General features: G+C 55.1%; 1 protein-coding gene and 2 long non-coding RNA genes across 4 annotated transcripts in view; all 3 read left to right on the top strand.

Annotated features, from left to right (window-relative positions):
• The window catches only part of LOC128824908 (uncharacterized), a 2,104-nt gene extending 1,794 nt beyond the window's left edge, over positions 1-310 (top strand). Inside the window, exon 2 of the long non-coding RNA XR_008442542.1 lies at positions 1-310. This exon is cut by the window's left edge and continues 646 nt beyond it. This is a non-coding gene — a long non-coding RNA (uncharacterized LOC128824908).
• A 29,124-nt stretch (positions 311-29,434) lies between these two features.
• LOC128824905 (uncharacterized) lies at positions 29,435-45,468 on the top strand. 2 transcript variants are annotated; one of them, XM_054006828.1, is made up of 6 exons: positions 29,435-29,852; positions 30,219-30,393; positions 32,434-32,577; positions 33,332-33,394; positions 43,364-43,420; positions 43,745-45,468. In XM_054006828.1, the coding sequence occupies exons 1-6, from the start codon at positions 29,643-29,645 to the stop codon at positions 43,837-43,839; spliced, it is 744 nt and encodes a 247-aa protein (XP_053862803.1). In that variant the 5' UTR covers positions 29,435-29,642; the 3' UTR covers positions 43,840-45,468. The 2 variants fall into 2 exon arrangements, with proteins under 2 accessions (XP_053862803.1, XP_053862804.1); XM_054006829.1 differs by lacking the exon at positions 43,364-43,420 and having other exon boundaries at positions 29,437-29,852.
• A 1,468-nt stretch (positions 45,469-46,936) lies between these two features.
• On the top strand, positions 46,937-53,769 carry LOC128824910 (uncharacterized). Its single transcript, XR_008442544.1, has 2 exons — positions 46,937-46,967; positions 51,525-53,769. It is a non-coding gene; the product is annotated as an uncharacterized LOC128824910 (long non-coding RNA).
• Positions 53,770-69,451: the final 15,682 nt, after the last annotated feature.

Below are 69,451 nucleotides of genomic sequence, written 5' to 3'. Positions count from 1 at the left end.
CTGCATTGGGGGATGGGAGACTGACCGGAGTATACCTGAGCATGTAACATGAGAACCCAGGAAGGGGTTAGAGGCCAGGTGACACCTTTGCCTGGGAAACTGAACAAAGGCTGTGGGAGGGGTCGCAGAAGGGAGAGTTTCAGGAGCTGGCTGGTGGAATGGCTGGGAGGCAGACGGGGCTCTGACCTCCCAAGGGGGCTGGGGTGCCCGAGGACCCCAAGATGGACCTAACTGAGGGGGTCCTGTTTTCTGTGCCTGCGGGACCTGTCTTGAACTGTGTCCCTGTCGTCTAAATAAACCTTCTGCTTTACTGGCTGGCTGAGAGTCATGGTGAATCGCAGGAAGCCGGGGGTGCAGGACCCTGAGACCCCCACACTCCGTGACAGGATCACCCCCATCAGCTGGGCGTGCTGGGCCACCCTCGCGCTCTGATTGTGACTCGGGATTGTGGGGGCTTCTCACCTGTCCCATGGAAACGTGGCCAAAGGCGCCAATTGTCCCTTCATCAAAATGGCGCCATCTCCCACTGCTGCCAGGGGGGCTGAGGCCTGCGCGAGGGCCGCCCCGTCCCCACGCTCTGTCTGCATGTGGCAGGCAGGCTGCCCTCCTGACGCTGGCTGCCACCTCCCGCTGGGCTCCAGGAGGCTGAAGCCGAGCCCACAGGCAGACTGGCTGAGGCCATGGTTCAGGGCCTGGACAGCGCATGGGGACTGTGAGGGGATGTGGGGGAAGGCTGAGCGGGTTGCAGAGGGGTGTGGGGGCAGGGATGGGGGGCCGGCTGAGGGGGACAGAGGGATATGGGCATGAGGGAGACAGAGTGTGCAGGGGGAACGCTGACGGGGTAGTAGGTGTGGAGGGCAGGAAGAAGGCTGAGGGGGCCAGGGAGTGTGGGGGGCAGGGGGAAGGCTGAGGGGGGCATGGGGATGGGGCAGAGGGGAGGCTGAGGGGGTTGGAGGTGATCATGTGGGATATAAGAGCGGCTGAGGGAGGTGCAGGGCATGTGGGGGCAGGGGGCAGAAGAATGTGGGGGAAGGTTAAGGGGGCCGGGGTGTGGGGAGCCGAGGGAGGCTGAGGGGGGTACAGGGGGATGGGGACAGGAAGGAGGCTAAGGGAGGCAGGAGGGAGGCTCAGGGAGATGTGGGGCCAGGGGAGAGGCTAGGGTTTGTGCGCAGAGGACAGTCATAGAATCATAGAATATCAGGGTTGGAAGGGACCTCAGGAGGTCATCTAGTCCAACCCCCTGCTCAAAGCAGGACCAATTCCCAACTAAATCATCCCAGCCAGGGCTTTGTCAAGCCGGGACTTAAAAACCTCCAAGGAAGGAGACTCCACCACCTCCCTAGGTAATGCATTTCGGTAGGGCTTAGGGGCCCCCTGGTGCTAGGCGCTGTCCAAACACATGATGAGAGATTGGCCCCACCCCAGAGAGCCTACAGTCTACACAGACAAAAAGTGGGTGGGGAAACAGGCACGGAGAAATGAAGTGACCAAAGCTAAAGAGCAGGTCAGGAATAGAACCCAGGTGTCCTGACGCCCAGGTCTGTGCCCTCAACCAAACCTATACGGCTATCCTGAGGTCAGCACATCCTTCAAATGGGGACCTGTGCTCGGAACCAAATACAGGGCACGTTCCTTTTGGCTTCTTTCTGATGAATAAAGGGTAGTTGTTTTTAAAGCCCTGTGGGGTTTGATTTGCTTTTACATTAGAAATGCAGATCTTGTCCACCCTTCTTTTTTCGTGGCTGGCTCTATGGATGACAACAGAACTACTGGGTTGACTAGGTCGGTTTATTATTTAACATTTCTCTCGTGGTAGTGCTGAAAGACCATTATCAGCTGGGCCCTACTTTTGCTGGGGCTGTACAGACATACCTCAAGTGTCACTCCCGTGCTATTCTGTTCTGTGCAGGTCATTATACCACGTTCACCACCACAGTATCACAGCACCTTCCAGTGGTGCATTACGCTACATGACTAACACCCATCACGTATTTGTTCCCTTGTCCTCTCCCAAGGGTGAGAAGTGTGCCCGATCAAGAGGGCTTTTTAATAATACACACACACACGTTGCTGTGTGTGTATATCAAAGAAGGCGCTGTAAAGTAATGCCTTGCATTGGAGCGGATGGTGGGGCGGTTTGGGATGGTCCTTAGTGGCACCTTAGAGACTAACAGGTATATACACAGCACATGAAAAGATGGGAGTTGTCTTACCAAGTGGGAGGTCAGTCTAATGAAGTCATCTGATGAAGTGGGTTCTAGCCCACGAAAGCTTATGCCCAAATATATTTGTTAATCTCTAAGGTGCCACAAGGACTCCTCATTGTTTTTGCTGATACAGACTAACATGGCTACCACACTGAAACCTGTCTCTTGTTATAGCGTCCTACTGTGCCAGAGAAGCAAAACTATCACCCACAGTCTGTGCCCCAGAGAACTTACAGTCCAAACAGGGTGACAGAGAAGTATACTAAGACGTGCACAGTACACTCAGTGTGATCTCAGATTTGCACAGCTTTCTCACAAGTACCAAGGATATGAAACCTGAGTGATCAAGGGAGGAAGGAAGGGGGTTTTGGTCAGGCTGCTTGAAACAGGTGCATGGGGAGGAGGTCGGTTGTTCTGGTTGGCACCCATTTCACTCAAATGCCGAACACACAGTAGGGAGAAAAGCTCTCTTTGCTAAATATTCAGTGGTCATGCTCCTTTGGTTTGAGGGATTAGAAAACTCCCTCTGGAGCCCACCAGCAGAAACAGGGAAGCTAAGACTGGGTGTGTCTAAAGTGAAAAACAAGAAAGAAACAATTTAAAAAAAAAAGAGCCTTTTCATGCTTTCTTTATCCACCATAAAGAAGAAAAAAATAAGAGCTCAAACCCAATTGTTTAGCATGTCACCTTTAATGAGCGGAGGTGAACTTTGTTGAGATCCTAGGAACAGAGTGATGCACTGTATGATTATAGATGTGTCACTGTGTGTTTGTGTGTGAGTGCACCTTTGCTTACTCACCTATATCCACACACATTTCAGAGGAGAGGGGAGGGGAAGGCAAAGCCGCCTCGGAAAGGTGAGCGGCGTCTGATATGGATTTTATTTGTGTGAACAGTTTGGGTGGCCGGCGCTCTCTTCCTTTCAGGCAGTATTTGCTAAATTAATGAGATGTCTCTGAGATGAATCACCGTGCAGCCTGGTGGCAGTACCTGCATTGCCGGCCGGCTTTGAACATTACTAGCGCACCTTTCACAGGAGTTTTACCTTCTAATACATCAGGGCTCAATAGAGAGAGAAGAACATTACTGTTCTGAGAACTCGGCCGTGGACGGATCAGCTTTGCATGCTTGTCAGGGAGGGGAACGCGCGCACACACTCATGAGAACATTGTTCCTGCCAAGGAAATCAAGGAGCCTAACGCATCTTTAAATTCATAGGGAACAACTGGGGCTGGCAGATGGGGGGATCATGGCAGCTCTCCCAGCCAGGGAGGTGGGGTGGCCTTCCTCTCCCAGCAGCCGGGGCTGGGCTGTGCTGCAACGTTCCCAACTCTCAGGCAGGGCTGGCTATAATTTTTTTACCGCCCCAAGCAAAAAAAAGAGTGCCGCCCTCCATAGCGCCGCCATAACACACGCCCTCAGCACCGCGACGCCACCCCACCTCTGCGGAGCGACGCGTAGCCGAACACCCCCCCCCCCCCCGCGGAGCACCGCCAAATGCCGTGCCGTCGAACCCCCCCACCGAGCGCCACCGAACACCCACCCCCCCGTGGAGCGCCGCGCCGTGCTCCTGAACCCTCCCACCGCCACACATATCTCCCACCGAGCGCCGCGCCGCCAAACACCCCACCACCGAGCCGTGCTGCCAAACAGTGCCCCCGCCCCCGCGGAGCGCCCCGCCGTGCCGCCACCCCCCCCCCCACGGAGCACTGCTGCCGAATCCCAACCCCCAGTGTCCCCTACACGCCCAGCCAACGAAACAAAAACAACCCACCCCACCCCCAGCGACCAAACTCCCTCCCCCCCAAAAAAAATCCCCACCACCCCAAGATTGGCCGCCCCTTACCAGGTGCCGCCCCAAGCACGTGCTTGGTCGGCTAGTGCCTGGAGCCGGCCCTGCTTTCAGGGGCTGAGTGCGAGTCCCAGGCTTTGGGCACCAACAGGAGGAGCTGCCGTGGTAGTGGGAGAAGCTCCTCTGACGCCGTGATGTTCAGGGCTGGGCCTGCGGGCAGAGCTCTGTGCGAGAACCCCGGGGCTGAGGGCACAGACCTGCCCTGCTCTCCCCGCGTGTCTGACCCCATAGCAGAGAGGGTGCCAGGGCAGGGCACGGGGGACCTCAGCAGAGGAGAGGGCAGCGGGAGGCAGAGGAGTGTTGCTGCTGGGTGCAGACAGTACGAGGCAGTGGCTGGCAGTTCCCCTGCCTTACGGGGAGGAGAGGGGAAGTGGAGTCTCCATCGGAGCAGCCAGCAGGAGCCGGGCATTACAGGCTGACTTTTCTACCTGGGATGATCACACCCATTGGCCGGGGAGTCAAAAGCCGGATGTAAAAACATGCTCTGATTTGTTTTCTTTTTAGAAGAAGGAACCCACCAGCCTCACTGTTCCTTCTCCCCCCTCTGGTGAATACTGGGTCAGCCGCACAGACAAGCCAGTCTGGTGACTGGCTTCAGGGCTCAGTTTCTTCTTCAGCTGAGGAGAAAGGAACCATGGAACAGCAACGTAACGTCACAGTCCCGTTCCCCACCTGTCCTGTGGGGTCTTCTGGCCTTTAGAGCTACTGGTCAGGGCCTCCCCCAGTCTGCGGGGGGCCACAGGTCCTGCTGGCCTCCTCGCAGCCTCTGCTGAGGCTACAGGACAGAGGCCTCTTCAGTTTGCAGAAAGAAAGAAATCTCTGGGGTGAGCACACAGCAGATGTCTGTTTTCCCAGGGCCAGATGCTGCCACCTTGTCACTGGAAGGGCCCGTGTGACCTCTGACCACAGATGAGGGAGGATGCCCAGCCTGGCTAGACAGATTCCTTCCTGGCATGGCTGGGGACAGAAGCCTGCAGCCAAAGCTCACACTGCAGGAAACAACCTGCAGAGGCCTTTCATCTCCCCAGGGTCAGACGTCACCACTAGGAGAATGTGAGCGCCGGAGCACTGGGGGAGCTGGGCTGAGATGGCATCCCAGGGCACAACCACCTGTGTCAAGTCCATTCTGTTTCCACGCTCAGCAAAGATGCAGGGAGCTGTGCGGTGAGGAGAGGCGCTGGTCAGAATTTGCCAGTGGAACTGTTTTTCCATCAGAAATTGCCAGCTTGTCGAAATCCAAACGTTTCGTGGGAACACGTCGATTTGGACAAACCTTCTGACAGAAAGCAGGCAGGTTTCGCACGGAAAGCTGCTTGGCTCCCTGCCAGCTCGCCCGCCTGCCCCCCTGCTTGACAGGCTGATGGGGGGCCTGGGCTTCCAGGCTGCGGAGAGAAGCCCTGGCTCCCAAGATCCCAGGGTCCCCGAAACCCTCTGCTCGCAGGGGCAATGTTCTGGTTACTGCACAGCTCTAGGAGGAGGGGAGGTATCCGATGCCCCACAAGCCACCAATCCTCCCTGCCAAGGTCCCAGTAACTACGATAGCCTGTGAGAACATCCTAACCTTTAGGTCACTCTCCCTGCCAGGTAAAAGGGTGTGAGCTGGACCCCTCCCTGCCACCAGAGTCCAGCACTGCCAAGAAAGCCAAGTGTGGACTAAACTAAGCCCCTGGTTAACCCTTTCCCAGAGGAATCCAGAAGCCACTGATAATTGCAGGCTACATGGTGACCTCTCTCTCAGGTCACTCCCCCATCCTGGAATAGGGGTCGGTGAGTCCTGGACGAACGCCGTTCAGCTGGGAACATGCTCCCCCTTCTCGTGCCGAGTACTACATGAGATGGGTGTAGTGGGCACTCCCGATAAAGGGGACAGTGTGACAGCTGCCTTTCAAATAGGCCCCAGGCATGGGGGGGCCACAGCACCCAATTCCTCTGCCCCCGCAACTTTCTTCGCTGCTTTAACGTACAATCACAACCTGCTCCGCTGACACCTCTGACTCCTGAAAGCCCTAACGCTCCTGGGGAGCAGGCCATGCCCTGCCCTGCCCTGGCTGCCCCGGGTGTTACCTCGGAGGGAATCGTTCTAGATTCCAATGAGTGGCAGGTCCAGGGAAGAGCCTTATCTGGGGGGAGGCTGTACCAGACCCGCCCGACCCAGGCAGGCTCCCAGGTACTCTCTGCTCGGGGCTGATAAGGCTCCGTAGCAGTTTCTCTCCAAACAAATTCCAGTTCAAGACACCTGAGAGCTCCACAGCAGGGCACCATCCCCAGAGCGCAGCAGGGCGGGTGTTAGGGGGAACAGTCGGTAGCAGCACCTGCCCCTCGTACGGCAGGAGCGAGAAGTGCCAGCGTCTCTGCACAGAGCAGCAGTGTTCAGCCTGGGCCAGACGTGCTGCAGTGATGGGTAAGAGCGGGCTCGGAGAGACAAAGGGTCTGTGGGGCAGCGCTAATCCCTTCTGCTCCGCACTAGGGCTGAGTGGGCGTGTTCAGCTGGGATTGGAACCCACCAGCACTTGTGGGTGCGAATGTGGGGCTGGAACTCAACGTGGGGCGCTCCCACCTCGCCCGGGGACAAGTGGGGGGAAGGGCAGAGAGACACCTGGGCTGAGAGTCAGAGGAGCAGAGACCCCAGCTCCAGGGAGACAGTCACTCCGGCCCAGCCGGGTTAAATTGCCCAGCTGTGTGACAGCCCCCCCATCCCCGAGGGGTTCCCCCCCCCCCCCGGTATGTCACAGCAGGGTAATGTGCGTATTGAACGGCAGGGGTTGCCAGAGACTGGCTGGGAGAGGCCTTTGGGGATGGAGGAAGCAGCACTAAGGTGCCAACCTCCCTACAGAGGAGGGGCCGTGCCCCGCAGGTGTGGGGCAGGGAGCTGGGACACTGCGCGGTGGGTCATTGTCTGGCCCAGGCCCTTCCTAGCCGGAGGCCGAGGCCGAGGCATTTCCTTCAGGTCACGTTCCGCTGCAGCTTGGCCACGGGCCCACATAGCCACTAGCCCAGCCAGGGATCCCAAGTGGGGATTGTCACGGCTGGCTCCTTCCTGCCGCCAGCAGCTCTTCACTGCCAGGGAATTCCTGAAATCCTGTGTGCCCCTCCCCCACCCACCTCCTGGGGCTGTGAGTGCCCCCCCTGGACAGCCCCCCCCCGAGCTCTGAGTGCCCCTGGCCAGTCCCTCCCCTCAGCCCCCCCCACTTCCTGGGGCTCTGAGTGCCCTCAGCCAGTCCCTCTCCCACACCCTGGGGCTGAGTGACCTTGGCCAACCCCCGTCCCTTCAGGAGGAACTCCCAGTACCCACCCAGCCCCCACACCACAGGGTTCCCCTCCCTGCGGCTCTGTGGCCATACCCCCACCAGGGCCGGCTTTAGGCCAATTCAACCAATTCCCCTGAATCGGGCCCCGGGCCCAAGCCCCGGTACGGTGTACCGGCAAGAGCCGGTGCCCTGTACCAGGGTGGCTGGGCTTCCCCAGGGGGCAATTTAAAGGACCTAGGGCTCCCAGCAGGGGCCGGAGCCCCAGGCCCTTTAAATTGCTACCAGACCCCCACTGCTGGAGCCCTGGGGTAGGGCTGCGGGGCTCTGGGGGCTATTTAAAAAGTCCAGGGCTCCCGCTGCCTCTACCGCCCCGGCCCTTTAAATAGCCACTGGAGCCCCGCTGCTTCCCCAGGGCTCCCGCGGCTATTTAAAGGGCCGGGGCGGTAGAAGCAGGGGAGCCCTGGGCCCTTTAAATAGCCCCCAGAGCCCTGGGATAGCGGGGGGCTCGGGGGCTATTTAAAGGGCCGGGGCTCCAGCTGCCTCTGCTGCACCCCGTCCCCGCACCAGCCCCGCACCCCCTGCTCTGCCCGCAGACAGCCCCATCTCCAGCCAGCCCTGCACCCCCTGTCCGCAGCCAGCCCCTGCTGCACCCCTGCCCTACCTCCAGCCCCGCCCCCCCTGTTCTGCCCTCACCAGCCCCGCCCCCCTGCCCTGCCTGCAGCCAGCCCTGCACCCCCTGCCCACAGCCAGCCTCTGCCGCACCCCCTGCCCTGTCTCCAGGCAACCCCTGCCGCACCCCCTGCGGCCCTGCCCAAAGCCAGCCAGCCCCACACACCCCTGTCTCCAGCCAGCCCCGCACCCCTTGCCCTGCCTGCAGCCAGACCCTACCTCCAGTGAGACCCTGCCCTGCCTCCAGCCAGCCCCATGTCCACTGGTGCCCTGCAGGTTCCCAGGGCAGTAACCCTGCACACCTGCTTCAATGAGGGGGGCAGGGAGCAGCTGGGACCCACACATGTGCACACCACTAGGGTGACCAGACAGCAAATGTGAAAAATCGGGACAGGGGGTGGGGGATAATAGGATCCTATAAGAAAAAGACCCAAAAATTGGGACTGTCCCTATAAAATCAGGACAGCTGGTCACCCTAGCACACCCCCAGGGAGTGGCGGGGACCCACACACGTGAAACGGAGCTCATTAATAACCGATCAACAGCATATATGATGCAATGTACATAATATATAATTTTATTATTTATATAGATATAGAAAGTAAATAATACATGGAAGAAATGAAAGGCTTTTTTTTACATTATTTTTTTTTGTTAGTCATCCCTGCCGGGGCCCCACCAAAAATGTTCGAATTGGGCCCCGCCCTTCCTAAAGCCGGCCCTGCTGGAGAGAACAGGAACATTCAGTCAGCAGGGGCTGCCGATCTGTCCCATTCACCAGGGCTGCCATCCTGCGGCTTCAGCATTAGTGGCTGGGGTGACTTGGGGAAAGGTCTCAACCTCCCCACATCCCACTTCACTGCTGCCAGAATCACTCCTGCCCCCCCCCCCGCTACAGTCCCCTCCCTATCCAACCTGGGTGGGGCTGGAGGAGAGGGGTCTGAGAACTTGAGCTGTGGATTGGAGGTGGAACAGCTGTCAGGGGCACTGAGGGGGAAGTGGCAGGAGCTCCCCGTACAAGGAGGGGGGTTGCCACTGGAGGTCACTTGGAAGGACAACAAGACTCCATCCTGGGGGTCAGGACGGGGAATCCATCCCTCAGAGGTGGGCAGGGGCTGGGTGGAAATGCTGCTGGTTCCAGGGACCGTTAATCCCCCCTGATTCCTCGGAGGCGTCTGAGTCTCAGACAGGTTCTCGTTCCCTTGCAGCAGGAGGACGTCACGGCCAATGTGATGCGCCAGCTCCGTATCATGCGGCACTTGCGCCAGGTGCCCGAGGCGCTGCAGGGCCTGTGCCTCTGAGGCCACCAGCAACTCCCGCTCCCTGCTGCAGGTACTGCTCTGGCTCTCTGTAAATGGGGAGCTAGTGGAAGGGGAAATGGAGCCCCCTGGCACTCACAGAAAGCTGATTACAGAATGATCCCGAACTGAGAGGCACCATATCCGCCCCCCTAAAGAGCCAGACTTCAGTGGTGATACAGCCCAGCTGGGGTAGCAACAGGATTGAGAACGAGGTAGGAAGTTCAGAGCAGCACGGAAAGCCTGGAGGGGAACTTGAGAAGAGAGGTTGGAAAAGTGCAGCAAAGAGAAAGGTGCAGACCTAGCTGTTGGGTCCAGGGCCCTGGGCTGCTATCAATGTCAGGGTGGGACTGGGTTCCCCTACCGGCCCCACAGGAGGCGGCGTACACGCACCTGGAGAGGGTTCCCAAGCCCAGCAAGGGGGCTACAGGCTGAGCAAGTGCCCCAGCGATGGCAGAAGGACTTCTGTCTGTGGAAAGACCTCTTTGGACTTTTAGTGTGAGGCAAGCTGGGCCCCAGAAGGGTGGACTAAAGGTGGTGACCTGGCCGGAGTTACCAGGCAGAGGTGGTGCTGGAGCGACCATGGATGGAGGACGCTAGCCCAGCGAGAGGGCTGTGATGCCATGCCTGGCCGCCAGGGGGCACCTAACGATGAGTAGATTCATTTATGATTGGCATAGTTGGCAGGATTGAGTTCCCCCTGTGATCCGTGAGGGAAGTCTTGGTTGTTGAAGGAATCATAGAATATCAGGGTTGGAAGGGACCTCCGGAGGTCATCTAGTCCAACCCCTTCTCAAAGCAGGACCAATCCCCAGACAGTTTTTTGCCCTGATCCGTAAATGGCCCCCTCAAGGATTGAGCTCACAACCCCGGGTTTAGCAGGCCAATGCTCAAACCTCTGAGCTATCCCTCCCCCAAGCAGGTGTATCAAGGGACGAAGCTGGTCGCTGGATTTCCGACTTCAGTTCCAGGGACTGGCTAAGCAGCCAAAGCAGATCTAGGGGTTTCTCCAGCAGCTCCTAGAAAACCAACAGACGCAGAAGGAAGTGCAGGTGCAGCTACAGACGCAGCAGCAGCAATACCTGTGAGAGATCCTGCAAAGGGAAATCAACCCAGGGTCTGCTATGCCCATGGACAAAAAGAGCAGAGAAGGAGAGCATGCCTGGGCTGTGCTGAGAAGGTTAGTCCAGGGAGAAGGGCATGAGAAAGTGTACAAGCGTGGCCTAATGCCAAGATGGGAGCAAGAGTTCTTTGTTTTGGGGGCAGAGAAGCAGGCCATATCAAAAGACACGGCCTGCTTAGGAAATTGCTGAGTGGCTGAACGAGGGGCCAGGGCCCTAAGAAGTTAGAAAGAAAGGAGAAGGTGTCCTCTGACACAAACCCCCATGAGGCAGGCAAGGTGGAGGTGGCTGGGGTGGCCATGGACCTTGCAGACCCTCCACCAACACACCCTGTCGGGTGCTGCAGGGAGATGAAGGACGAAATGATTGGCCCAGAGATGAAGCAGACTGGAGGAGGGACAAACACAAGGGTGGAGCAGTCCATGGTGGGTTCTCACACCCTGACCGAAAAGGTTTTGGCAGATGCAGCGGCAGTAGCAAAAAGGCAACAGAAGACGCTAAAGGCTTCAGAAGAGGCTCTGCAAGCAGCTGTTCATGAGACTGAGTGGCTGCAGGAAGAGCGTCGGGATACTGCAGAAGAGAAGGTTTGCCCCGAGCGAGCTGGCAGTGGAGCTGCAGACACTGCGCACAGGCTGTACAAGCGCGCAGCCGGTGACAGCGATGAGATGAGGAGGGATGAAGCTTGGAGAAGAATAGAACTTGCCCCCGCGTGGGCCAGGTTCTAAGGAGGAGGGTATATAACGGGGGGCTTGGCCTGTGGGCTATAAAGCCTGGAGCTAGGCCAAATGGATTACAGAGTGAGCTCCAGCTGAGGGGAAACCAGGGGAAACCGCAACAAAGGTACAGGAGCAGGCCTAGCTGTTCGGTACAGGGCCTTGGGGCAGAACCTAGAATCCAGGGTAGGACTGGTTCTCCCACGGTCTCTAAGGAAGGGGATGTACAGGGCCATAGAAAGGGCTACCAAGGCCAGCAAGGGCAGGCCGAGCCAAAGTCAGGCTGGGGAAAAGCCCCCAAGGGACAGAGGATCTTGTTTCAGTTAAAGACATTTTTTGACTTTTCGTTTGGGATGAGCGCGACCCAGGAAGGAGTGGGACTAAAAGATGGTCGCCTGGCCGAAGGGCTGAGTTCCCAGCCAAAAACCTGCTGGCGGGCGTGCTAGCCCAAGAAATCTGTGACCCCGAGCCTTGAAGGAAGGGGCACCTATCGGTGAGTGAACTCTGTTACAAGCCTGCTTCCATTGTGGAAACAGCCTGGTATTGGAGAGTGGTGGGGATGGCCTGTGGACGAGGATGGCTGGAGGGGTCATACAGGAGGGGCAGCAGCATCCAGTGAGGAGATCAGGGAACGGGTTGTTTGCAGTCCTGCCACTGAGCGGTAACGTGATCCTGGCCAGGTCACTCTCCCACCTGGTGCCTCACTTTCTCTATCTTTGAAATGGGGATCATCCCGACCCACATTAAGAAAGGGTTTGCTCCTCTGCTCTTGCTTCCCAAATCCCTGCCCTCCTTGTCCCACACAGGCCTCTGCCCTGTTGCTCAAACTCCCATGCACATGTTAGTGCCTGTGTCACCCCCGCAACTGCAAGGTCTCATGTACAGTCTCCTGCCAGCAAAATGAAGCTGCCACTAGATCCAGAATAGGAATCGCAGTTCCTGTGCGCTGCCCTGAATGGAGTCTAGACCCTGGGCATGGGGAAGGCCAACGCTCACATCCAGGTAGATCATCAACCTACTCCTCTGTCCCAGGAGCAGGAAGGCCTCTGGTTCGTGCTCCCTTCGGTAGCTGGAGCTGCTGAGTTGGGAGTGTGGTGGGCAGAGATGGGAACAGGCCAGAGGATGAATCAAATGTCAGGGGGAGACTCCCTGTGTGTGGGAGATGATGTTGCCCCTCTGTGGGGAATCCCTTCCTTGCAGATGCTGGGCTTTGGGTGCTGGACTCACTGAAGTGTTGAAATGCCTTAATGGAGAGAAAATATTGGGTATTAAAGGGCTCTTTAATCAAGCAGGGAAAGGCAGAACAAGACCCAATGGCTGGAAGGTGAAAAGAGACAAATTCCTATGACAAATAAGGCACAAATATTCAACAGCGAGGATGATTGACCACAGGAAGAATCTACCATGGAAAGTGGTGGATTCTCCATCTCTTGATGTCATTTAATAAAGACTAGATGCCTTTCCGGAATGTGTTTGCCCCAAAAGTAGCTATTGTGGTAGACAGGAGGCCTGTGATATGCAGGGGGTCAGATTAGACGCTCTAACGGTCTCTGCTGCCCATAAAGTCTACTCATTTCTGAGAAACCGAGTGTAGCATTGGGAGCAGCCTCTGCTGTTTTACTGTCTAGCCGGCTTGCTTCCTAGAATGAATATGTGTGCACAGATGGTTGATACTCCAAAGGTCCTTCTCCATGTCTGGCTGTCCAATGGAGAGGGTGTACCTAGTGGGTCTGGCAGGGATCAGTCCGGGGTCTGGTACTATTCAACATTTTCATTAAGGATTTGGAAAATGGAGTGGAGAGTATGCTTCTAAAATTTGCAGATGACACCAAGCACTTTGGAGCACAGGATTGGAATTCAAAACTCCATGGCTGGGCCCCTCTCTATAGACTGGGCTGAAGTGAAAGCCCAGAGCCAAACACTCCTCCTCCTGGGCAGTGCGCTCCAACCTGTAATGGTCAGATGCTGCTTAGCACTGTCAGAGCAGCTTTTGCTGGGGGATTCTCCCAGCACTTTCCAATAGTGGGAAAGTATAAAATCCCCATTTGACTGCTGGGGACAGAGCCTAGAGGGGGCAGCAACTTACCCCAAGTCCCACAGGTCAATAGGAAACCAGCAATGGAACCCAGGAGTCCTGACTCCCAGTTCCCTGCTCCAATCACTCCAGCGGAGCACACTCCCTCTCAAAGCAGGGGGACCGGACATGAGGGCCTGCTTGTAATTGCCAGCTGTGGGAGGGAGTGTGCAGCAGTGGTTAGTGAAGGGGCCTGGAAATAAGGACTGCTGGGTCTATTGGAGAGTGTCACTAGGAGCAGTGCATAAGATGAGGTGTCCTATCATGTATACTCAGAGCAGATTAGGACATAATAGAATGGCTGAAATAGTTTATTTTATTTGTATTGTATTATTTTGCAATTGTTAAGATCAGCATCTACTTAGCTCAGACTGAAGCATCTTATCTAATTTTTGAGATCTAAGTGTCTCCTCTTTGAGTGCGACGAGACAATTTAACACATTGTGACAAAGAATTTTCATTGCCACTTGTTATGATTTCAAGAAACAAACTGGTTTAGTTTGAATAGGATTTTCGGTCAGAAACCGTTTCAATGAAATTTCCCCACCATCTCGATTCCTGGGCTCTATCTCTGCCTTTCGGTGGGGGGGTTGCTGTCTGTTAGAACAGGGTTCTGATTTGGATAGGGATAGAGACCTCTTTAATGTTTTTAATGAAGTAAATACTAATGGGAATTGTGTGATCATGGGAGACTTTAACTTCCCAGATATAGAGTGGAGGACAAGTGCTAGTAATATAATAGGGCTCAGATTTTCCTAGATGTGATAACTGATGGATTCCTTCACCAAGTAGCTGCTGAACCAACAAGAGGGGATGCCATTTTAGATTTGGTTTTGGTGAGTAGTGAGGATCTCTTAGAAGAAATGGTTGTAGGGGACAGCCTTGGTTTGAGCGATCATGAGCTAATTCAGTTTAAACTAAATGGAAGGGTAAACAAAAATAGATCTGTGACTAGGGTTTTTTTTTTCAAAAGGGCTAATTTTAAAAAATTAAGGAAATTAGTTAGGGAAGTGGATTGGACTGAAGAACTTGTGGAACAGATGGATCAGACTGAACAGGTTCCAAACCTCTCGGAGGCTCTTACCTTCTAAACAGGGACGTCAGTTTTCTAGTAAAATCAGGAAAAAGAAAGGAGAAAACTCAAAAGAGGTTCCTCCTGGCGCTCACGTTCGTGACCCCAAATACTCTCTCAGTCCTCAAAGAGAGACCTCGAGAAGGAGACTTGCTGAAGGAAAGCTACAGGGGACTCAGAGGTTTCCCTGGCCTTGAGCCCCTGTCCTGCCTGGCTGATGTCAGCATCTCTCTGTGAGATCACCACCTCCCCAGCACCTTTGACCAATAGGCTGAAGTCCTGCAAAAGGCCTTTGTGATGTCACTGCCACACCCACCCCTCCCCTGCAGTGCTAATGTCCTAGCACAGGCCAGACACTTTTGGAGGTTTGAGCTACTCCCTGTGGATCATCCCGCTCAATGAGTGTTCATTCTAGGAAGCAAGCCGGCTAGACAGTAAAACATCACAAGCTGCTCCCAATGCTACACTCGGTTTCTCAGAAATGAGTAGACTTTATGGCCAGAAGAGACAGTTAGAGCATCTAATCTGACCCCCTGCATATCACAGGCCTTTCTGCACCATATGGGGCAGGCAGAGCTCTGCCTGGGCGCAGGGGGAATGGGATGGGGGTAGATCAAGGAAAGCGGGGAGGGGAATGGGTGTGAGGGAAAGAGCTCCTGTCCCAGATGAAGGAATTTGGGGGCAGAGGAAAGGACCCTGCTCCATAGAGAGGGGAGAGGGTTTCTGTGAGTGCCAGGGGGCTCCATTTCCCCTTCCACTAGCTCCCCATTTACAGAGAGCCAGAGCAGTACCTGCAGCAGAGAGCGGGAGTTGCTGGTGGCCTCAGAGGCACAAGCCCTGCAGCGCCTCGGGCACCTGGCGCAAGTGCCGCATGATACGGAGCTGGCGCATCACATTGGCCGTGACGTCCTCCTGCTGCAAGGGAACGAGAACCTGTCTGAGACTCAGACTCCTCCGAGAAATCAGGGGGGATTAACGGCCCCTGGAACCAGCAGTATTTCCACCCAGCCCCTGCCCACCTCTGAGGGATGGATTCTCCCTCCTGAACCCCAGGATGGAGTCTTGTTGTCCTTCCTAGTGACCTCCAGTGGCAACCCCCCTCCTTGTACGGGGAGCTCCTGCCACTTCCCCCTCAGTGCCCCTGACAGCTGTTCCACCTCCAATCCACAGCTCAAGTTCTCAGACCCCTCTCCTCCAGCCCCACCCAGGTTGGGTAGGCAGGGGACTGTAGCGGGGGCGGGGCAGGAGGGATTCTGGCAGCAGGAGGTTGAGACCTTTCCCCAAGTCACCCCAGCCACTAATGCTGAAGCCGCAGGATGGCAGCCCCGGTGAATGGGACGGATCGGCAGCCCCTGCTGACTAGGGTTACCATACGTCCTTTTTTCCCGGACATGTCCTGCTTTTCGGCAATCAAACCCCCGTCCGGGGGGAATTGCCGAAAAGCCAAACATGTCCGGGAAAATGCCGGCCGGGCACTTCCCCTCCCACAGCTGCTCTGCTCCGCTCCTCCCCTCTCAGACTTTAAGAGCCAAGCTGCCCGAGCCAGCGCTACCGGCTTCGGGCAGCCCCCCACTGCCTCCGGACCCCGAGCTGGGGAAGCGCCGGCCGGGGGCGCAGAGTCTGGGGGCTGCCCGGCAAACCGTGAAGCCGGTAGCGCTGGGGCAGCCCTCTCCCCATGGCTGGGAGTGGCAGGGAGGAGGGGGTGGAGTTAGGGCGGGGAAGGAGCGGAGTTGGGGCGGGGCTAGGTGTGGGGAAATGGGCGGGGCCAGGGCCTGTGGAGGGTCCTCTTTTTTTATTTATTAGACATGGTAACCCTACTGCTGACTGAATCCTCCTGTTCTCTCCAGAACGGGTCCAGCCTTGCCAGCAGTAGGACAAGCGTCCCCTGCCCATGTGCCTCAGCCCTGCCTGGTCAGACGCCATCACCCGTCAGTCCTTGGCCTCCCAGGCTGCCAGTGATGGGAGCAACTCTGGGTGGTGGCTCGAGTGACACAGACACCAGACCACTAGGAATTGGGTGCGGCCCTGTGGGACAGGAGAGTCTCGCAGAGGGCACTTGGGGGACTCTCCTGCCCTTCCCAAGAGCGATAGCACCCTGTCCTAAGAACATAAGTCTGGGATGAGGCAAAGCTTGTCATTAATTAGCCTGGCTAAAGAGCTGGGTGGAGCTGCTCCGGGGACAAGCTGGCTCGCTCCTGCTCATGAGGTGAATTCATCTCCCTTCCCAGGAGCACCTGCTCTCCCTTTCATTCCCCACCAGGCTCCTTGTGCCAGGCCAGCGAATGGCCACAGGATGAGAATGAGGCCTGGGCCCCGCCCCAATCTCCTGAGTCCAATGCAGCTGCTCACCTTGTCCCCCATCAGCTGCTGGGTTTCCCCCAGGAGGTAGTAGGTGACAGGGAGAGAGACACACACACATTCGTCCTTCTGGTTGCAGGGCTTGTGTCCTTCCAATCCCATTGGTGGCTGCACAGTGGGCAGAGTCCTTGCTGCGTGCCCGGCCCAACAGAATTGCAGGGCGTGGTGTGGAACACAGAAAGAGATAGAGAGACTCATCCTCCAGCTGGGGTCAGTCTGAGAGAAATTGGCTGGGGTCCCAGTCTCACTCTTCTAGCGGGTGCCATTTCCCAGCTGGGTTCCTTACCCCTCTGGTGCAGCAGCAGCTGGTAGAGCCGGTAAACCCCCTCCCTGGCCTGCCGGCTGATGTCCTTGGCTGGGTCACTGACGGACAGAGCCAGCTGTGCCATGTGGTGACCCATCCTGGGGAATTCCGCTGAGTTCTAATGGACGGGAGAGGGAGAGGGGACTCCATCAGCATTTTCCTGTCAGCTCCCAGTCCCCCCCGGGCCAGGACTCTCCTTCCCCTCAGCCCCTCTGCAGGAGATGCTAGAGGATAGGAGCTAGAGCCAGACCCTTAATTTCCTCTGCCCCCAAGGAAGCCTGGAGCACAGGGCTGTGGGCAGGGCCCTCCATGAGGATTTGCTTCCCCAGCTGCTCCAGGATGACAGGGAGGCATGAACCTGGAGCACAGTCCCCTTAAAAGCCCAGAGTCACCACTTAACTAGGACAAGAACTTGACTCAAGCCAGGCTCATTCTCTGCTCTGACTCTGCCTCCCCAAGAGGAACACTCCTAACCCACAGCCCCTGCAGCAGCAGATCCTACAGCCCGTCGGAGCCAGATCACCTACCCCTGGAGTCAGGAAGCTGGGGTCAGAGGTCACCTACGTCAAACTCAGGGAGGGTGATGGTGAATCTGAGCAGGGCCGTGCTGCTCTTAATGGCCCTGGCTCTCTCTCGCGGCACCCTGGACACGATCCAGTAGTTAATGTGCTGTGGGGAAAGGAGGCATTGCACTGACTGCCCTGACCAAGGATGCCCACTTGGGGCCCGGCTAGGAGGACAGACTGGAAAATGGATCTAAGAGTGAAGGTAAAATTGTCCCCACCCCTCTCATCGGGCTCAGCTCCAAGATGTACTGGAGCCTGTCGGTGTCTCGGGACTCTGCCAGCAGGTTCCCCAGCATGGCGTCCAGGAGGTCTGGCAAGACCCTAGGCAGATCCTGAAAGCAAGGGAGAGCCATGGGTCAGAGTTAGGGAAACTGGGGCTACACCTGCCACAGGATGGGAAGTGGGGTCTCTGGGAAGCACTGGTGAGACCCCCAAACACATATCCTGGCCTTTCTCATTCACATCCCACTGCAGGCAATTAGCAAGGATTCATGGCAGGATGACAGCTGGCTCTTCTATCCATGACTTTAGCATGATCTACCTGCACTTGGGTGGTGTCCTTCTCCGTGCCCAGGGTGAAGACGGCGTGCAGGGCAGCTCGGAGGAGGTGGGTCTCCAGCTCTGGATCCAGGGCAGGTGTCATGGTGCTGGCAAGAGAGAGGAGCTGGTATTAGACTGTGCAGTATGGGGATGGGACTGGCACCAACACGCAGGTGAAACTGCAGGGAAATAGGCACAGGGTGGCAAGAATGGAAACTGAGGCACCGAGCCAGGGAATGACAAGGCCAAGGTTTCTCGGACAGACAGTGGCAGGGCAGGAATAGCCCCTGTTCCCTGGACCCTGCTGCCCCTTCTGTATCTGATCCTGGGAGTGAGCCTCTCCCCAAAGCCGTTGCAATGTTACTGGAGTGAAAAGAACAGCCCAGCCAGGAAAGAGTGAACCTTCCCCCCACCTCTGCCACAGGAGCCACCCTTGGGCGGTGACCTGGGAGTGGGAGGGGCAGTGACTCCCAGCCCTGGGCCTGAGCAGCACTGGGGTTAGGGGAACCAGGCCGGAGGGTCTCGGTACCTGAGGTTGCCCACAGAAATCAGGGAGTTAGCGAGGACGGCGCCGGGTGGAGAGTTATCAGGCAGCTCCTCAATGAGCTCCTGTGAGACCCAAAGGAGACAAAGGAGCGTGTGAGATTCGGGCCACACTGACACTGAGGAGATTACACAGCCAGGGCCCCACACAGCCAGCAGGATCCCCCTACCTGCCCCCCGCTCCTCCGATTCCTGCTCAATAGTGACCACTCTCCGAATTTCTCCCGTCTCTTCTCCCCAGTCTTCAGCCCCAGCAATCCCTGCCCTCTGTTGCCCCTCCAGCACCAGCCATCCCGCCTCCATTGGCCTGGGGAGACCCCTGCCCCTCCCATGTCTCTGTCTTTCCTCCAGCTGCTGGGCACCGTGTCTCGCTCACCACAATCCTCTCCTTGCAGCAGTGCGGCACCAGTGTGTCCTGCCCTCTCTGCTATGCAGCGAGACGCGGGGTGGATGGCGTGCAGGAACACGAGCTGCTGGGCCTCTTCCTGCACCCACCAGGAGTGGGGTTAGGGGAGAGAGAGCCAGTTAGCCAGGGACCTCCCTGCCCCCACACAGCAGCTGCAGGACTCAGGCCTGAATGGGGGATAGTGGGGACCTGCCCATTGTCCAAATCACCCACCACTCCACCACAAGCAGGGTCAGGAACTGGGACAGTGCCTGTGCGGGGAGGAGACCCGGCTGGTGTGTGACAGACACCCCCACCTCTGGGGTCCCAGATCATAGAGGAGAAGGGTCCCGATTAGGGTTGGTGGATCATCAGGGACAAGACCCTCTGCAGGGGGTCAGGTGCTGGGAAGGGGCAGGACAGTCTCGGTTCCAGCACAGCTGGGGTATGTTTGTACCTTTTCTCCGCCTTGGAGCTGCTCTCGGCTGTTATTGAGAGCAGCCTCCTCTGTGGCCACGTCCACCCATTCCTCCTCCTCGTCCCCTGAGTCTCTGGCTGTCCCTGCACCAGGGAGAGAAGGGGACAGGGTGACGCCTGCTGCCACTCGGGGGAAGGACAGGGGCACGGTGGGGCAATGTGCCCCCTTCCCACCACCGAGACCCAGGGCAGATCGGGCCCCACACTCCCCCCTCTCAGTGATGCCTTCAGCCCCCAACTCCTTCAGGAGTCCATAGCAAAGAGACCCCCCCAGACTGTCCTGGACTCCCTGAGAGGTGCCTCCCCCCAACTGGAGCACCAAGGACCAAAGTGGCAGCATCTAGTGTCAGTGGGGTTCATGTGGCTCAGGCCAGACCCCTGGGCTGGGGACCCGCCCCCATAGCACTGATCGAGGGCCTGGGCCCAGGGTGTTCACAGCCCCGCCCTCATCTCTCCCTGACCCCAGCCTGACTTCTCACCTGGAACAAAGCTGCGGCGCCCATCGGCCTCGCTGCTGCCCGAGTCCCAGGCACTGCTGCTGTCCCATGGGGAGCGGGCCGAGCTGCTGGTGGTGGGACAGGGATCCTCCACCTCCTGCCCTGGGGAGGCTGGAAGGTCCTCAGTGACCGGGCAGGGCGATGCCTCCTGCTGGGAATCAGGGCTGGGCTCCTGGGGCCGGTGCTTCCCACACAACAAGCCCCAGAGTCACCCAGTCCGGCTCCCCTCCTGCGCCGGGTCCTGCCTGCCCAGCCGCAGCCTGGCCCAGCTCCATTTCAACCTGGCCTCTCCCACCTCGCACTGGGAGCGGGTTTTATCCGCCAGAAGGCTAGGCACTTCCACCTCCTGGCCTGGCCGGGAGCTCCTTCCCTTCCAGTGGGGACGGAGGAGCCGCTCTGCTCCGGGGGAAGATGGCAGCTGCTTCCCTCAGGCTCTGGGGCCACCTGCAGAGCCTTCTTCCTGAACCTCCTCAGGAGCCTGGCCATCCTGGAACCGAGCGGGGAGCGGGCGTGAGTCTGGGGTCAAGGCAGCCTCTCACTAACCAGCCTGTTTGGTCCCTCCCCATCCCTGCCCCAGCCAGAGCAGATCCTCCTCCCCCACAGGGGTGCACGTAATGCAATCTACACGCACTGGCAGGAGTTCATTGCATGATCTGCTCCCAGCGTTCCCCCTCATCACCCCTGGGGCTGCAATGCCCGGGGAGTCTCCTCCTTTTCCATCACTGGGTTCAGTCACTTTGGACAAGCAGCTCCCTCCTGCCGTCCCAGGCCACACTCCCCGCCAGGCTAGAGAAGGAACAGAACCCAGGAGTCCGGACTTCTCCTGGGAAACCATTCCCCACGTCAAAGTCCCGAGGCAGAGCAAGGCCAGGACCCTCGCCTTTCCCATTGATTTCCATGCTCAGCAGCTCACAGGGTCTGGCCCAGCTCAGAGACGCTCAGCCTGGGGAACGGTCTCCCACAAGGGAAGGGTTGGGAGCCCCATTGCTGGGACCTTTCCAAACACACTGGAGACGGCTCTGGAGAAGCCCCTCCCCGGTCTGAGAGTGAGGGGCTCCTGGGGGTGGTTTGCAAATCCAATCTCCTTTGGGAGAGATTCTTTCCCCCTCTTTCTGCCTCTCCCCAGACAGACAGGGGACGCCAACGGGGAACCCTAATGCCACTCACTTGCTCTGCTGACGGAGCGATGGATGGAGGATGTTCAGTGTCATCCCTCGCCCTTCTCCTCACTCCCCAAAGCCAAGGCAGGCTGGAGAGGGTGGTGGTGACCTGAGGAGTTACCCTGCCCAGCCAGCAGGCAATGCGATAGCACTGGGCGATCGACTGGCTGTGAAAACAAGAGTCTGTCTTATTGCCAAGGGACAGAGAAACTCGGCCAGCAGCCGGGGGTGCAGAACACTGGCCTAGTGCGGGGGTGACAGCGCCTCCGGGATCCTGACATCCCGGCACTTTACACACCTTCCTGGAGCCTCCCAACCCCCCTGGGCTGTAGGGGCTGCGACCCCAACCCCACTGATGAGAACCAGGCCTGGGGCGGGGAAGCTACTGGCTCAGGGTCACACCAAGTGTCAGAGCCAGGGATGGGACCCAGCAGTCCTTATTTCCAGGCCCCTTCACTAACCACTGCTGCACACTCCCTCCCACAGCTGGCAATTACAACCAGGCCCTCATGTCCGGTTCCCCTGCTTTGAGAGGGAGTGTGCTCGGCTGGAGTGACTGGAGCAGGGAACTGGGAGTCAGGACTCCTGGGTTCCATTGCTGGTTTCCTATTGACCTGTGGGACTTTGGGTAAGTTGCTCCCCGCTCTAGGCTCTGTCCCCAGCAGTCAAATGGGGATTTCATACTTTCCCACTATTGGAAAGTGCTGGGAGAATCCCCCAGCAAAAGCTGCTCTGACAGTGCTAAGCAGCATCTGACCATTAGAGGTCGGAGCGCACTGCCCAAGAGGAGGAGTGTTTGGTTCTGGGCTGTTGGAGTACGGACTTGCAACCATCTGTGCACACATATTATACTAATTGCATCTAGACCACATCTCCCTAGTTTGTTTGTGAGAATGTCCTTATTAACACCAAGATGGATCACATCTACTGTTTACCTACCTCCACTAGGCCCGTAACCCTGCCAAAGAAGGAGCTAGGATTGGTTTGGAATGATTTGTTCTTGACAAGTCCATACTCACTAGTCCTAAGAACCAAATTGTCCTGTAGGTGCTGACAAACTGATTGTTTAATAAGGAGTTCCAGTATCTTTCCAGGTATGTTAATGGATGGGAAGATGTTCTTTTTCAGGGATCTCTGACGAGAACTGGGGCACAGCCCTTAGTTTGTTGAGGCCATAAAATGGAGACAGGCACCTCTTCTCTTCTCCCAGCACCCCAGATACCTAAAAAGGTGGGACTCACATCCCTCAATGGGCTTTAAAAAAGACAATGGTTACAATGTGGCCCCGACCATTTCTGGTTTCTGCAGACTAGATGTTTTAGCAAAGTTTACAATTCCTTGGTGCTCAACACCGTGAAACTCCCCTTTCTCCTTCACAAAGGGCTTTTTTGCCCCTTATCTCACCCAGGCTCTCGACTGCCCAAAGTTGGAGAATTGTCCCTGTTCCCACTGCAGAGCACCCCCCACGACACACACACAGAGTCCTCCTGGTGGTGGGAGGGGAACAGAGGAAAGGACAGAAGACGTAAGAGACGAAGAGAAAGGAGGGAGGGATGGAGGAAAAGGTAAAACAAAAAGGACAAACCCTAATGTCCCCAGTGATTCTAAGGGACAAAATCCCAGGTGGGGAATAAAATTCGATCACCTTAAGCTAGTGTTTTCCATGCCTAGAATTCACCTGGCGCCGGATGCATCAGACTGAACAGGTTCCAAACCTCTCGGAGGCTCTTACCTTCTAAACAGGGACGTCAGTTTTCTAGTAAAATCAGGAAAAAGAAAAGAGAAAACTCAAAAGAGGTTCCTCCTGGCGCTCATGTACGTGAACCTAAATACTCTCTCAGTCCTCAAAGAGAGACCTCGAGAAGGAGACTTGCTGAAGCAAAGCCACAGGGGACTCTGAGGTTTCCCTGGCCCTGCGCCCCTGTCCTGCCTGGCTGATGTCAGCATCCCTCTGTGAGGTCACCACCTCCCCAGCACCTTTGACCAATAGGCTGAGCTCCTGCAAAAGGCCTTTGTGATGTCACTGCCACACCCACTCCTCCCCTGCAGTGTTAATGTCCTGCCACTTGGCAGACACTTGGAGGTTTGAGCTACTCAAAGAGGAGACACTTAGGTCTCAAAAATTAGATAAGATGTTTCAGTCTGAGCTAAGTAGTTGCTGCTTTTAACAATTGCAACATAATAAAATACAAATAAAATAGACTATTTCAGCCATTCTATTATGTCCTAATCTGATCTGAGTAAACATGATAGGACACCTCATCTTATGCACTGCTCCTAGTGACACTCTCCAATAGATCCCCATCCTCCACCTGCCGGGAGGTAGGTAGGGGCGGATTGTTATCCCTACTTGAAAGAGGGAGAAGCTGAGGCTGAGAAAGGAGAATTGACTTGTCTTAGGTCACACAGCCAGTCCGTGGCAGAGTTGGGAATAGGACCCAAGAGCCCTGATTTTCAAACTAACCATCGGATCTTGAATTTCAGACATTGAATGACCTGAATAAAGTGCTCTCAAGTGAGTTCCAGACCAGCAAGAGTTCATAGTAATTATTCAGCAAGTATTTTAGGAGAACTGGAATGGTAGAGAAAATAATGAACTGCAGAGACGCAGCAAAATTTGTCGAACATATGACTGCTTATGACTATTTACTTGGTGTTAAAAGAAAACAACAGGGACCTGAGTCTCCTCCCTGTCAATAACCCCCTGCTCAGCCAATCAGGGTAGAGACCAAGGGGCGGGAGGATGAGGGTTCTCACCAGAGAGCCCAAAGGATGGCCCAGGTCACCGCTGGGGATCACGGTCTGAGCACTATTTCAGCCCCACATTTTTCGGTGGACCTCCCACAATGGGAGTTGTAGAGCACCCCCCACGACACACACACACCCCTCCTGGTGGTGGGAGGGGAACAGGGAAAGGACAAAAGAGGTAAGAGATGAAAAGAAAGGAGGGAGGGATGGAGGAAAAGGTAAAAGAAAACAGGACAAACCTTAATGTCCCCAGAGATTCTAAGGGACAAAATCCCAGGTGGGGAATAAAATTTGGCCACCTTAAGCTAGAGTTTTCCATGCCTAGAATTCAGCTGGCACCAGATGCATCAGACCGAACAGGTTCCAAACCTCTCGGAGGCTCTTACCTTCTAAACAGGGACGTCTGTTTTCTAGTAAAATCAGGAGAAAGAAAAGAGAAAACTCAAAAGAGGTTCCTCCTGGCGCTCATGTACGTGAACCTAAATACTCTCTCAGTCCTCAAAGAGAGACCTTGAGAAGGAGACTTGCTGAAGCAAAGCTACAGCGGACTCTGAGGTTTCCCTGGCCCTGCGCCCCTGTCCTGCCTGGCTGATGTCAGCATCCCTCTGTGAGGTCACCACCTCCCCTGCACCTTTGGCCAATAGGCTGAGGTCCTGCAAAACGCCTTTGTGATGTCACTGCCACACCCACCCCTCCCCTGCAGTGCTAATGTCCTGCCACAGGGCAGACACTTTGGAGGTTTGAGCTTCTCCCTGTGGATCACCACACTCAATGAGTGTTCATTCTAGGAAGCAAGCCGGCTAGACAGTAAAACATCACAAGCTGCTCCCAATGCTACACTCGGTTTCTCAGAAATGAGTAGACTTTATGGCCAGAAGAGACAGTTAGAGCATCTAATCTGACCCCCTGCATATCACAGGCCTCCTGTCTACTACAATAGCTACTTTTGGGGCAAACACATTCCGGAAAGGCATCTAGTCTTTATTAATGACATCAAGAGATGGAGAATCCACCACTTTCCTTAGTAGCTTCTTCCTGTGTTCAATCATCCTCGCTGTTGAATATTTGTGCCTTATTTGTCATAGGAATTTGTCTCTTTTCACCTTCCAGCCATTGGGTCTTGTTCTGCCTTTCTCTGCTAGACTAGAGAGCCCTTTAATACCCAGTATTTTCTCTCCATTAAGGCACTTCAACACTTCAATGAAGTCCCCTTCAATCTTCTTTTGGTAAGCTAAACAGGCTGAGCTCTTTCAATAGCTCACTAGAAGGCATTTTTCTCCAGCCCTCAGAACATTTGGTGGCTCTTTGCTGCCCCAGCTCCAATTTCTAGGACCATCTTTTTCAAAGGAGGACACCAGGACTGGAGGCAGTATTCCAATAGCAGTCTCACTGCTGCTGTGTCACCTCCCTATCCTACTCAGGGCTCTGCTCCTACGTCTAATGATGGCTTTAGCCCTGTTCACCACAGCATCACACTGGGAGCTCATGTTGAGTGGCTTCTCCACTATGGCCCCTAAATCCTTTTCAGAGTCACTGCTTTCCTGGATACACGTCCCCATTCTGGAGGTGTGGCCGGCGTGCCGTATTTCCACGCAGAGGACCTTGCATTGGGCTCTGCTCAAACTTGTTTTCTTTGAATGGGTCCAACTGGCCAAATGAGCCAGATCGCTCTGTATCACTCCCCATCAGGAATTACCACTCTGCCTGTATTTTGTCACCCCCCAATCTTATCCGCAGTGATTGTATGTTTTCTCCCAATTCATTGATAACAATTATTTTAAAAAATTAGTCCTTGAGAGCTTCTTCAGACCCTTAGTACCCAGGACCTGCTCCCCACATCACAGTAAGAAATGCTGTCCAGCCCTGCTGGTACATAGGGGATAAGCACAGAACAAACGTACCTTTGGGAGCTGTGTTGTCCATAGGCTCTGAACAGATTACAAACGCACGACAGACCTGTAGTGTAGACAGGTCCCAACTGTGTCTCAGTTTCCCACCCTGTAAAATGGGGAGAACAAACAAAACCTTGATTAGCTCCATTTGATAGCTGGGGAAACCGAGGCACCCAGTGGTGCAGAGACTCGCTCATGGTCCCAAAGCCAGGAATAGAAAACAACAGATCTGATAGCCAGGCCTGGGACCTAACCCTGGTTTTCCTGGCCTTGCTGCTCTAAGTTTAGTCACAGCCTCCACGTCTTTTCCCCCATGTCCCTTAACCCCACGTCACTGCAGAAGAGAGATTTTCTGGTAGCCAGCTGGCTCTCCTGCATGTGGATGTCGTTCCAAAAGACGTGCTCTGGCTCAGTCCCATGCTATGGTTGGCTGAAGGAATCACTTGGTCACATTCTAGGCCCTGAGTTATACAGGAGGGGCGACTAGATGCACATAATGGTCCTTTCTGACCTGAACCTCTATCAATCGCTACATTTTCAGCTGCTAGGAAGAGAACTCTGGACCTATTTTCTCTCATTCACTTTCAGTCGGAATAATTTCAATGCAGGCCAAAGGATTTCCTCTTCCATTGTGTCTTCAGCACCTTTGCGAGCAACCAGTTACTGTTACCCACAGGTTACCAGTTTCAACCTGTCCCAGGGTGAGATGGCCAGGAAAGGGGTTGGAGCTCAACTGCACCTGGCCCAGGTGATGCAGCTCCCTAGGGCGAAGGGAATAAGTGTGGGGGTCACGTGACAAGATGCAGCCTGTGACTAGGACCCAGGCCTGCTGAGAGATAGAAGGGCAGCCTGTGCTCAGCCAGGAGAGAGACCCCAAGGGAAGCAGGCATGGGAGGGGCTTGGAGAGTCCTTTAATGGTCAGGGACAAGGTGGGAAGGGGCCAGGTTGAGCACTAAGGACCAGGCCCTAGGAGGGAAAGACAGGGCAGTTTAGGAGATGGGGCAGATAGTCCAGGTGGTTTCGGCTCCCAGGACCAGACACCCAGAGGTGAAGGTGATTGTCGGGGCTTCTGTCCTTCTTCCCCAGTGTAGATTTCATAGTGGAGAAGACTGATGCCTAAGGGGGAAGTGAGTTACCCCAAGGTCACCCAGTGAGTTTATATCACAAATGCATACTCGGAAGGATCCAATAGAAACATGGATTTTCCAGTCTCTTCTTTCTAGGAGTCCCCAGGGCTAAGGTAAAACCCCTGCTGCCCCTCCCCATTCTGCTCACCTCCAAGATGTGCTGGAGTTTGTCTGTGCTGGGGGGTGCTGTCAGCAGGATCGAGAGCTCGTCATCCATGTTCTCTGGGCAGGCCTTGCTCAGAGCCTGCCAGCGGAGGGAGACCAGGGGTCAGGAGCCTGCATTAGCACCGGTGTGCCATTGACCAGGAGCCAGCTGAGGTAAGTGCCGCCTGGCCGGAGCTTGCACCCAGAAACCCTGCCCCAGGTCGGAACCCCCTCCCTCACCCAAATTCCCTCCCAGACCTCACACCCGGCACCCCAACCCCCTGCCCCAGGTCGGAACCCCCTCCTGTACCCTAATCCCTCCCAGACCCCACACCCGCACCCCAATCCCCTACCCTAGCCCTGAGCCCCCTCCCGCACCCAAATTCCCTCCCAGACCTCACACTCGGCACCCCAACCCCCTGCCCCAGGTCGGAACCCCCTCCCACACCCAAATTCCCTCCCAGACCTCACACCCGGCACCCCAACCCCCTGCCCCAGGTCGGAACCCCCTCCTGTACCCTAATCCCTCCCAGACCCCACACCCCCACCCGCACCCCAATCTCCTACCCTAGCCCTGAGCCCCCTCCCGCATCCAAACTCCCTCTCAGAGTCTGCACCCCAACCCTCTACCCCAGCCCGGATCCCCCTCTGGTACCCCAAACCCCTAATCTCCAGCCCAATCCCGGAGCCCGCATCCCCACCGGAGCCCTCACCCCTCCCTGCACTCCAACCCCCAGCCCCAGCCCAGTGAAAGTGAGTGAGGGTGTGAGAGCGAGCGACTGAGGGAGGTGGGCTGGGCTGGAGTGAGTGGGGGTGGGGCCTTGGGGAAGGGCATGAAAGGGGTTGGGTCAAGGGCATTTGGTTTTGTGCAAGTAGAAAGTTGACAACCCTACTTAAGGACCTTTGAAAAGCAGCCTCCTTAGCACCGCTCCTGATACCAGGGGCCAAGGCGCCCCCGGACATGAGAACCACAATAGGCCAGAGCAAAACGCTGCGTTAGAAATCGGAGCTCAGGCTGCCAAGCGAACGATAGCTGACAGACAGGAGATGCGGGAATTAAGGTTGTGCCTTCAGCCAGCAACTGGTGTTCATCCGTTTGCACCACACACACACCTGTAGGCAGGGCCACTATTTCCTTGTCTGTCTGCCTGTTTAGCGTCTCTCGGTCCTTACTGTGCCCATCACCGTGGTGTCTGAGTGGCAAACCAAGGGTTTGACGTGTGCATATGAAACTGCCTGACTGGAAGGACGTGGTTTGGTGTGGATCAGTGACTGCTGGGGCGATTGGTGGCAGAAGGCTCTGAGGGCCTGGCTCATTCCGACCTGGCTCATTCCAATGGCTTCTACAGCTGAGAGCAGCCCAGTCTCCTGCCTGGGTCCGACGCAAACCAGGAAGTACAGGACCACGGTTAATAAGAGCAGCTCAAAAGATCATTTTCGCTGAGCCCAGCCCTGCACAGATTTCCAGCTTAGGTTTGCATTTAGAGCAAAAGTTCTTCTTGATTATTTTCTCCCAATCCCCTTCTGCCTCCATAATAGCCAGCCTCCCCGTCAGTCGCATCCTGGGGCGCTCCAGGGACAGCGTATGTGCACGTCTGTATATATATGTATGTGCACATGAGTGTGTGCACATGTGAGTGTGCATGTGTATGTGTGTACATGTACCCCAGTCAGATGTATACATCTGGATTTCCTTTGAAAGAATTTTCAAATTGAGCTGATCAAGTGCAATGGCAAAGCACCCAATTCCTCTGCCCCCCAACTGCCTTCGCTGCTTTAACGTACAACCTGCTCCGCTGACACCTCTCACTCCTGAAAGCCCTAAAGCTCCAGGGGAGCAGGCCGTGCCCTGCCCTGCCCTGGCTGCCCCGGGTGTTACCTCGGAGGGAATCGTTCCAGATTCCAATGGGTGGCAGGTCCAGGGAAGAGCCTTATCTGGCGGGAGGCTGTACCAGACCCGCCCAACCCAGGCAGGCTCCCAGGTACTCTCTGCTCGGGGCTGAGGTTGGATCACAGAAACCCCCTTGGGAACTGCCACCCAATGTTGAAAGACTACCCCTGCTTCTGTTTTCCCTGCCAGCTCAGGACTCCAGCACCCTGTCTTGCTGAGCCAGACACTCCTGTTTGGCTCCAGACACAGATCCAGGGTCTGAATCACTTGTCCCAAAGCTGCAAGTTTACCTGAAAACAGCTCACAGTAGAGTGCTTGTCTTTAGCACTCAGATGCCCAACTCCCAGTGGGGTCTAAACCCAGATAAATCCGTTTTACCCTGTATAAAGCTTATGCAGGGCAAACTCATAAATTGTTCGCCCTCTATAACACTGATAGAGAGATATGCACAGTTGTTTGCTCCCCCAGGTATTAATACATACTCTGAGTAAATTACTAAATAAAAAGTGATTTTATTAAATACAGACAGTAGGATTTAAGTGGTTCAAAGTAGTAACAGACAGAACAAAGTAAGTCACCAAGCAAAATAAAATAAAATGCGCAAATCTATGCCTAATCAAACTAAATACAGATAATCTCACCCTCAGAGATGTTTCAGTAAGTTTTTCTCAGACTGGACACCTTCCAGGCCTGGGCACAATTCTTTCCCCTGGTACAGCTCTTGTTGCAGCTCAGGTGGTAGCTAGGGGATTCTTCATGATGGCTTCTCCCCCTCTCTGTTCTCTTCCCCCCTTTATATATCTTTTGCATAAGGCGGGAACTCTTTGTCTCTCTGGGTTTCCACCCCCACCTCACTGGAAAAGCACCAGGTTAAAGATGGATTCCAGTTCAGGTGTCATGATCACATGTCACTGCAAGACTTCATTACTCACTTGCCAGCACACACATATACAGGAAGACTTACAGGTAAATACAGCCATCTGCAGACAATGGGAGTCATCAAGATTCCAAACCATCATTAATGGTCCACACTTTACACAATTACAATAGGCCCTCAGAGTTACATTTTATATTTCTAGTTTTGGATACAAGAGTGGTACATTTATACAAATCAGATGATCATACTCAGTAGATTATAAACTTTGTAATGATACCTTACAAGAGACCTTTTGCATGAAGCATATCCCAGTTACGTTACATTCACTTATTATCGTATTTTCTCTAAAACCATCTCAGTTACATTATATTGACTTATTATCAAGTTTTTATAAAACCATATAGACTGCACAACGTCACAGGCTCCTTAGCAGTTTCTCTCCAAACAAATTCCAGTTCAAGACACCTGAGAGCTCCACAGCAGGGCAGCATCCCCAGAGCGCAGCAGGGCGGGGGTTAGGGGGAGCAGTCGGTAGCAGCCCCTGCCCCTCGTACGGCAGGAGCGAGAAGTGCCAGCCCCTCTGCACAGAGCAGCAGTGTTCAGCCTGGGCCAGACGTGCTGCGGTGATGGGTAAGAGCGGGCTCGGAGAGCCAGAGGGTCTGTGGGGCAGCGCTGGGCCCTTCTGCTCTGCACTAGGGCTGGGTGGGCGTGTTCAGCTGGGATTGGAACCCACCAGCACTTGTGGGTGCGAATGTGGGGCTGGAACGCAACGTGGGGCACTCCCACCTCGCCCGGGGGCGACTGGGGGGAAGGGCAGAGAGACACCTGGGCTGAGACCCCAGCTCCAGGGAGACAGTCACCCCGGCCCAGCCGGGTTAAATTGCCCAGCTGTGTGACAGCCCCCCATCCCCGAGGGGTCCCCCCCCCGGTATGTCACAGCAGGGTAATGTGCGTACTGAACGGCAGGGGTTGCCAGAGACTGGCTGGGAGAGGCCTTTGGGGATGGAGGAAGCAGCACTAAGGTACATGCCAACCTCCCTACAGAGGAGGGGCCGTGCCCCGCAGGTGTGGGGCAGGGAGCTGGGACACTGCGCGGTGGGTCATTGTCTGGCCCAGGCCCTTCCTAGCAGGAGGCCGAGGCATTTTCTTCAGGTCACCTTCCGCTGCAGCTTGGCCACGGGCCCCCATAGCCACTAGCCCAGCCAGGGATCCCAAGTGGGGATTGTCACGGCTGGCTCCTCCCTGCCGCCAGCAGCTCTTCACTGCCAGGGAATTCCTGAAATCCTGTGTGCCCCTCCCCCACCCACCTCCTGGGGCTGTGAGTGCCCCCCCTGGACAGGACAGTCCCCCCCGGGCTCTGAGTGCCCCTGACCAGCCCCCCCTCCACCTTGACACTAAAGTAGGAGACGTGGTAGATACACTAGAGGGTAGGGATCGGATACAGAGGGACCTAGACAAATTAGAGGATTGGGCCGAAAAAAACCTGATGAGGTTCAACAAGGACAAGTGCAGAGTCCTGCACTTAGGACGGAAGAATCCCATTCACTGCTACAGAGTAGGGACCGAATGGCTAGGTAGAAGTTCTTCAGAAAAGGACCTTGGGGTCACGAAGAAGTGGGCTGTAGTCCACGAAAGCTTATGCTCTAATAAATTTGTTAGTCTCTAAGGTGCCACAAGTACTCCTGTTCTTTCTAGGGGTCACAGTGGACGAGAAGCTGGATATGAGTCAACAGTGTGCTCTTGTTGCCAAGAAGGCTAACGGCATTTTGGGCTGTATAAGTAGGGGCATTGCCAGCAGATCGAGGAATGTGATCGTTCCCCTTTATTTGACATTCGTGAGGCCTCATCTGGAATACTGTGTCCAGTTTTGGGCCCCACACTACAAGAAGGATGTGGAAAAATTGGAAAGAGTCCAGTGGAGGGCAACAAAAATGATTAGGGGTCTGGAGCACATGACTTATGAGGAGAGGCTGAGGGAACTGGGACTGTTTAGTCTCCAGAAGAGAAGAATGAGGGGGGATTTGATAGCAGCCTTCAACTACCTGAAGGGGGGTTCCAAAGAGGATGGAGCTCGGCTGTTCTCAGTGGTGGCAGATGACAGAACAAGAAGCAATGGTCTCAAGTTGCAGTGGGGGAGGTCCAGGTTGGATATCAGGAAAAACTATTTCACTAGGAGGGTGGTGAAACACTGGAATGCGTTACCTAGGGAGGTGGTGGAGTCTCCTTCCTTGGAGGTTTTTAAGGCCCAGCTTGACAAAGCCCTGGCTGGGATGATTTAGTTGGGAATTGGTCCTGCTTTGAGCAGGGGGTTGGACTAGATGACCTCTTGACACAGTATTTCCATGGCACAGGGGTGTCTCTGTGGGGCAGGAACATTTTTCCAGGGCGAATCCCAAACTCCTCAGCACCAGCCTCCCTCCTGGGAGTCTCTGTCCCAACGGGGCCGGTTCCTAGCGTCTCCTCTCTGCCCCGTGCATGCCTGGCCGGTGGCCGGCTGCCCAGCCAGACTGATGGGCGAGGGCGGCAGTGCCAGGCTGTGCTGGGCGAGGCGGGAGGGTCCAGCAGTCCCAGCTCTCGGTTGTGCCGTTCCCGGGCACAGGGAATGGGAGTCGCGGCTCCTGAAGGGCGGGTTTGTGTTCCCAGCTTCTCACCGGCTCTTCCCTTTTGCAGCTGCCCGGTGCCCTCGTCTCCTGCTCCTCACCGGCCTGGTGGCCCTGTCAGCCCCAGTTCTGACCCTGGAAATACACAACCTGAACATTTTAAAGGGACCCACTCATGCAATCAGGAACTTCCACCCAAAGCACCTGAAGGCAGGTGTGTCATGTGGGCCTCCCCCCTGGCCCTAGGGGTCCCCGCCAGCCCTGGGGCCCCAGAACGTCACTCACTGGCTGCCTGGGGATTATGGAGGCCTGAAGCCACTGGGAGAAATTACAATCCAACCATAGCTCTCTATTCAAACCACGCTGAGCTCTTTGGCGGTTTGAGGGAGGGGAGGGAGGGAGGTTCGGAGGGGCACAGGGGCTGGCCCATTGCAGTGCAGGGAGCAGCACGGGACAAAGCCAGGAGGTGCTGGTTGCCTTGGGCAGCAGAGGGGGCGTAGAGGAGTGAACTGGTGCAGCGTGGGCCCGAGCCAGGCAGGGGCAGACGGGATGAGATGGGGGTGCTCGGGCAGCAGGGCGACTGGTGCAGAATTAACACAGAGCTCGAGCTAGGCAGGGCAGGGCTGTGCAGAGCTCGAGGGGAGGCGTGGGGGCTGGAAGCTGCTGCAGGAGAAGCTGCGGAGCCAGGGAAGGGACTGGAAGGCACAAGGTGGTGTGGGCAGAGCCACGGGAGCGGGCGGTGAGTTTGGTGGCTGCATTTGGCCAGACTGGAGGGGAGCAGACAGAAACCAGGTAGAGCGGTGAGGGGGTTTGCAGAAGTGTGGGCAGAAGAACGGTTTGTCCTGGATGAGGGTTTCAGGGACATGGAGAAGGGGAGGCGAATGCACTGCTAACACTCTCTGGTGCTTGGGAGACAGTCTCTGACAACCCCTCATATCACGCGGATCTCCCAATTCCTGTCCCTACAGATCAGGGGAAAGGGAGCCTGCGGCACAGCCGAGCCAGTGACCCACAGTTACCAGAGGCCCACGGTAAGAGTATCCCACGCTTCACCTATCCACGCCCTGCAGAAATGAGATGCAAGAACAGCAAGAAGCAACAGAGGGTCCTGTGGCACCTTTAAGACTAACAGAAGTATTGGAGCATGAGCTTTCTTGGGTGAATGCCCACTTCATCAGACGCAAGATTCACCCACGAAAGCTTATGCTCCAATACTTCTGTTAGTCTTAAAGGTGCCACAGGACCCTCTGTTGCTTTTTACAGATTCAGACTAACACGGCTACCTCTCTGATATGAAGAACAACAAGAGTTATTCACACAGCTTCTACCTGCAGGGCACAACAAGGCATTGGGATGCATTGTCTAACTGGGCCAGAGGGGAATCCCCAGGGATTATACAGGCCCCTGGGAGCAGGAACTCTGATGGCAGAGGGTGGGAGGGTGTGGGGGAAAGGGCTTGATACACACAGGCTGTAACGTGTCCTGCAGAGGAGAAGCTTTGGGTCATGATCTTTCTGCAGGGAAAGTGGCACCACTGATAGACTGTGTGGGATCCAGGACCCAGGGCTGTGACCCACTGGGCCGTGTCCCTCACTACTGCACGTGTGGGGAGTTTGCAGCCAAAATTTGGGATGAGTGGCAAGATCCTTTGACTCCACAGACTCCTCCTTTCCCTGGCAGCTGGTGTCGGTGGCCTCAGCACACACGCCCTGTTGGAGAGCCCTTGGCACAGGAGTTTGCTGAGAGCTGAGGGGGTGCAGAACCCGCTGCTGTAAGATACAGTCACCCCACAGGACACACGGTGCTGTTAGCTTGCAGTGTCCCACTCATCGTGTCTGCCGTGTTAAACACCTCCCCGAAAACCCCTGCAGAGTATGAACAGGGGCCTGTTTGTCTTCTGGGAAACCTACGTGTGCACGTGCAAAGTAGCTAGTTAGAGAATAAACTGCCCAGGAGTGGGTGACAGGACCTAACGCCAGGGCTGTGCCAGCAGATTCGGGCTCAGTGTCTGCATCCATTGTTGAAGCCTCTTTGACAATGGGCCGGCAAAGCATGCGGGGTGTCAGTGCAGACACTGCTGTCTGTGGCACACCGGAGGGGCCCTTTCTCACTGACCCAGGGTGGGAAGAGCTGAGCAGGGTGTGACAACGCGGTTCTGGCGGAACCCAACTGAGAGTGCCAACTCAGGACAAATTGCTAAAACAGGGCAGTTACAGCCCAAGGCTGGGGTTTTTCCACCTCTAAGGCCAACCAAACCAGCCAGACTAAGACTTCGGTCTCATCCCACTGGCTAACCGCAAGTCTCACAAGCAATCTCCTTAGACACTCCAGTTTCCCATTCTTACCACCAGTGCCACTCGTTATGGGGACAAATGGTTATGAAAACCAATACCCCAGTAAAAGAAAAAGGTTCTCCTGATCCCAAAGGACCAAGCCCCAGACCCAGGTCAATATACAAATCAGATCTTACCCACAAATCACGCTGCTGCCAATCCTTTAGAATCTAAAATCTAAAGGTTTATTCATAAAAGGAAAAGATAGAGATGAGAGTTAGGATTGGTTAAATGGAATCAATTACATACAGTAATGGCAAAGTTCTTGGTTCAGGCTTGCAGCGGCGATGGAATAAACTGCAGGTTCAAATCAAATCTCTGGAATACATCCCCAGCCGGGATGGGTCCTCAGTCCTTTGTTCAGAGCTTCAGTTTGTAGCAAAGTTCCTCCAGAGGTAAGAAGCAGGATTGAAGACCCGATGGAGATGAGGCATCAGCCTTATATAGTCTTTTCCAGGTGTAAGAACACCTCTTTGTTCTTACTGTGGAAAATTACAGCAAGATGGAGCCTGGAGTCACATGGGCCAGTCCCTGCATACTTTGCTGAGTTACAAGGCTTATCTGCCTTCTCTCAATGGGTCCATTGTATACCTGATGGTCCTTAATGGGCCATCAAGCAGGCTAGGCAGAGCTAATCTCAGCTTGTCTGGGATGTCACCCAGAAGCATAGCATAAGTTTGCCATACAGACAGTATAGAGCCAATATTCATAACTTCGACTACAAAACTGATACACACATATAGACAGCATAATCATAACCAGTAAACCATAACCTTGTCCTAGACACCCCATTTGACCCCCTTTATACAAGATTTGGGTGCCACTACAGGACCTTGGTTGCAACAATGATCTATATGGTCCCAGTTTATGTCAATAACATCACACCCCCAACGCAAAATTGATGCAGGAAGGGATGACACAAACATCACTGACTGCATCCCAAGAGCTCCCCATCCTGGGTTCTGTCTCACTGCAGCTAGTATTGGGTTAGAAGCCGTACCAGTGTATAACAGAAATGGTTTATCAAAATCATGTTCAACCACATGATTGAACCTCTTTACAAACTCAAGGTAAAACTTAGTTAGAACAATAGTGGATTGGATCTGCTCTGGCAGCATCGTTCCTTTATGTCTCATGTGATCTTGCCAAGAGCTAAAGAAAACCGTTACTTTATCCATACAAGCTCGGGCAAATGTTTGGAACCCAATTAACATCGAATAAATGCAGATATTAATGTTCTTCATAGTACAGGAATCTTGGCATTTAGCCATGAAAGCAATATGGTAGTGTGCCTCAGTCTTCCTTTTCATACAGCACATTAGGTCTGGAATGTCTTTTCCCCTGTGAAAAGTTCCCATATTGTTTATAGGCATGAACTGTGAAACACCAGTGTAACAAGGCCTTTTAACATAACGCGTGTTTTCATGTATTCCTTTTAACATGTTCAAGGGATTCTCCAAAAGATTAGGCACATTGTACATTTTTACAGTTTGTGGCAATAGCAACCCATTCATTACAAAATTTAGCAATAACAACAAGTTCATTGCAAGTGTCCATCTACAGTCATGTTTGTCATGCCACACCTTTGGCTCAATACCATTGGAGTTTGGGCATTTTAGGGTTAACCTGTGGCTTCCCTTTGCAAAATTCAGTTTTCTCTTTCCCCCTTGTCCAGCAGGATCAAACCCTGATTTTTCTTGCTTAACAGAATTCACTGGCTGATGGGGTGGGCCCTCTGTGCTAACAGCTATTAGCAAGTCCTTCCTTTCCCAGCCAGGCAAGTAATTTGAACTACCCCAGACCGGAGCCAGTCCACCAGTTTTCATATTCGTAACTGCTATCATTTCCAAGGCTGGACTCTGTCTTAAAGAGATACCACACAAATCCAAAGAGTCTGAGGGTGAGCGTTTGCTCGCTCTCCCCCGCATCCTCAAGCATTTAGCCATAAAACTGCTCTGCTCTGACACATCAGTAACCAAATCTGTCCTCAAACCCTGAAGCCCAGACTGCTCATCTAAAGAATCAGAAAGGAGACATTCCTGTTCCAACACCATTGTCTCCCCAACAAGTTGGCCCCACACAGCCACTTGGTTATAGGGCTGCCTCAATTCCTTAACAACTTTTACTTCCTCTGAGACCTTCTCAAAGCTACCCACACTGGATCTTTTACAAGGAAAGTCAGTGGATCCATCCACAACAGACAATTTTTGGCTGCTAGGAACTGAAACTTCCTTGATTAAATCACTCTCACACCCTTCAGTTGCAGGGAACTGCTTGCACCGATTACCATGAGGATTCCTTTCCCCAGGAGCTTTTCTAAGCAGCAATTCACCCCTCACAGAAATTCTGCCCTTACCCTCTTCACCTAGGGCTTGCTCTAAAGGAACACTTTCCTGAGCAACAACAGACTCTGTCTGGGTCTTACTTGCATTCAGGATCACCTTTGGCCCATCAGGCAGATCTCTACACAATCCCCTTTCAGGCGAACCAGTAGACTTCCTAGATAAAAGGTTAGAAATATTTCCCTTCTCTTTGCCACACACAAGCTTAGGAATTTTTTCCTTTTTGCTACAAGTTGTTAAACTGTCCATAGGTACCACAACCAAATTACCTTTCTGCTCTCCTTGTGCCCTGGCTAGGGTATCACCCTGATCAGACAGGGTTGCTACACCCTTCTCCAACCACACATGAGCAACAGGCAAAATACAAGCACCAGAATTGTCTGGTCTCTGGGATTTTGCTAAGACACTAACTGGATGCAACCTAGTTACGGTGCCATTCTCCCCAACAGATGCAAACTTAGGACCATTCCCTTCCTGGGCTTTAGTTGAATCCAGAACCAACTCTGAGACAACTAAATTACTCTCAACCATCACAGGCCGAAAGGCACCTTCTGTCTGCTCCACAGACAAAGAAGAGTTGGAGACACATTTTCCTTTACTAGACATACGGTTTGGGATTTCATTTCCCTTGTCCCAGCACACTGGGCTGTTCACAGACAACTGCTTGGAGACTGGGGTAGCTTCCTCCATAGGCAAGTCAATACCCCTGACAGACACAGGCACATTTCCTTCACTGTCACTATTCTTCGCACAGGAAACAGATAAGGTACAGGGACACTCATCTTCCACTCTCCTTGCCTTCCCAAACTGCTGACTAGATAAAGCCATCAGCTCACAAGACTGCCTAGGCTCATCCAAAATCTCCTTGTCCTCCTCTCCCTTCGCTTGATCTAATTCCAGATTTACTTCTGAGACATTAGATAGACATTCAGAAACTTCATTTACAGCCAAACAGCTACTTTCCAAAGACAAACTTTTGGAGAAACCCTCCATAGGCACAACCTTAGGATCAATCCTCTCTTGTGCCTGGTTTGTATTAACTTGACTGACCATAGCTTTAATATCATTTCCAATCATAATATCCTTAGGGATTATGTCTTTTACTCCCACAACCATGGTGCCCTCCAATCCCTTCCATTTCAGGTGGATTTTAGCCAAAGGCACCCTGACAAAATACTTAGATAAGGCTACAACAGTTACATCTTCACCAGGCAAATAATCTTCCTTCCTGACAAGACTTGCTTTAACCAAAGTGATATCTGCTGCGGTGTCCCTCCATGCCATACACCTCACTCCATTCACTTCTGCACTGCTAATAAACTCTGCGTTATTTCCCCCATATTTAGCTTTAATGTGAGTTTTAAGGTCAAATTCTTCAGAGACCACAGAAACAGCATTTGCACACAGGGCACCAATGCTGGGCTCTGTGTGGCTTGCCTGTGAGTTTACAACAACAGGGTTAGCATTGGCCGTGGCATTTGGGTTTGCTGGTTTTGGGCTGCCCTTCAGTGTCGGGCAGTCTGGTCTCATGTGGCCCAGGATACCACAGTGATAGCATGTAACCTGTTCCATCCTGGGATGTGAGTTCCTACCCTCCAGGCCCCCTTGAACTCCTTTAGAAGAGTCAGGTTTATTTTAAAATCCTTCCCTCCTCTTGAACTGGGGAGAATGGTGATTACTTTTCCCCGGGGTTTTACACCCTTCTCGAGCCCTGTTTTGGGTATGGGCATCCGCAATCTCTGCTGCCCGTAGGACTGACTCAGGGTGCTCTCACATTGTCAGGCACAATGTCTAAGAACTGTTCCAAAGTTATTAAATCCAGCAGTTTTTCAAAACTCCCATGCGCCTTGGCTCCCACAACCCACTTTTTAACAAAACCCATCAGCTTATGAGCACATTCTACAAAAGTACAATCCTTAGACATTTTAAACTCTCTAAACTTAACTCTGTAAGATTCAGGAGTAACCTTGAACCACCTTAACACAGAATCCTTAAACAGCTCATAATCTAAGGCTTCTTGTTCCCCCAAGTCATTGAATACCTCCCTGGACTTTCCAGTCAGTCTGGTCAGCAGGACAGGCATTCGCTGACCCTCAGGGATCTGGTACAGATTGCAGAGGCGTTCAAAGGTAGACAAAAACTCCTCTATATCCTCAGTATCGTTGTAAATGGGACACATCCTTTCCCAGTTTTTCTCATGACCGGGGGGAAGTGGAGCACCAGGTGGGGATGACTTTCTCCGCTCTTCCAGTACTTGGAGCTGAAGTCTGGCCGTCTCCTGTTCCATCCTGTGAGTCTCCTGCTCAGCAGCGAGCAGCTCTAGACGTCCCTTACGAGCTCTCTCATCAGCCTCCTTCTCTAATTCTGCTATTTTTTGCTTCTCCAGCAATTGAAGATCTGCTAGCTTCTGTTCATGCTCAAATTGCAGTTTACGTGTCACCCTTTGCATCCTAATTTTTTCTGCATCTTCTGCAGCCTCAGGTAAGGGCTGTGCTCTTGCCCCCTGATCACTGGCTATTAACAGATTTCTCCATTCTTCCTTTGTAGCTTTCTTTCTAAAGCTTATCCTCTTTTCTGAACACAAATTTCCCAGGGCTTTTTTGCCAAGTCCCTCATATGCTCTTTGCTCAGCCATTGCAGCAGCTCTTTAACCAACAAAACTCTCAATCCCAAAATTCAAATTTGGATAGCGTGGGGTTCTGACCCAAAGCTTAATTGACCTGGTTCTGTGGATCCAAGCACGACTACGCCACTGTGACAATGCGGTTCTGGCGGAACCCAACTGAGAGTGCCAACTCAGGACAAATTGCTCAAATAGGGCAGTTACAGCCCAAGGCTGGGGTTTTTTCCACCTCTAAGGCAAACCAAACCAGCCAGACTAGGAGGATTTTGGTCTCACCCCACTGGCTAACCGCAAGTCTCACAAGCAATCTCCTTAGACACTCCAGTTTCCCAGTACTCCCACCAGTGCCACTCGTTATGGGGACAAATGGTTATGAAAACCAATACCCCAGTAAAAGAAAAAGGTTCTCCTGATCCCAAAGGACCAAGCCCCAGACCCAGGTCAATATACAAATCAGGTCTTACCCACAAATCACGCTGCTGCCAATCCTTTAGAATCTAAAATCTAAAGGTTTATTCATAAAAGGAAAAAGATAGAGATGAGAGTTAGAATTGGTTAAATGGAATCAATTACATACAGTAATGGCAAAGTTCTTGGTTCAGGCTTGCAGCAGCGATGGAATAAACTGCAGGTTCAAATCAAGTCTCTGGAATACATCCCCCGCTGGGATGGGTCCTCAGTCCTTTGTTCAAAGCTTCAGCTTGTAGCAAAGTTCCTCCAGAGGTATGAAGCAGGATTGAAGACAAGATGGAGATGAGGCATCAGCCTTATATAGTCTTTTCCAGGTGTAAGAACACCTCTTTGTTCTTACTGTGGAAAATTACAGCAAAATGGAGTCTGGAGTCACATGGGCCAGTCCCTGCATACTTTGCTGAGTTACAAGGCTTATCTGCCTTCTCTCAATGGGTCCATTGTATAGCTGATGGTCCTTAATGGGCCATCAAGCAGGCTAGGCAGAGCTAATCTCAGCTTGTCTGGGATGTCACCCAGAAGCATAGCATAAGTTTGCCATACAGACAGTATAGAGCCAATATTCATAACTTCAACTACAAAACTGATACACACATATAGACAGCATAATCATAACCAGTAAACCATAACCTTGTCCTAGACACCCCATTTGACCCCCTTTATACAAGATTTGGGTGCCACTACAGGACCTTGGTTGCAACAATGATCTATACGGTCCCAGTTTATGTCAATAACGTCACAGGCTGTCAGGGGGCAGGGGTGGGGAGAGGGATCGGAGCAGTCAGCGGACAGGGAGCAGAGGGGTTTAGATGGGTTGGGAGTTCTGGGGGGGGCTGTCAGGGGGTGGGGAGTGGTTGGATGGGGCGTGGGAGTCCCAGGGGTCTGTCTGGGGGTGGGGGTGTGGATAAGGGTTGGGGCAGTCAGGGTACAGGTAGGGGGTATGGTCCTAGGGGGCCAGTTAGGATGGGGGGAGGGTCTCAGGAGGGGGCAGTCAGGGGACAAGAGGCAGGGAGGCTTAGGTAGAGGGTAGAGTCCTGGGGGGCAGTTAGGAGCAGGGGTCCCCGGAGGGGGCAGTCAGGGGACAAGGAGCGGGGGGGGTTGAGAGTTCGGAGGGGTTTCGGGAGGGGGTGGATAAGGTTTTGGGCAGTCAGAGTACAGGTAGGGGGTAGGGTCCTGGGGGGCAGTTTGGGGGGGGTCTTAGGAAGGGGCAGTTAGGGGATAAGGAACAGGGAGGCTTAGGTAGGGGGTGGGGGTTCTGGAGGGCAGTTAGGAGCAGGGGTCCCAGGAGGGGGCAGTCAGCGGACAGGGAGCAGAGGGGTTTAGATGGGTCAGGAGTTCTGGGGGGGGCTGTCAGGGGGTGGGGGTGTGGATAAGGGTTGGGGCAGTCAGGGCACAGGTAGGGGGTAGGGTCCTAGGGGGCCAGTTAGAATGTGGGGAAGGTCTCAGGAGGGGGCAGTCAGGGGACAAGAGGCAGGGAGGCTTAGGGAGGGGGTGGAGTCCTGGGGGGCAGTTAGGGGCAGGGGTCCCAGGAGATAAGGAGTGGGGGGGAGGGTTGGGGGTTCTGAGGGGGCAGGAAGTGGGAGGGAGTGGAAGGAGCAGGGGCGGGGCTAGGACAGGACGGGGGCGGGGCTCCTCCCATCCTCTTTTTTGATTGCTGAAATATGGTAACCCTAGGCAACGTAAGCAGGGGGTGAATGAGCTCTCCCCTAACATCTAGCCGTGAGCTGGGGGGAGAGTTCAGGAACAGGCCGTATTTGCACAGACACGCTACTGTGCCTAGGTAATGAGCCGATGGAGCTGTTTTGCCAAAGGGATCCGTTTTGGGTGCTGTGGGTACAGTTCACGATAGTGTTGAGTGCAGGGGTGCTGAAGTGCTGTTATCCGTATGAGTAAAGGGTGGCAGAACCAATGGGAGATTAATGCACAGGCCCACAGGGCCCGTGCCCAGGGGCGCCAGCCAATTTGGGGGCCCCTGCAGGAGCGCCGGAACCTGTGCAGAAGTGAGGGTGCCACTGGCTCCAGAACTGTGGCCCCGCTTGTCCTCGTCCCCTGTGGCTCTGTCTCCTGCCAGGCTGGAAGCTGGAGCCTGGCTGTGGTAAGAGGCGCCCAGGGAGCCGGGGCCAGTTGTGGGGAGCCCTGGACCCTCCACCTTCCCAGGGTGGGGGGCCAGGGAGCCCGAGAGCAGCCAGAGTCTGTATCCCCACCCCCAGGGAATGCCGCCCAGGGTAGGTGGAGAGTCCGGGCCTCCCCACTGTGACTTCGGGTCCCTGGGCAGCTCTTACCACAGGCCAGCTTCAAGCCAGGCCTGGGAGTGGAGCCTTGGGGGGAAGAGGAGGACCAAGGGGCAGGACCCCATGGTGAGGGGAGCTGGGGAGACCAAATGTTCTTTGTACCCAGCACCCCAATAAGCCTTAATCGGCCTCTGGGTGGTGTGGGCAGAGCCACGGGAGCGGGCGGTGAGGTTGGTGGCTGCATTTGGGCCAGACTGGAGGGGAGCGGCCAGGAGCCAGGTAGAGCAGCTAAGGGGAGTCTGGGTTAGTCAAAGTCATGACACCCGCACTGGATGGATCAGGAGCAGTGCTTTGAGGACTGGCCCTGCCTCCATAGCCCTGATTGGCTGGGGATGGGCACACAGGAGAAGCTGGCCTCCCGCCCCGTCCCTCAGAGCCCTGGCTGGCTGGAGAGCTGGCAGGAAATCCTGCCTCTCCTGCCTGCTGCCAGCCCTTCTCCCACCCTTTGAGAAGGGGCTGTCAGAGAGACATGTGCTGTCCCTGCAGGGACACAGCAGGGCCCAGGGGAGCCTGAGCTCAGGGCTGGGAGCTGGGCCCAGGGAGCCGCCCTGCGCATGTGCGAACGGGCCCTGGCCCAGAGGGAAGGAGCCTGTTGGTGCCCGATGCAGGCAAAGCCTATCAGGCCTCTGGGATTGGTGCCCGGCCCCCTCATGCTGATGGTTCTTGGCAGTGATGCGGGGCTGTGGCCAGGCTGAGGAGGGTACCAGGGTGGGTCTCTGCTCTGGAGGGATTCTGGGTGAATTCCTGCCTCCCCGCAGGTGTCAGAGTTTGGAGCAATCCAGGAGGGAGAGGGGCCCCAGTGCCCAGCGGATAACTGAGGCCTACAGCTGGGCCAGCGGAGGGACAGGGAGGCGAATGTGCTGAGAATACGCCCAGCTGTGGAGCTGGGAATATCCTCTGTAAAGCCCTCACGTCACTCGGCTCTCTCCTCCCCACACAGATCAGGGGAAAGGGAACCTCCGGCGCAGCAGAGCCAGTGACATGCGGGTAGCCCAGGGTAAGTGGTAAGTGTGTCCCGCTTGCGTTGAGGGGTGACACACACACACACTGCAGAGATCTGGGAGCAGAGTGCCAGCGGTGAGAATTCCCTCCGGCACAGCTATGGGGACATCAGTCTGGGCGAGGCTACAGACCAGAGCTCACCTCCAGGACTCCTCAGCGCAGCCTGATCTGGCCAAGATGCAGCTGCTATTCCTCGGTGGAGGAGTTGGGAAGGAGGCCAAGGAAAGATTTTATGGAAACTCCACTGTGATTGTAACTCTGAGCGGGGTTTTGTTCCATGAGGTTTTGTTCTTGACAACTTGTTTCGTTTTGCCCACAGCCTGGCCCAAGGACTGCAGCGAGATAACCTGGAACAGGGTCAGTGGCGTCTTCGTCATCCAGCCCACAGGACTCCATCAATATGAGGTCTACTGAGAGCTGAACAGCACCAGCGAGGGCTGGATGGTTCTCCAGCGGAACCGACACGACACACAGATCACCTGGGCTGAGTCCTGGAACCCTGCCCCTCTCCTGCCCAGACAGGGGGAGGGGAGGAAAGAGGCCCCTGGTGCTCCCATGCCACCTGGCACAGGGCCTGGCTCTTCATCTCTACATCCGTCCTGCCCCTGCAGTCAGCAGGGCCCAGTTCTCTGAGGGGATCAGTGCCCCCTCCCTCGGCATCACCGTGGAGCTGCTCCATGTGACACCATCATTCAGCTTGTGCCGATCAATCCTTTCATAGGAAACATTTGAAAATGCTCTGGTTTGAAATCTCCCAGTTCCCTCCCAATATGGGACTCCTGGCCGGGACCCTGCCTGTCGCCACGGGCAGCTTCTCACACTCCCCTCAGAGCACACGGGGGGATGGGGACCTGGGACATTAGGCAGTGGTCTGGCCAGCGAAATCCCTGTTCTTTGTTCCTGAGCCGCACCTGGCACTGATGCCAGTCCCATTCCCAGGCCGTGAGGTTACACGCAAGCTGCCAACAGAAAAGGGGCATGTTCATCTTCCCTCTTCAGCAGCATTATCTGATCCCACTGCGCCCTGCAGAGCCACAGTGAGCCAGGGATGCTGGCTGGGCAGCACGGGGCGTGGGCTGGGCCCTGGGAGACAGGCCACGGGTGGAGCAGGGGTGGGGGCAGGCAGGGCTAAGCAGGGCTCTGGAAATCTGGGGGGAGGATGTCTGTGTGTAGGGGGATGGACGGGGGAGCCTGACTGTGGGACTGGCCTGAGCTGGGAATCTGGGCTGGGCAACAGTGACTGTCTCCACAGCAAGGCAACTAGGGCTTCCCATAGGGCTGTGCCAGGGAACAGAGGCTGCAGCTTCAAGCAACCATGCACAGGGCTCCCCAGAACCACAGATTCCCCCACAACCCTGGTCCAGTCCTCCAGACACTCCTCCCCCAATGCTCTTCTCTCCCATAATTCCCCTTACCCCAGTCATCACCTTGCCCCCACATTCCCAATCACCCCGCCTGGCTCCCCAGCTCCCCTCCCCTCTGGGCTGCTGTGAGCGCGGAGCCGCGGAGTGTACTCTTAGCTGGCTGCTCCAGGGGGCACTGTCCTGGCAGAGGGAACTGGGAGTCGCGGCTCCTGAAGGGCGGGTTTGTGTTCCCAGCTTCTCACCGGCTCTTCCCTTTTGCAGCTGCCCGGTGCCCTCGTCTCCTGCTCCTCACCGGCCTGCTGGCCCTGTCAGCCCCAGTTCTCACCCTGGAAATACACAACCTGAACATCTTAAAGGGACCCACCTGTTGACGTCACTGGGCATCACCCTAGGTAACTCGGGAGGGTAGACGACCATAAGTGTCAATGAAGCCTTCCTGCACTAGGCCTAAGTGAACCAAACTCTATCCTTCCATGTTGAAACTCTAAAAAGTTTAGACCTCAAAAGCCAGGTGCAATTGGAATGTGTAAGCAGCCAGCTATCAGTGGTAACCCCCCTTACCGGTACCAAGCGGTAATAATGAGGCCTGCATACCTCTGGCTGAAAGGGGAGATAATGAATCAAAGAAAAGGGACAAGATAATAATTCAAGAAGTAACAGAGGGTCCTGTGGCACCTTTGAGACTAACAGAAGTATTGGGAGCATAAGCTTTCGTGGTTAAGAACCTCACTTCTTCAGATGCAAGAGCACGCCATCTGAAGAAGTGAGGTTCTTACCCACGAAAGCTTATGCTCCCAATACTTCTGTTAGTCTCAAAGGTGCCACAGGACCCTCTGTTGCTTTTTACAGGTTCAGACTAACACAGCTACCCCTCTGATACTTGAATTCAAGAAGTGTTACTAACAAGCTAAACTTATAGCTGCCAAAATAATCTAACTGCTTAAATGTAATTGCTATTTGCTTAGTAACTATTACCAGGGACAGGAGGGGTAAAGGGAGGAATGTGGGGGGGGGAGGAGGAAGGGAGGGCTAGAGGGGGATGGGGGGTGAGGCTTAACTGCAAAATGCATAAAAGAAAAAAACCTGTTTCTGTTGGTGTGCTTTATCTGAGACATGTCAGTCTCCTAGCACCGCTTTGAGATCTCAAATAAACTTTAAAAAAAAGAAGAACAGGAGTACTTGTGGCACCTTAGAGACTAACAAATTTATTAGAGCATAAGCTTTCGTGGACTACAGCCCACTTCTTCGGATGCATCCGAAGAAGTGGGCTGTAGTCCACGAAAGCTTATGCTCTAATAAATTTGTTAGTCTCTAAGGTGCCACAAGTACTCCTGTTCTTCTTTTTGCGGATACAGACTAACACGGCTGTTACTCTGAAACAAATAAACTTTGTTTGCTTCTCCCCCTGGTGTGTTTATTGGCGCGAAGCACACCAGGCAACGAACCCCGCTGTTGCTGTCCTCAGGCACTCTGTGCCGGCAACAGTCTTGGCGCCCAACGTGGGGCTCGAGGCTGAAATTTAGCCTTGCCCGGACCCCTCTCGGAGGTCGATGGATTACGGCGACGACCGACGCCCAGCGCGCACCGGTGACTTTACCGGGGGCCTCGGCGGAGATGTGGTTTGGTCGACCCCGGAGGGCACAACGGTTGTCACGGAGTATTGGGGGACTCAGGGCCCTGCACCCCCGGCCTCCTGCGATTCACCATGACTCTCAGCCAACCAGTAAAGCAGAAGGTTTATTTGGATGACAGGAACACAGTCCAAGACAGGTCTTGCAGGCACAGACAACAGGGCCCCCCTCAATTAGGTCCAGCTTGGGGTCCCAGGGCATCCCAGCCCACCCCCCTTTGGGGGGTCAGAGCAATCTCTGCCTCCCAGCCATCTCTCCAGCCCGCTTCCAGCACTCTGCCTTCAGTGACCCCTCCCACAGCCTTTGTTCAGTTTCCCGGGCCAAGGTGTCACCTGGCCTCCAACCCCTTCCTGGGTTCTCATGTTACACGCTCAGGTATTCTCCGGTCAGTCTCCCATCCCCCAATGCAGACTGTCCTAGCCACACCCGCCTGTCAGCATTCACAGACCACAGTAAGAACAGGCCCAGTTCGTCACAACGGTGCAACGCGCTCGAGCAGTGGAGAAGCAGCTGCGGGCGACGGTGGGGAACCGGTCCTGTGGATAAGGTAGGAACAGTCCAGTGGGGACTTTACCTGTTTTGACCTGGGGACGCCCAGAGTCTCCCTAGAATATGGGGCAGGGACAAAGTACTGCAGGCAGGGCAAGGTGTACGCCCTTAGAATGCATTCTGGTGAACTGGAAAGTGTTTGAGTCCGATCCGTTGATTAAAAGTAAACTGAAAAGATTCTGTACAGTAGACTGGCCTCAATATCAGCTAGAGGACCAGGAAAGGTGGCCACCGGAGGGATCACTTAATTATAATACGATCCTTCAATTGCTTCTGTTTTGTCAGCGTACGGGTAAATGGAATGAACATATGTATGTACAGTTGTTTATGTTGTTAAAAGATAGGTCAGATCTTTTGCAAAAGTGTAATTTGACTCCGACAGGTTCGGTAGTAACTACTGTTAGTCCCCAGAACCCTCCCCCGGTTGTGATGGCAGAGTCGGTGTCTCCTTCGGCTCCAACACCCCCACCATATAAAGACAGGGTGCCTCGGGCTCCAGAGATTGCCCCTCGGTGGGATTCTATCCATTAGTTACTGAGACCGTGGTGGCCCGCCCAGGATCACAAAAACGCCCGGCCACTACTATGCAGGTCTATGTGCACGTGCGTTTTAACCCGGTGGACCTAGCAGCCTTTAAGGCACAGGCAGGGGAATTCTCTACGAACCCAAGCAAGTTTATCTCAGTCTTTGAAGGGTGCCTGGCTAGCTGTAAACCTGACTGGGATGATTGTAATGTCCTTATGCGGACCCTGCTGTCTGAGGTGGAGCGTAATCAGGTTGTGTCTAAAGCAAGGGAGGAGACACAGCGGAGACATGATCTGAATCCAAATCACGTCCCGGTGCCCGCGGACATGGTCCCCCTAGCAGATCCCGGGTGGAACCCTAATGACCCTGTGGGCCAAACCCGTCTCACCTCCTACAAGGAGCTCCTTTTACATGGCTCCGACACTCGGCTGTCCGACATAACAATTGGGCTAAGCCTTATGAGCTAGTACAGGAGCCACAAGAGAGTCCGGTTGCTTTTCTGCAGCGTATTCGGGATACCATCAGGCAAACGACTACTGCAGACCCCGCTGAACGGGAAACTGAGGCAATCATAAAGGGTATCTTTACCAGCCGTGCCGTCCCTGATATTAAAAGGAAACTGCAAAAAAGGAGGATTTAATGGGCATGACCATGGCACAGATTTTGGAAACTGCAAACAGGACTTACAGCCTTAGGGAGGGAGAAAAGGAAACGAGGCAAGTGAAAATGATGGTTGCAGCAGTACAGGCTGGTGGCAGGGGAAGATTTCAGGAAGGTGGAAGGGGCCGGGGAATGAGAGGACGTGGACGTGGGCGCCCTGGCTCACAGGAAAGGCGTCTGGGTCACAACCAGTGTGCCAGATGCCGAAAGGAGGGACATTGGAAAAATGAGTGCCCCGAAAGGGAAGGTACCCCTATGATGGCAGCGGAGAACCAAGAATAGGGGTGTCAGGGGAGACGGACTGTCCTGCCCCCGGAACCCCGAGTAAACATGCGGGTGGGAGATTCGGACATAGACTTTTTAATAAACTCTGGAGCTGCACAAACCGCCATAAACCAACCCCTTCAGCTGCCTGTGTCAGTGTCCCTCACTGTGGTGGGTGCCACAGGGAAAGGAACCAAGTGCCCAGTGTATGCCCCAGCAGAATGTGCTTTGGGAAACAGAACTCTATCTCACAGACTGGTTTACCTCCCCGATTGTCCAACGCCTCTACTGGGACGGGACCTGCTTTGTCGCTTAGGTGCCACCCTGCATTTCACCCAAGATGACATAACCCTCACCTTACCCCCAGAGAATGCCTGGATAATGACACTTGCAATTGAACCCTCAGCCATGCAAGCCCCAGAATGGAGTGAGTGGGAGGACCAGGTGTATTCCCTTGTCTGGGCATCAGGGGTCCCAGGAAAGGCAGCCCGTCAACCCCCTGTTCATATTCAGCTTCTCCCAGGAAAAAGCCCAGTGCGAATCAAACAGTATCCGATCAAGAGGGAAGCCAGAAAGGAACTGCAGGAGACTATAGACCAGTTCCTAAAGTGCAGGGTACTTCGAGAATGCCAGTCAGCCTGGAACACTCCCATCTTGCCTGTACGAAAGCCCAATGGCACATACCGGCTGGTCCAGGACCTGAGGGCGGTTAATGAGCGGGTTAAGACTCTGCACCCCCTCGTTCCAAACCTGTATACGCTGTTGGCCTCTATAGGGGGGCAGTACACCCATTTTTCTGTCCTAGATTTGAAGGATGCTTTCTTCACGATTCTGGTCGACCCCCAATCTCAGGAGATTTTCTCCTTCGAGTGGGAGGACAACAGAAGGGTTCAAAAGCAGCTTTGCTGGACAGTGCTGGCCCAGGGATTTAAAAATTCCCCCACTCTGTTCGGCCAGGCCCTGGCTAGAGACTTGGAGGAGTGGAACAACGAGGACAGGGTCCTCCTCCTGCAATATGTAAATGACTTGCTAATTGCTGCTGTGGTTCTAATCCCCTGTCTCAGAGCTACTGTGAGTCTCCTGAACTTTGTTGGACTCCGAGGATACAGGGTAGCTCAAAGCAAAGCTCAAATTGCGCTTTCAGAAGTTTGGTATCTGGGATTTCACCTAAGGCAGGGGGAACGTCAGCTTTCAAACAAAAGAAAGGAGGCTATCTGTCAAATTCCTATCCCTAGCAACCGTAAACGACTCCAAGCATTTCTGGGCATGGCAGGTTTTTGCAGAATATGGATCCCAGAGTATGGACTGTGGGCTAAACCCTTGTATGAATGTGTTAAGGGAGCAGATCATGACCCCTTTCACTGGTCCCCAGAAGCGGACAGGGCATTTAAAATCTTAAAAAGGAAACTGATGGAAGTCCCAGCCCTAGGTCTGCCGGACCCCACTAAGCCATTTCAACTGTATGTGCATGAGAGAATTTGACACTGGGGGGAATTGTGCAAGTGTATATTCCCCATATGGACCAAGCCCTGCTGGATACTAAGGGTGGTCTCTGGCTTACACAGGCTCGGGTTGCTCGGTATCAGGCAAAACTTGTAGAAAATCCTGAAGTTACCTTACAGACCTGTCCCTCCCTTAACCCAGCTACCCTGTTACCGGAGACAGAGGAGCAGGAACACGACTGTTTGGAGATCATAGATGTCCAATACTCCAGCCGCCCGGACTTAAAAGATCAACCCCTCCCAACTGCAGATTCTGAGTGGTATACAGACGGCAGTAGTACAGTTGTAAACGGGCAAAGGAGGGCTGGCTATGCTATTGTATCTCTCCACGAAACCGTGGAAGCAGAGGGTTTGCCTGCTGGGACATCAGCCCAGCTGGCTGAATTGGTAGCCTTAACCCGTGCACTTGAACTGTCAAAAGGAAAAAGAGTTAACATTTTTACTGATTCCAGATATGCCTTTGGAGTACTACATGCTCATGCCGGTCTGTGGAAACAAAGAGGAATGTTGACAGCCCAAGGCTCTCCGGTTAAACATGGGCCTCAAATTCTCCGGCTTTTAGAAGCGGTACAGCTCCCCTCAGCAGTAGCAGTGGTGCACTGCAAGGCTCATCAAAGGGAAGAGCAAGATGTGGCTAAGGGTAATGCCAGGGCGGACAGAGAGGCCAAGCGAGCTGCTACCCTGGAACCACAGGAAGCTGAAGATGCCCATATGCATGCCCTCATCCCATCAGTGGGGGAGCTCCGACCCCTCAGTACTCTCACGAAGAGAGGAACCTGGCCGACACACTTAGGCTCCAGGAAAAGGAGGGATGGCTCCACTCCACGGAAGGAAAAATCCTCCTACCAAGGAATCTAATACGGCCAGTACTACAGAAACTACATCAGTCCACCCACGCAGGAAGAGAGGCTCTTACCCAGCTTATGAATAAATATTTTCTAACCTCTGGACTTAGACCCCTGGCCTCCCAGGTGCAGACTGAATGTCTAGTCTGCCAAAAGAACAACCCTCGACCTAGAGTGTCAGTGTCACCAGCCACTCTGGAACCTACCCCAGGCCCAGGACTAGTTTGGCAAATCAATTTTACTAAGTTCCCCCGGACCCAAGGATTCAGATACCTTCTCGTCTTGGTGGATCGCTTCAGCGAATGGCCTGAGGCCTTCCCATGCCGTAACAACACTGCCAAAACAGATCATTCCTCGCTTCGGACTCCCGCAGGGGATGGAATCTGACAACGGAACACACTTCACATCTCAAGTCGTTCAAAAGATATCGGATGCCCTGCAGATCCCCTGGAAGCTCCACACTCCATGGCGACCGCAGGCCAGTGGGGCAGTGGAACGCACAAATCAGACACTTAAGCGGCACCTCTCAAAGGTCTGCCAAGAGGCTTCCCTTAAGTGGCCTGATGCTCTACCCCTTGTTTTGCTCCGCATTCGCGCTCTCCCAAAGGGCAGGTTAGGGCTCAGTCCCTTCCAGATTATGTTTGGAAGGGCATGGCCTATGAACGGTACACCGGTTCTGGCAGGGGAGTGGGAGGTAAGCTGTGGTTTCTTATCTCAGTACATGTGCTCTCTGTCTGCTGTTCTTTGTTCTCGCCACAGGTATACCAAAGATTTGTAGCCTCTCCCGCTGGATGCCCCGATCCACTCCTTGCAGCCAGGTGACTCCGTACTCGTTCGGACCTGGAAGGACGAGCCTCTCCAAGAGAAGTGGAAGGGACCCCACACCGTCCTGCTGGTCTCCCACACAGCAGCAAAGGTCGAAGGACACAAAAACTGGATCCATCACTCTCGTGTAAAAGCAGGGCCCACTCCTGAATGGTGGACCGTCCAGTCTGCAGAAAAGACTGCCAGCGACGACCTGGGACTTAAACTGTTATTCAAAAGACAATAAGGTCTGTGGGGAATGCCCTGTAGCCTCTTTGGACAGCCGCTGCACCCTCCCCGCGAGAACTCTGAGCGTTGGTTGTGTTTATTTTCACAGGGCCGGCCTAACCTGGTGGCCTGGTCCCTTTTGCTTTTAGTCTGCCTGCTATTGGTAATTGTTATTTTGTGGGTATTTGGGGAATTGTAATTGTTAGGCCTTAGGGTCACCTGCCCAGCATGAGTCCAGGTCCAGGGTCTGCCACAGTGGTGCTCTTTGCCATAGGGACACTCCTTTCGTTACCTCCCGTTTCCCCCCGACCACATGCGGATGGAAAGGAATCCCTACTAACTTGGAAACAAACACATATGTGTCCTTGAAGGTTTGCTTTGCCCAAGAGTTTAACCTCTCTAACTGCTGGGTATGCTCCCAAGTCCCACACCACGCAGCAGGGTTACCCTGGAGAGCAGTTTCCCAAAATTGGTCAGATATCTGTTGGGGATGGTTCAGTAGGGGAAGAAATACCTTGGGTACCCGCTTGTCGCAAAACTGTACCATTGAATCCCAGTATGCATTAAGGGACGACCCCTGGAAGCCGCAGACCAACTCAACGCAGATCCCTTCCCATATTAGGCTGCGGTCAGTGGCCCCCGGGTTGGTGTGCTATAGACAGTTCAAGTCCAGCAATCACACCTTGTCCGCTGGGAATAGCACCTGTCAGTATTATTTATCCCCTGACAGTAGCGCCTCCATCCCTGTCTATGTTAATGGCAGATCCAACTCTACTGCCCGGTTCGCAACGTTTAATGACAAAAAAACAAATAGGTGGTGCAGCGGTTATAATGGCTTGGTAGGAAATGGCCACTCCTTTTACATTTGCGGAATCTCTGCCTATAAGTGGCTACCGCATCGGTGGTATGGAAGCTGCTATAAAATAATAAATTAATGGAGATATCCCATCTCCTAGAACTGGAAGGGACCTTGAAAGGTCATGGAGTCCAGCCCCCTGCCTTCACTAGCAGGACCAAGTACTGATTTTGCCCCAGATCCCCAAGTGGCCCCCTCAAGGATTAACTCACAACCCTGGGTTTAGCAGGCCAGTGCTCAAACCACTGAGCTATCCCTCCCCCCTCTCTATGATATCTTGCCCCTCCCCTTCGTGTCCTCCCTAAACTGCCCCCTGGCCGCCCCAGACAGCGTAGCTCTTTGTATGCCACCCCAGAGCCCATTACAAAAGGAGACAGGTTGGGTATGATCCTCCTCCCATCCTATGGGGTGGGACGGCTAACCCAATTTTATCGTAGGCTCTCTGTGTTTCTCACCAAGTTCGCCAATGAAACCTTGGCCATAAAAAAAAGCCTTAACTCAGAACTTTACCAGCTCCGGTTGCTGTCCCTGCAAAACTGACAGGCCTTAGATTATGTTTTAGCTTCCCAGGGCGGGGTGTGTGCCCTTATTGGAAGTGAATGTTGTACTTATGTCCCGGAAAACTCACAGGACATTAATAAGCACGTCCTGTCAGCCGAACAGGCTTTTGAGCAGTGAAAGGCCCAGGAAAGGGAACCCACAGGTTTCGATTCCCTTTGAAGTTGGTTGCCCGACCTGGAAGGACTGGGGGGTGACCTTGTGCGTCTCCTCCTCGCAGGTGTGGTACTGTGCCTGGTCACCCTCCTCCTAATTGCTTGTTTTAAAGTGCTCCTCCGTAAGCTTTGTGCCCCCTGTTCCCCAAAAATCCCGGCATACCCTCTCATTGAAAACCCCAGCTTCATGGCACTCAATCGTATCTTGTCCACAGAATATGAGAAAACTCAGCCAAAAGCTTGTTGAGTATTCTCAAAGGAGGGAGTTGTTGACGTCACTAGGCCTCACCCTAGGTAACTCGGAAGGGTAGATGACCACAAGTGTCAATGAAGCCTTCCTGCACTAGGCCTAAGTAAACCAAACTCTCTCCTTCCATGTTCAAATAAACTTTGTTTGCTTCTCCCCCTGGTGTGTTTATTGGTGCGAAGCACACCGGGCAACGAACCCCACTGTTGCTGTCCTCGGGCACTCTGTGCCGACAACACACCCATGCAATCAGGAACATCCACCCAAAGCACCTGAAGGCAGGTGTGTTGTCTTGTTGTCACATTCCCAGCTTTGCCCAGCTGGCAGAGGGTTTGTGGCTCCCAAGCGCTGTCTCTGTGTCTCACCCGACATTCATCCAGCAGGGATGGGGAGCAGCTTGTGGCTGTGGTCACCGTGTGATTGTGCTCAGTGGCCCCTTGGCCTGTGGTTTGGGGTCCGGCCCTGCCAGTGTAAGCGGGGGAATGGTCCCGCTATTGTGGGGAACTTTCCTGGCTTCTGCACTACCCCGGTGAAGTGGACTAGCGAAAGGATCTGAGTCCTCGCTCCCACTTCCTTCACCCAGAGCCCTCCCTGCCCTTGAGGACTCCCCTTCCACTCTCCTGTCTGGCAGAGTCCTCATAACCCCGACAAGGCTGGGCCCAGGATTCCTGGGGGGCTCGACCCCCAACCCTGCTGTGGTCACCTAGGACAGGGGCTAGGGTGTCCCCACTCCGGGGTGCTCTCTCTGCACTGGGCACCTCCCTGACCCACATTTCATACAATTTAAAGCAAATACAAGTTGTTTAATTAACAATTAATCTAAAGAAAAGAATAAGGAAAAATGGGAAAGGTTAAAGGAAAACACATCACCCCGCTCTGTGGCCGGGAACATCACAACCAGTGTCTCTGGAACGTCAGGGCAGGTCACAGGCTGTTCCTTGTAGGTCCCAGGCTGCTTCTCAGGCCCTGGCTGTGCTGCAGAGACGCTGCGGGTTGGACACTTGCTCGGGCGGTGGCCACACGCTCTCAGGCTCTAGGGGGCAGGACCCTAGGGTTACCATATTTAAAATATAAAAAAAGAGGACACTCCACGGGCCCTAGTCCCGCCCCTTTTCCACCCCCGGCCCCGCCCCAACTCCGCCCTTTTCCCACCCCTTCCCCCAAAGTCCCCGCCCTAACTCCCCCTCCTCCCTCCCAGCCACAGGAAAAGGGCTGCCCGAGCGCTACCGGCTGGAGCCTGGGAGGGGACGCGCCCAGCCGGGGGCGCAGGGTCTGGAGGCTGCCCGGCAAACTGTGAAGCCGGTAGCGCTCGGGCTTCGGGCAGCCCCTATGCCTCCGGACCCTGCGCCCCCGGCTGGGCACTTCCTCTCCCGGGCTCCAGCTGCTCTGCTCCTCCCCTGACTCAGACTTCGGCTCTGTTTAAGAGCCAAGCTGCCCGAGCCAGCGCTACCGGCTTCGGGCAGCCCCCGTGCCTCCGGACCCAGCTGCCGGCCGGGCACTTCTTCTCCCCGGCTCCAGCTGCTCTGCTCCGGCGGCGCAGGGTCTGGAGGCAAGGGGGCTGCCCAAAGCCGGTAGCGCTGGCTCGGGCAGCTTGGCTGTTAAACAGAGCCGAAGTCTGAGTCCGGGGAGGAGCAGAGCAGCCGCGGGAGGGGAAGTGCCCGGCCGGTATTTTTCCCGGACATGTTCGGCTTTTTGGCAATTCCTCCCGGACGGGGGTTTGATTGCCGAAAAGCCGGACATGTCTGGGAAAAAACGGACGTATGGTAACCCTACAGGACCCTTTTTTCCAGCGTCGCCCCCGCCCTGTCAGGGTTACGATCCCCCCCAAGTCTGGCCTGCAGAGCCTCTTGGCTGAGGCGTCTCCCTGCGCTGGGCCACTGCCCAGGGTCCCCCTCATCTCCCCAGCTGCTCCCCGCACCCGGCTCCGGACGGCTTCAGCCCCAGCTCCACTCGTCCTCAGCATGGCTGCTGCTGCTGCTCTGCCTCCAGCTCCCTGGGCTGCGCCTCTGGCCCCCGGCTCTGTGGCTGCAGCTCCGCTCCCAGGGCAGCTCTGCTCTCTCTGGGCTGCGCCTCTGGCCCCTCTGGATCTGGCCCGGCTCTGCTCCCCAGCTCAGCTCGGGCCCCTGCTCTCTCCTTAGCTCGGCCCCCCTCTGTCTGACCCAGGCCATTCCAACTCACACAGAGGACGGGACCCCCCTGGCCTCCTGTCATGCTGATTAGCTGCCCGCCCTGTCAATCAGGCTGACCTGGAGCATTGGCCTCTCCCCATTGTTCCTGGGGACTGTCCGTCTCAGGGTCCTGATTTGCCATCGACCCCTCCCCTTTTAGTGCTGGGAGCAGCCAACCAAAACACCCCCACTGAGTGTTAGTACGGGGGCAACAGTCCCCTTACACCAGCATCTTCTGAAAACTGACAGGAGCCAAACCCCCTCCAGGCCAACCATCTTTGTGGGGGTCTATCCCCTGTGTGGGGGGAGGACAGACCAGGATCGCCGGGCCATGAAGCTGGGGTCAAGTCAGAACATTGGTTATATGCCCAGTGCTCGGCCCTCGGCTGACAGTCAGATCCAGGGTGTGCCCAGAACAGGGCGGCCCGGGTGGGCTCCATGTGGCCAGGAGATCACACACGTATGTGTCCCTGGCACTGGTCACACGGACGCTGAGCTCCCCCAGGATAACAAACCTGCGGGATTCCAACCCCATTAGACACTGTGAGACACAAGCAAATCCGCAGCATGGACCCACCCAAAGCCGGAGGACAGATAATGATAACACGACTCAGACAGTAATAACAGCAACCCGTGACATCTTCCTACTGCAGCGTTACCTGGAGGCCCCAGTTGTCACGGAGGATGGGGGAGTCAGGGCCCTGCACCCCCCACTTCCTGCAATTCACCGGGACTCTCATCCAGCCAGTAAAACAGATGGTTTATTAGACGACAGGATCACAGTCCAAAACAGAGCTTGTAGGTACAGAGAACAGGATGCCTCAGTCAGGTCCATCTTGGGGGTAGGGAGCCCAGACCCCGGTGCTGGGCCTCCCTCCGTTTCCCCAGCCAGCTCCAAACTGAAACCCTCCAGCCTTTGTCTCTTTCCCGGGCCAGGAGGTCACCTGATCTCTTTGTTCTCCAACACCTTCAGTTGGCACCTTGCAGGGGAGGGGCCCAGGCCATCAGTTGCCAGGAGACACGGTGTCGGCCATTCTCTGTGGAGACCCCTGCACACCCCTGCCCTCTCGGGCTCTGCAACAATCACACCCTTATTCCATCACCTAGATACTTAAGAAATGCATAGGGGAAACTGAGGCACCCACACAGTATTCAGAGAAACATTAAGACCATTCCCACTTTGTCACAGCCAGTCTGGAGGCAGGGTGCGTAGGACTGGGCACTGCACCCCCAGGGACAAGAGGACAGGCCCTGTGGCAGGGAACTCACGCTCTAGGGTCACAACACCCCACACCAGGCAGATGAAGCAGGTAAAGGGGGTGGGGTGGGGATGGGGTGCAGGAAAAGGTTAAGGGAGCTCATTTAGCGCAGGAGGCTGGAGCTTAGCTCACTCACAAATCAGGGCCTTCGACACAGGGTTGGCAGGTGTCGGGTTTTCGACTGGAACGCCTGCTCGAAAAGGGACCCTGGCAGCTCCGGTCAGCACCGCCCACCGGGTCATTGAAAGTCTGGCCGGTCGGTGGCGCAGCAGGGCTAAGGCAGGCTCCCTTCCTGCCCTGGCTCCGCGGGGCTCCCGGAAGTGGCCGGCACGTCCCTGGAGCCCCTAGGCGCAGGGGCGATAAGGAAGCTTCACTCGATGGCCTCACCCCGAGTGCCGGCTCTGCAGCTCCCATTGGCCGGGAACCATGGCCAATGGGAGCTGCGGGGCCTGTGGGCGCAAGCAGCACACAATGCTGCCTGGCCATGCCTCCTCCTAGGGGCTGCAGGGACGTGCTGGCTGCTTCTGGGAGCCCTGCGGAGCCAGGGCAGGCAGGGAGCCTGCCTTAGCGACGGTGTGCCGTTGACCAGGAGCCGGCTGAGGTAAGCGCGGCCTGACCAGAGCTCGCACCCAGAAACCCTGCCCCAGGTCGGAACCGCCTCTCACACCGAAATTCTCTCCCAGACCTCACACCCGGCACCCCAACCCCCTGCCCCAGGTCGGAACCCCCTCCTGTACCCTAATCCCTCCAGACCCCACACCCCCACCCGCACCCCAATCCCCTACCCCAGCCCTGAGCCCCCTCCCGCACCCAAACTCCCTCCCAGAGTCCGCACCCCAACCCTCTGCCCCAGCCCGGATCCCCCTCTGGCACCCCAAACCCCTAATCTCCAGCCCAATCCCAGAGCCCGCATCCCCACCGGAGCCCTCACCCCTCCCTGCACTCCAACCCCCAGCCCCAGCCCAGTGAAAGTGAGTGAGGGTGTGAGAGCGAGCGACTGAGGGAGGTGGGCTGGGCTGGAGTGAGTGGGGGTGGGGCCTTGGGGAAGGGCATGAAAGGGGTTGGGTCAAGGGCGTTTGGTTTTCTGCAAGTAGAAAGTTGACAACCCTATTTAAGGACCTTTGAAAAGCAGCCTCCTTAGCACCGCTCCTGATACCAGGGGCCAAGGCGCCCCCGGACATGAGAACCACAATAGGCCAGAGCAAAACGCTGCATTAGAAATCGGAGCTCAGGCTGCCAAGCGAACGATAGCTGACAGACAGGAGATGTGGGAATTAAGGTTGTGCCTTCAGCCAGCAACTGGTGTTCATCCGTTTGCACCACACACACACCTGTAGGCAGGGCCACTATTTCCTTGTCTGTCTGCCTGTTTAGCGTCTCTCGGTCCTTACTGTGCCCATCACCGTGGTGCCTGAGTGGCAAACCAAGGGTTTGACGTGTGCATATGAAACTGCCTGACTGGAAGGACGTGGTTTGGTGTGGATCAGTGACTGCTGGGGCGATTGGTGGCAGAAGGCTCTGAGGGCCTGGCTCATTCCGACCTGGCTCATTCCAATGGCTTCTACAGCTGACAGCAGCCCAGTCTCCTGCCTGGGTCCGAGGCAAACCAGGAAGTACAGGACCACGGTTAAAAAGAGCAGCTCAAAAGATCATTTTCGCTGAGCCCAGCCCTGCACAGATTTCCAGCTTAGGTTTGCATTTTCAGCAAAAGTTCTTCTTGATTATTTTCTCCCAACCCCCTTCTGCCTCCATAATAGCCAGCCACCCCGTCAGTCGCATCCTGGGGCGCTCCAGGGACAGCGTATGTGCGTGTATCTGTACGTGTGTACATATGTGTATGTGTACATGTGTGTACGTGTATGTGCACATGAGTGTGTGCACATGTGAGTGTGCATGTGTATGTGTGTACATGTACTCCAGTCAGATGTAGACATCTGGATTTCCTTTGAAAGAATTTTCAAATTGAGCTGATCAAGTGCAATGGCAAAGCACCCAATTCCTCTGCCCCCCAACTGCCTTCGCTGCTTTAACGTACAACCTGCTCTGCTGACACCTCTGACTCCTGAAAGCCCTAACGCTCCAGGGGAGCAGGCCGTGCCCTGCCCTGCCCTGCCCTGCCCTGCCCTGCCCTGGCTGCCCCGGGTGTTACCTCGGAGGGAATCGTTCCAGATTCCAATGAGTGGCAGGTCCAGGGAAGAGCCTTATCTGGGGGAGGCTGTACCAGACCCGCCCGACCCAGGCAGGCTCCCAGGGACTCTCTGCTCGGGGCTGATAAGGCTCCTTAGCAGTTTCTCTCCAAACAAATTCCAGTTCAAGACACCTGAGAGCTCCACAGCCGGGCAGCATCCCCAGAGCGCAGCAGGGCGGGGGTTAGGGGGAGCAGTCGGTAGCAGCACCTGCCCCTCGTACGGCAGGAGCGAGAAGTGCCAGCCTCTCTGCACAGAGGAGCAGCGTTCAGCCTGTGCCAGACGTGCTGGGATGATGGGTAAGAGCGGGCTCGGAGAGCCAGAGGGTCTGTGGGGCAGCGCTGGGCCCTTCTGCTCCGCACTAGGGCCGGGTGGGCGTGTTCACCTGGGATTGGAACCCACCGGCACTTGTGGGTGTGAATGTGGGGCTGGAACGCAACGTGGGGCGCTCCCACCTCGCCCGGGGGCGACTGGGGGGAAGGGCAGAGAGACACCTGGGCTGAGACCCCCAGCTCCAGGGAGACAGTCACCCCGGCCCAGCCGGGTTAAATTGCCCAGCTGTGTGACAGCCCCCCCCATCCCCGAGGGATTCCCCCCCCGGTATGTCACAGCAGGGTAATGTGCGTATTGAACGGCAGGGGTTGCCAGGGACTGGCTGGGAGAGGCCTTTGGGGATGGAGGAAGCAGCACTAAGGTACATGCCAACGTCCCTACAGAGGAGGGGCCGTGCCCCGCAGGTGTGGGGCAGGGAGCTGGGACACTGCGCAGTGGGTCATTGTCTGGCCCAGGCCCTTCCTAGCAGGAGGCCGAGGCATTTTCTTCTGGTCATCTTCCGCTGCAGCTTGGCCACGGGCCCCCATAGCCACTAGCCCAGCCAGGGATCCAAGTCGGGATTGTCACGGCTGGCTCCTCCCTGCCACCAGCAGCTCTTCACTGCCAGGGAATTCCTGAAATCCTGTGTGCCCCTCCCCCACCCACCTCCTGGGGCTGTGAGTGCCCCCCCTGGACAGCCCCTCCCCCGAGCTCTGAGTGCCCCTGGCCAGTCCCTCCCCTCAGCCCCCCCCCACTTCCTGGGGCTCTGAGTGCCCTCAGCCAGTCCCCCTCCCAGACCCCGGGGCTGAGTGACCTTGGCCAACCACCATCCCTTCAGGAGGAACTCCCAGTACCCACCCAGCCCCCACACCACAGGGTTCCCATCCCTGCGGCTCTGTGGCCATACCCCCACCAGGGCCGGCTTTAGGCCAATTCAACCAATTCCCCTGAATCGGGCCCTGGGCCCAAGCCCCGGTACGGTGTACTGGCAAGAGCCGGTGAGCTGTACCAGGGTGGCCCGGCTTCCCCAGGGGGCAATTTAAAGGACCTAGGGCTCCCAGCAGGGGCCGGAGCCCCAGGCCCTTTAAATTGCTACCAGACCCCCACTGCTGGAGCCCTGGGGTAGGGCTGCGGGGCTCTGGGGGCTATTTAAAAAGTCCGGGGCTCCCGCTGCCTCTACCATCCCGGCCCTTTAAATAGCCACTGGAGCCCCGCTGCTTCCCCAGGGCTCCCGTGGCTATTTAAAGGGCCGGGGCGGTAGAAGCAGGGGAGCCCTGGGCCCTTTATATAGCCCCCAGAGCCCTGGGATAGCGGGGGATTTGGGGGCTATTTAAAGCTGCCTCTGCTGCACCCCGTCCCCGCACCAGCCCCGCACCCCCTGCCCTGCCCGCAGCCAGCCCCGTCTCCAGCCAGCCCTGCACCCCCTGTCCGCAGCCAGCCCCTGCAGCACCCCTGCCCTATCTCCAGCCCCGCCCCCCCTGTTCTGCCCGCACCAGACCCACCCCCCTGCCCTGCCTGCAGCCAGCCCTGCACCCCCTGCCCACAGCCAGCCTCTGCCGCACCCCGTGCCCTGTTTCCAGGCAACCCCTGCCGCACCCCCCTGCGGCCCTGCCCAAAGCCAGCCAGCCCCACACACCCCTGTCTCCAGCCAGCCCTGCACCCCTTGCCCTGCCTGCAGCCAGACCCTACCTCCAGTGAGACCCTGCCCTGCCTCCAGCCAGCCCCATGTCCACTGGTGCCCTGCAGTTCCCAGGGCAGTAACCCTGCACACCTGTTTCAATGAGGGGGGCAGGGAGCAGCTGGGACCCACACATGTGCACACCACTATGGTGACCAGACAGCAAGTGTGAAAAATCGGGACAGGGGGTGGGGGATAATAGGATCCTATAAGAAAAAGACCCAAAAATCGGGACTGTCCCTATAAAATCAGGACAGCTGGTCACCCTAGCACACCCCCAGGGAGTGGCGGGGACCCACACACGTGAAACGGAGCTCATTAATAACCGATCAACAGCATATATGATGCAATGTACATAATATATAATTTTATTATTTATATAGTTATGGAAAGTAAATAATACATGGAAGAAATGAAAGGTTTTTTTTACACTTTTTTTTTTGTTAGTCATCCCTGCCGGGGCCCCGACAAAAATGTTCAAATTGGGCCCCGCCCTTCCTAAAGCCGGCCCTGCTGGAGAGAACAGGAGGATTCAGTCAGCAGGGGCTGCCGATCCGTCCCATTCACCAGGGCTGCCATCCTGCGGCTTCAGCATTAGTGGCTGGGGTAACTTGGGGAAAGGTCTCAACCACCCCACATCCCACTTCACTGCTGCCAGAATCCCTCCTGCCCCCCCGCTACAGTCCCCTCCCTATCCAACCTGGGTGAGGCTGGAGGAGACGGGTCTGAGAACTTGAGCTGTGGATTGGAGGTGGAACAGCTGTCAGGGGCACTGAGGGGGAGGTGGCAGGAGCTCCCCGTACAAGGAAGGGGGTTGCCACTGGAGGTCACTAGGAAGGACAACAAGACTCCATCCTGGCGGTCAGGAGGGGGCATCCATCCCTCAGAGGTGGGCAGGGGCTGGGTGGAAATGCTGCTGGTTCCAGGGGCCGTTAATCCCCCCTGATTCCTCGGAGTCTCAGACAGGTTCTCGTTCCCTTGCAGCATGAGGACGTCACGGCCAATGTGATGCGCCAGCTCCGTATCATGCGGCACTTGCCCCAGGTGCCCGAGGCGCTGCAGGGCCTGTGCCTCTGAGGCCACCAGCAACTCCCGCTCCCTGCTGCAGGTACTGCTCTGGCTCTCTGTAAATGGGGAGCTAGTGGAAGGGGAAATGGAGCCCCCTGGCACTCACAGAAACCCTCTCCCTTCTCTGTGGAGCAGGGTCCTTTCCTCTGCCCCCAAATTCCTTCATCTGGGACAGGAGCTCTTTCCCTCACACCCATTCCCCTCCCCTCTTTCCTAGATCTACCCCCATCCCATTCCCCCTGCGCCCAGGCAGAGCTCTGCCTGCCCCATATGGTGCAGAAAGGCCGTTGTGGCAGGGCCCCACCCCAGCCCCACTGAAGCTCGGAAAGCTTCACTTTTCAGGAGGTGGGGGTGGCATAGAGACTCAGGGCTAGGTTCACCTCCTGCCCTTTATTCTCCCCTTGGCCTTTCTATGGGGTCTCTGGGTGTGAAATGAATCGGAGCCTCATTCCCAGCAGTCTGCCAGGCCCTGGGATCTGGCACAGCCTCCCAGACGGGCGCAGCCTGCAGCTGAGCCCCGTCAGGGAGCAGTGGGGACAGGTCACCTCGTCCCATCCAAGAAAGCAATGCTGGGGGTCAGAGAGGCTTAGATGGGAGACCCTGCTCTCTCATGGAGGTAAGAGCCACTTACTCCTTGGGGCGTGTGGGTCTCTTGGGGGAGAAATGGGATCCTCGATGCACAGCCTGGCTGGGAGCTTCCCCTGTCCCTGGCTCCCAGCTCTGGGAGAGAGACGCCTCCATCATCGTGCCACCCTGGTTTTGTTCCTAAGAAGAGGCTCCCCAGAGATGTCCTGGAACCTGGACTCCTGAGAGTGTTTCCAGTAGGAGGCGCCGGCCCCTCGGGCATAAAGAGAGCATCAGGTAGTCTCGTTCACATGGCATCTCCGGTCTCCAGCCCCACTTCCCGCAGCAGGGCAAACGAAGCCATCAGCTCCCAGAATCCCAACTCTTTGACCCCCTTCCGCTCAGCAGTGGGGTTTCTCCAGCTCCCTCACCACACCTGTCAGCCTCTGATGATGAAGGGCCTGAATGTCAGAGTCACCAGAACGAGCGAACTCCAGTTCCAGGCAGAGGAGCCTGTGCGTACTCAGCCCCTCTGGAATCCAGGTGTGAAATGGGGAGCAAGGACCCCAGCCCAGTAACAGGAGGAGTGGGCAGAGCAGGCCTGTAACAGGGTGCTTTCCCCTGGGCTGCACAGCCTGGGGCTTAGCCAAGCTGATTACAGAATGAGCCCGAACTGAGAGGCACCATATCCGGCCCCATAAAGAGCCAGACTTCAGTGGTGATACACCCCAACTGGGGCAGCAACAGGATTGAGAACGAGGTAGGAAGTTCAGAGCAGCAAGGAAAGCCTGGAGGGGAACTTGAGAAGAGAGGTTGGAAAAGTGCAGCAAAGAGAAAGGTGCAGACCTAGCTGTTGGGTCCAAGACCCTGGGCTGCTATCATGGTCAGGGTGGGACTGGGTTCCCCTACCGGCCCCAGAGGAGGAGGCGTACACGCACCTGGAGAGGGTTCCCAAGCCCAGCAAGGGGGCTACAGGCTGAGCAAGTGCCCCAGCGATGGCAGAAGGACTTCTGTCTGTGGAAAGACCTCTTTGGACTTTTAGTGTGAGGCAAGCTGGGCCCCAGAAGGGTGGACTAAAGGTGGTGACCTGGCCGGAGTTACCAGGCAGAAAAACTGCCGTGGTGCTGGAGCGACCATGGATGGGGGACGCTAGCCCAGCGAGAGGGCTGTGATGCCATGCCTGGCCACCGGGGGGGCACCTAACGATGAGTAGATTCATTTATGATTGGCATAGTTGGCAGGATTGAGTTCCCCCTGTGATCCGTGAGGGAAGTCTTGGTTGCTGAAGGAATCATAGAATATCAGGGTTGGAAGGGACCTCCGGAGGTCATCTAGTCCAACCCCCTGCTCAAAGCAGGACCAATCCCCAGACAGTTTTTTGCCCTGATCCCTAAATGGCCCCCTCAAGGATTGAGCTCACAACCCCGGTTTTAGCAGGCCAATGCTCAAACCACTGAGCTATCCCTCCCCCCAAGCAGGTGTATCAAGGGACCAAGCTGGTCGCTGGATTTCCCACTTCAGTTCCAGGGACTGGCTAAGCAGCCAAAGCAGATCTAGGGGTTTCTCCAGCAGCTCCTAGAAAACCAACAGAAGCAGAAGGAAGTGTAGGTGGAGCTACAGACGCAGCAGCAGCAATACCTGTGAGAGATCCTGCAAAGGGAAATCAACCCAGGGTCTGCTATGCCCATGGACAAAAAGAGCAGAGAAGGAGAGCATGCCTGGGCTGTGCTGAGAAGGTTAGCCCAGGGAGAAGGGCATGAGAAAGTGTACAAGCGTGGCCTAATGCCAAGATGGGAGCAAGAGTTCTTTGTTTTGGGGGCAGAGAAGCAGGCCATATCAAAAGACACGGCCTGCTTAGGAAATTGCTGAGTGGCTGAACGAGGGGCCAGGGCCCTAAGAAGTAAGAAAGAAAGGAGAAGGTGTCCTCTGACACAAACCCCCATGAGGCAGGCAAGGTGGAGGTGGCTGGGGTGGCCATGGACCTTGCAGACCCTCCACCAACACACCCTGTCGGGTGCTGCAGGGAGATGAAGGACAAAATGATTGGCCCAGAGATGAAGCAGACTGGAGGAGGAACAAACACAAGGGTGGAGCAGTCCATGGTGGGTTCTCAGACCCTGACCGAAAAGGTTTTGGCAGATGCAGCGGCAGTAGCAAAAAGGCAACAGAAGACGCTAAAGGCTTCAGAAGAGGCTCTGCAAGCAGCTGTTCATGAGACTGAGTGGCTGCAGGAAGAGCGTCGGGATACTGCAGAAGAGAAGGTTTGGCCCGAGCGAGCTGGCAATGGAGCTGCAGACACTGCGCACAGGCTGTACAAGCGCGCAGCCGGTGACAGCGATGAGATGAGGAGGGATGAAGCTTGGAGAAGAATAGAACTTGCCCCCGTGTGGGCCAGGTTCTAAGGAGGAGGGTATATAACGGGGGGCTTGGCCGGTGGGCTATAAAGCCTGGAGCTAGGCCAAATGGATTACAGAGTGAGCTCCAGCTGAGGGGAAACCCGGGGAAACTGCAACAAAGGTACAGGAGCAGGCCTAGCTGTTCGGTACAGGGCCTTGGGGCAGAACCTAGAATCCAGGGTAGGACTGGTTCTCCCACGGTCTCTAAGGAAGGGGATGTACAGGGCCATAGAAAGGGCTACTAAGGCCAGCAAGGGCAGGCCGAGCCAAAGTCAGGCTGAGGAAAAGCCCCCAAGGGAAAGAGGATCTTGTTTCAGTTAAAGACATTTTTTGACTTTTCGTTTGGGATGAGCGCGACCCAGGAAGGAGTGGGACTAAAAGATGGTCGCCTGGCCGAAGGGCTGAGTTCCCAGCCAAAAACCTGCTGGCGGGCGTGCTAGCCCAAGAAATCTGTGACCCCGAGCCTTGAAGGAAGGGGCACCTATCGGTGAGTGAACTCTGTTACAAGCCTGCTTCCATTGTGGAAACAGCCTGGTATTGGAGAGTGGTGGGGATGGCCTGTGGGCGAGGATGGCTGGAGGGGTCATACAGGAGGGGCAGCAGCGTCCAGTGAGGAGATCAGGGAACAGGTTGTTTGCAGTCCTGCCACTGAGCAGTAACGTGATCCTGGTCAGGTCACTCTCCCACCTGGTGCCTCACTTTCTCCATCTTTGAAATGGGGATCATCCCGACCCACATTAAGAAAGGGTTTGATCCTCTGCTCTTGCTTCCCAAATCCCTGCCCTCCTTGCCCCACACAGGCCTCTGCCCTGTTGCTCAAACTCCCATGCACATGTTAGTGCCTGTGTCACCCCCGCAACTGCAAGGTCTCATGTACAGTCTCCTGCCAGCAAACTGAAGCTGCCACTAGATCCAGAATAGGAATCGCAGTTCCTGTGCGCTGCCCTGAATGGAGTCTAGACCCTGGGCATGGGGAAGGCCAACGCTCACATCCAGGTAGATCATCAACCTACTCCTCTGTCCCAGGAGCAGGAAGGCCTCTGGTTCGTGCTCCCTTCGGTAGCTGGAGCTGCTGAGTTGGGAGTGTGGTGGGCAAAGATGGGAACAGGCCATAGGATGAAACAAGTGTCAGGGGGAGACTCCCTGTGTGTGGGAGATGATGTTGCCCCTCTGTGGGGAATCCCTTCCTTGCAGATGCTGGGCTTTGGGTGCTGGACTCTGCCAGGAAGCCCAGCTCCCATCCCTATCAGCTTGGCTGTTCCCTACACTGCTGTGCACCAGGCCCTCTGCAGAGAGCTGCTCTGGGCAAGGACTACAGAGCCTGCTGTCATCCTGGAAGGTGTCACCCCAGGTTCCATAATCCTGACCCCTGGTCTCCCTCCGCTGGCAGGCTCTGAGCAAGGCCTGCCCAGAGAACATGGATGACGAGCTCTCGATCCTGCTGACAGCACCCCCCAGCACAGACAAACTCCAGCACATCTTGGAGGTGAGCAGAATGGGGAGGGTCAGCAGGGGTTTTACCTTAGCCCTGGGGACTCCTAGAAAGAAGAGACTGGAAAATCCACGTTTCTATTGGATCCTTCCGAGTATGCATTTGTGATATAAACTCACTGGGTTACCTTGGGGTAACTCACTTCCCCCTTACGGCATCAGTCTTCTCCACTATCAAATCTACACTGGGGAAGAAGGACAGAAGCCCCGACAATCACCTTCACCTCTGGGTGTCTGGTCCTGGGAGCCAAAACCAACTGGACTATCTGCCCCATCTCCTAAACTGCCCTGTCTTTCCCTCCTAGGGCCTGGTCTTTAGTGTTCAGCCTGGCCCCTTCCCAGCTTGTCCCTGACCTTTAAAGGACTCTCCAAGCCCCTCCCATGCCTGCTTCCCTTGGGGTCTCTCTCCTGGCTGAGCACAGGCTGCCCTTCTATCTCTCAGCAGGCCTGGGTCCTAGTCACAGGCTGCGTCTTGTCACGTGACCCCCACACTTATTCCCTTCGCCCTAGGGAGCTGCATCACCTGGGCCAGGTGCAGTTGAGCTCCAACCCCTTTCCTGGCCATCTCACCCTGGGACAGGTTGAAACTGGAAACCTGTGGGTAACAGTAACTGGTTGCTCGCAAAGGTGCTGAAGACACAATGGAAGAGGAAATCCTTTGGCCTGGATTGAAATTATTCCGACTGAAAGTGAATGAGAGAAAATAGGTCCAGAGTTCTCTTCCTAGCAGCAGAAAATGTAGCGATTGATAGAGTTTCAGGTCAGAAAGGACCATTATGTGCATCTAGTCGCCCCTCCTGTATAACTCAGGGCCTAGAATGTGACCAAGTGGTTCCTTCAGCCAACCATAGCATGGGACTGAGCCAGAGCACGTCTTTTGGAACGACATCCACATGCAGGAGAGCCAGTTGGCTACCAGAAAATCTCTCTTCTGCAGTGACGTGGGGTTAAGGGACACGGCGGAAAAGACATGGCGGCTGTGACTAAACTTAGAGCAGGGTGGGAAACCAAGACACAGTTGGGACCTGTCTACACTACAGCTCTGTCATGCATTTGTAATCTGCTGACCCCCATATGTTGTTCAGAGCCTATGGACAACACAGCTCCTAAAGTGCTTATCCCGTATGTACAAGCAGGGCTGGACAGCATTTCTCACTGTGATGTGGGGAGCAGGTCCTGGGTACTAAGGGTCGGAAGAAGCTCTCAAGGACTAATTTTTTAAAATAATTGTTATCAATGAATTGGGAGAAAACATACAATCACTGCGGATAAGATTGGGGGGTGACAAAATACAGGCAGAGTGGTAATTCCTGATGGCGAGAGGGCAGTGATACACAGCGATCTGGCTCATTCGGCCAGCTGGACCCATTCAAAGAAAACAAGTTTGAGCAGAGCCCAATGCAAGGTCCTATACGTAGCCACAAGGCACGCCGGCCACACCTCCAGAATGGGGACGTGTATCCAGGAAAGCAGTGACTCTGAAAAGGTTTAGGGGCCAGAGTGGAGAAGCCACTCAACATGAGCTCCCAGTGTGATGCTGTGGTGAACAGGGCTAAAGCCATCATTAGACGAAGGAGCAGAGCCGTGAGTAGGATAGGGAGGTGACACAGCAGCAGTGAGACTGCTATTGGAATACTGCCTCCAGTGTTGGTGTCCTCCTTTGAAAAAGATGGTCCTAGAAATTGGAGCTGGGGCAGCAAAGAGCCACCAAATGTTCTGAGGGCTGGAGAAAAATGCCTTCTAGTGAGCTATTGAAAGAGCTCAACCTGTTTAGCTTATCAAAAGAAGATTGAAAGGTGACTTCACTGAAGTGTTGAAATGCCTTAATGGAGAGAAAATATTGGGTATTAAAGGGCTCTTTAATCAAGCAGGGAAAGGCAGAACAAGACCCAATGGCTGGAAGGTGAAAAGAGACAAATTCCTATGACAAATAAGGCACAAATATTCAACAGCGAGGATGATTGACCACAGGAAGAAGTGGTGGATTCTCCATCTCTTGATGTCATTTAATAAAGACTAGATGCCTTTCCGGAATGTGTTTGCCCCAAAAGTAGCTATTGTGGTAGACAGGAGGCCTGTGATATGCAGGGGGTCAGATTAGACGCTCTAACGGTCTCTGCTGCCCATAAAGTCTACTCATTTCTGAGAAACCGAGTGTAGCATTGGGAGCAGCCTCTGCTGTTTTACTGTCTAGCCGGCTTGCTTCCTAGAATGAATATGTGTGCACAGATGGTTGATACTCCAAAGGTCCTTCTCCATGTCTGGCTGTCCAACGGAGAGGGTGTACCTAGTGGGTCTGGCAGGGATCAGTCCGGGGTCTGGTACTATTCAACATTTTCATTAAGGATTTGGAAAATGGAGTGGAGAGTATGCTTCTAAAATTTGCAGATGACACCAAGCACTTTGGAGCACAGGATTGGAATTCAAAACTCCATGGCTGGGCCCCTCTCTATAGACTGGGCTGAAGTGAAAGCCCAGAGCCAAACACTCCTCCTCCTGGGCAGTGCGCTCCGACCTCTAATGGTCAGATGCTGCTTAGCACTGTCAGAGCAGCTTTTGCTGGGGGATTCTCCCAGCACTTTCCAATAGTGGGAAAGTATGAAATCCCCATTTGACTGCTGGGGACAGAGCCTAGAGGGGGCAGCAACTTACCCCAAGTCCCACAGGTCAATAGGAAACCAGCAATGGAACCCAGGAGTCCTGACTCCCAGTTCCC

The sequence above is a fragment of the Malaclemys terrapin genome, chromosome 16 (assembly GCF_027887155.1).
Source record: "Malaclemys terrapin pileata isolate rMalTer1 chromosome 16, rMalTer1.hap1, whole genome shotgun sequence".
NCBI lineage: Eukaryota > Metazoa > Chordata > Testudines > Emydidae > Malaclemys > Malaclemys terrapin.
The sequence above is the reverse complement of the archived record's forward strand: the minus strand, read 5'-3'. Positions and strand labels throughout refer to the sequence as shown.

What these genes read in the sequence shown, in the direction of transcription:
- LOC128824905 (XM_054006828.1), top strand. Translation starts at nt 29,643, where the DNA reads ATGATGGCTTCTCCCCCTCTCTGTTCTCTTCCCCCCTTTATATATCTT. An exon ending in CCCAAAGCACCTGAAGGCAG is followed by an intron (nt 32,578 to 33,331) that starts GTGTGTCATGTG and finishes CTGTCCCTACAG; the next exon opens with ATCAGGGGAAAGGGAGCCTG. An exon ending in TGACATGCGGGTAGCCCAGG is followed by an intron (nt 43,421 to 43,744) that starts GTAAGTGGTAAG and finishes TTTTGCCCACAG; the next exon opens with CCTGGCCCAAGGACTGCAGC.